The following is a 62725-nucleotide window of genomic DNA, read 5'->3' as shown; positions in this document are numbered from 1 at the left end:
CAGCCTACCCTGTGTCCCCTTAAGTTAGCCAGCTGCCCTCCTGTACAGTAGAGGAAGATGTTTCATTGCAACTACTGATACAAGATTCAACTGCCAGTCTCATCAGTTTCTGTATTTTGAACTGGGTGGGGTGTGGAAGCAACTTCTCTCTCACCTCTCTCACCTTTGTCTACGCCCAGGTACATATGAACATTTCATCTTCTTAAAGGGGCAATAATATAGACCTCTTAAGTATTTTTATGTTAATATGATTTATAAAGAATATATTTGTGTGTGTGTGAGAGAGAGAGAGAATACAGTGGTGCCCCGCAAGACGAATGCCTCGCAAGACGGAAAACCCGCTAGACGAAAGGGTTTTCTGTTTTGGAGGTGCTTCGCAAAACGAATTTGCTATGGGCTTGCTTCGCAAGACGAAAATGTCTTGCGATTCCTGGGGTTTTTTTCCCCCTCCCAGCCTTTTTCCCAAGCCCCTAAGCCGCTTAACAGCTGTTCGCTAGGCCACTGAACAGCTGATCTAAGCTGCTTATCAGCTGATCTAAGCCGCTAATAGCCTTTTAGCAGCTAATCCGCTAATCCCTTAAGCCTTTAATAGCCGCTAAAAGCCTTTTAGCAGCTAATCCGCTAATCCCTTAAGCCTTTAATAGCCGCTAATAGCCGCTAAACTGCTAATAGCGCTAATAGCGCTAATCCGCTAATGGGCTTGCTTCGCAAGACGAAAAAAACTGCAAGACGAAGAGACTCGCGGAACGGATTCTTTTCGTCTTGCGAGGCACCACTGTATATAAGAGTCTTACTGAACCAGGCCAGTGGCTCATCATAGTTCAGGATCCTGTTTTCACAGTGACCAACCAGATTCCCATGAGAAGAAGCCTGTAAGCAGGACTTGAGTGCAACAGCCCTTGTGCTTACAATCAAGTTTCTGTTGTGCTCACTATGTCTCTGCAGTAAGGCCAAGCACTCCAGCTTCCCCAGCTTTGTTCAGTTGCATCTAGCATTAGCATATGAACATCTTTATATGGAGTCTCTCTCCAAATATGTCTGGCACATGCATTTTTCAGCTGCACTGGCTCCCGGTGGAGTACAGGATCAGGTTTAAGGTGCTGATTTTAACCTTTAAAGCCCTATATGGCCTAGGACTCTCGTACCCACGGGACCGCCTCTCCTGGTATGTCCCACGGAGGACCTTACGGTCTTCAAACAAAAACATCTTGGAGGTCCCGGGCCACAGAGAGGTTAGGCTGGCCTCAACCAGAGCCAGGGCTTTTTCAGCTGTGGCCCTGATCTGGTGGAACACTCTGTCACAAGAGACTAGGGCCCTGTGGGACTTGACATCTTTCCGCAGGGCCTGCAAGACAGAGCTGTTCCACCAGGCCTTTGGCCAAGGCACAGTCTGACCGCCTCCTTTGGTAATTCTCATAGAACTCTAGCCCAATGGTTGCCATTAATTTGATTTTGAATTGATTTTAGAATGAATTGATTTTAGAATGCTGTGTTACTTTTATTGTTGTTAGCCGCTCTGAGCCCAGCTTTGGCTGGGGAGGGCGGGATATAAATAAATTTTTATTATTGTTGTTGTTGTTGTTGGCCTCTTTGAATTACTATGGCTGTGCCACTGCACTCTCAGTGCCTAGTTCTAGCTCTTCCACAACTGAATCATAGAATTGTAGAGTTGGAAGGGACCACAAGGGTCATCTAGTCCAACCTCCTGCGATAGCTAGAATGTTTTGTCCAACATGGGGCTTCAATCCATGGCCCTGAGATTAAGAGTCCTGTGCTCTACTGACTGAGCTATCCCAGGTCATATTCTTAAACATTTTCTGATTCCAAACTAGGGACTCTTCAGCTCCTGTCAACTTCACCTCTGCAATCGGTCTAAAAGATGCTCTACCGCATATTTTATTTTAAGCTCCACCTGTCTGATTCCATCCACGTTCAAGTACAGCTCATCATTTTGTACAGGGCCAGCTTGTCCCCAAACATACCCATCTTGCCTAACAAATCCAAACCCCTCATCCCAGCCCCACTGTCTTATCCATGCATTGAGGCTCTGCAAGTACAATGGGTGGTGGCATTTCAGAAAAAATGCACATTTGAAGGTCCTGGCTTCAGTTCTAATTTTAGCGGCTAAAACTCCAGTATGTAGGAATTCCTTATCAGGCAAGTGGTTGTGAAAAGGGATTGCTATCGATAGAAAGTTTGAAAAAGCAACAACTCCATGGGGTTAGTATGTATGAAATACCCCAAAGTGATTTAACAATAAAACCAGCAATAAATATATATATAAAACAATTTCAAATCCAATAAAAATACAGATTGGGATAAAATTATCTGGGTAAAAGGCTTGTTGAAAAAGAAAGGTGCTGAAAATACAATAGAGATGGCAGCTCTCTGAGATGTGGGGAGGGGGGTCATTCTAAAGGGCAGGTTCTGCCAGAAAAAGGGCCTGGTTCCTATATCTGACAGAAAAGAGCTCATGAAGAGGCACCTGCAGGAGCACTTCTGCAGCGTGCAGTGATTGGCTGGGTATAAAAGTGATGAAAAGGATCCTTTACGTCAGTACATTAGTACCAATATCTTGAACATAGACCAAGGTCTAAGTAGTCAATCAGTTAGTGCTTTTAATGGATCTAATTGTTCAAGTTATTGATATTAGATCCATTAACTGATTTATTATTTGCATAAATCGTTATAATTTACCTAATTGTTCATCTTATGGTGAACTTGTAGACTCCTGGGCTTTCACTTGTAGAGCCAGCATCCTTGGATTCAAACACCTGCATTACATTGTGTGTGTGTGTGTGTGTGTATCAGTGTCCTTGGGCTTTCTTCTGTCTTTTGTTGCCCACTCAATCTTTGTCTGTCTCTCAGGACTCGGAAATTATGGGATATCATATGGCTTAACTTTTGTTCTCAAGATAATCCAGGCAGTTTTGTAGAGACCACAAAGGCATTTTCAGCATAGTGAAGCAGCATTCCATATCTCTGTGTGTGGGAAGCGCACATTCTTGAATCTTGAAGCATTTTGTGCAGAGTTGAAGATTTGTGTCTAAATGTCATTGCAATTCCTGCTCTGTGGGAGCAGGGCCAGTCGAGTGTGTGTGTGTGGCGGGGGGGTGATATATGTATACTGCACAATTCTCTAAGGCATAAGAAGCTTCATGTGAAAACTCAAATTAGAAAAATGCAGCCTCATATTATCTTTTCCCAGCAGGGTTTATTGACCGAATGTACAGTCCATTCACTTTACTGGTTTAGAAGAGAAGCTTGTAAGGGCAGTCACTAGGTTCCCTAAGCCCACAAATACTTTGACTACCAGACATATTGACAGTACACTCAGCTCAGCTGGAACTCTGTATATGCTCTGGAACTCTGTGTTTGTTTTGGCTTGGCTCTGACCAAAAGAGCATGGTGTCACTGCAGTGGAATTAGAGGAAACAGCACTGTTTTAAATAGAATCTCCTGCAGCAGTTGCCCACAATGCAGGTACAAGCCTCATTAGTCCCTGGAACCAGTACCATATTGAATGCATACATATACCTCCATCCAGCAATTAATTAACTGTGAGAAAGAAAAGTCTCCACCAATAACTGGATTTAGTCTAGATTTGCATTGCTTAAGCCAGGCATGGCCAAACTTGGCCCTCCAGCTGTTTTGGGACTACAACTACCATCATCCCTAGCTAACAGGAACAGTGGTCAGGGATGATGGGAATTGTAGTCCCAAGACAACTGGAGGGCCAAGTTTGGCCATGTCTGGCTTAAGTAATATCTTCACTTTTCCACACAAGGGTTACCTCAGTCACCTGGTTGTGAGTTTTTATTGATTAGAGATCCCTTGTAACCTCCCTGATACACCACAGCAAGAAAGTTGCACTGCAATGCCTGGTGACAGCTCTCTACCTGTGTCTTTTGTATTATTATTAATAATTTGATGTATTACCCAGCTTTCACCATAAGATCCCAGGGGGTGGGACATAGCAATTTAAAACACAACGTTAAAATCAGTGTAACACAAATTGTTGTCACTTCTGTTTACTTCTATCTTTAATGAGCTCACCCTTTTTGTTAGAGCTAACACTAGTGCTCTGGCCTATCTAGATCTCTTAAGCTTGCCTCCTCTCCCTGCCTCTCAACCATATATGCTGTTTTCTTTGGATTACTCAGGATCCTGGTGGGAATAACAAGCCAGTGGTATCTCAACATGAAAGCTTTTTCTGTTTTCTTAACTTTATTATGAGGTTTTGAAGCAGGCAAGTTGGACAGGCATGATGGCCGACTTACTGACCTCATCAGTGTCTATTGAGGGCATCCTTTCAGGAGTAGAGAAAATTTCATGCTTATTTTATCTAATTCAGAGTTTCCTTACAATTCCCCTCATTGCTGACCATTGGTCCTGCTAGCTAGGGATGATGGAAATTGTAGCCCAAAAACAGCTGGAGACCCAAGTTTGGGAAACCCCGATCTGCTTGTTAAACTGCTGCAATTTGCAGTTTAAATTGCTGTCAGAAACTCTGAATTCAGTCACAACTGGGCACTCGCAAATCATGGTAAAACTCAGGAGACTACTACTCTTTATTATCTCTTTCAAGGAGGGTAATTATTTGCATATCATGTCTCCTTCATATTTCTATCTTTCCCATTTCTGTAGTATAAGGTAAAGGGACCCCTGACCATTAGGTCCAGTCGTGACCCACTCTGGGGTTGCGGTGCTCATCTCACTTTATTGGCCAAGGGAGCCGGCATACAGCTTCCGGGTCATGTGGCCAGCATGACTAAGCCACTTCTGGCAAACCAGAGCAGCACACGGAAACGCTGTTTACCTTCGCACCGGAGCAGTACCTATTTCTCTACTTGCACTTTGATGTGCTTTCGAACTGCTAGGTTGGCAGGAACAGGGACCGAGCAACAGGAGCTCACTCCATCGTGGGGATTCAAACCGCTGACCTTCTGATCGGCAAGTCCTAGGCTCTGTGGTTTAACCCACAGAGCCCCCCCACGTCCCATAATTGTCCCTAAATTCTTGTGTATGTATAGACACGTTGGTAGATCTGTTAGCATACACACATGAAGTTGTCTTACTTCTGAGATCACAGTAGTCAAGTTATTTATGCTGACATCAATGGTGTGAGCATCAGTTTCTCTTGTAGACCTCTGAAAGAATGTAATCTTGAACCAGATGCTGTATGTGTCTCATAGAAGCTTTAGGGTGAGTAAATTAAATAACCCCTCCCTCAGTGCTGCTTCCCGTATAAAATCAAATAGAACTTATTTGCAGGTGGTAAAGTTAGGAGGTGGTGGGATTCACTGAATATTCTTTGGAGGGGTTGGAATTCTCCAACATTTTTGAGATAGTCAAAATAGAAAAGAAAATTTATATGAAACTTCTTTTATGATAAATCTTGGTTCAGTTAATACTGAATGGAACTGTTAGATCATATTGGTGGCGGGAGGAAGGAGCAGGCGGAGGAGGGAGATTGGAAGGAGCAGGAGTCAAGTCTATTGCTTTCTTCAGCAAGATTAAAGTAATATTAAACAATCTGCACCAATTTACTCAGTGGCAGATATAGACTCCCCCCCCCCTTCCAAATATTCTCTGAGCCAGTGCGTAGGCAGTGAAAAGCTATGTGTGTGACCTCTGTTGCTGTTTACTCTGGGGAAATAAGTGGGGAAAAGAGACCTTTGTACATACTTTGACTCCTGCAGCAGTGAATCAGTGGCAGGATCTTCCAGTAGTTTTCCAGTTCAAAATACGTTGATTCAAAATGCTGATCAGCGTGTCCCTATCAAGAAAGGGTACAGCTTAGTTATCCTTTATGGTACAGCCACTGTCACATTTGCCCTCCTTAAGCACAGATAGCTTGAAAAACAGTGTGAGCATTTGTATGTGGGAGGGTGGTAGTGGAACACTGGAAAAGGGAAAAAAGAGTTGCATTCAGGGGCTTAATAAGAACTGCACTTTTGCCCCAAAGACATGCGTAAATCTGCAAAGCCGTAAGTGATTTGATGCTTCAGCGCTTTAATGTAAACTGGAGAAAGGACAGGAAATGAAACAAGATTACGTTGTAAAGGCAGATTAATGGCCCTGCAGGTTTTAAATTCAGCAGCCCCATTCTCTGTTTGTTTTAAGTTTCAGAACAAGGAGTAATTGTTTGAAAGAATCTCTGCAATGGGTGAGGGTGGGAGGTGGCACATAAGAGAACTCCATTATTATCTTGTACCTATGAAAGACTTGACCTTTGAGGGCAATGCTAAACAGCAGTGGGAGGAAAAAATAGATTCGTTGCACAAATCCTCACTGCTTTCTGCTTTATATGTGCTATCAAACCAGCTGCAGGCATTTTGCTGCCTGAGGTGACGGACAAGAGGGAGTCCCCTCCCAATTGCATGTACCGAAAGTAGCCAGACTGACCTTACTTCAACAATGGCAACAGGACTGAATCCTCCACATTTGAGGGCAGCAGGTTAGCTTAGCGGGTGCAGGGCAAGCTATGCATCGTACACACAGCCCTGTCTTCCCAACAACATGCCTTCACTCCCCTGCCTCCATTTCGATCCCTGTATGGGACAGCTGCATATTCTTGCATTGCAGGGGATTGGACTAGATGATCCAGAGGATCCCTTGCAGCTCTAGAATTCTAAGATCTGCTGCCTGAGACAGCCATCTCACCCTACCTAACAGTGGGGCCAATCCTGCAGCATCAATGGCCAAAGAGCTTTGAAAGCATGGAGCTGTTTCTTTATGGCTCCTTGTGGTAACACTTGTTCATTTCTTGTAAAGCAACATAATTCAGCTGGTCAGATACAATTTAAAGTTGCTAATACAGCAAAATAAATTAGTTGTAAATCTGTTCAGCTTTAATAAATGAAAACCTGGGCTGCAATCCTGTGCCTCCTTACAAGGGAATGTGGCCCACTGAACTTGATGGTGCTCATTTCTAACCAATCCTGTGCATGCCTGCAAAAGGATTTGAATCTTGAAGGGAATGGAAAGGGAGCCAGTATAAAGATGCATTTTTTTGCTTAGGAAATAGTCCAGCTGATTGTGTGTGTGACATGCCAGATGAGGAAGACTAATCCAGCTGAGGAAGTGGAACTGGGTCACTGAATTTTGCTCATAGGCTCCCTGGCCCTCTTGTGTAATTTGGGTTCCCTCTGACCCCGCTGTTTACAACCTGCCCCCAATGGACTGTAACCTATGCAGACTCATGTCATGATAGATTTGTTAAACCTTTAAGGCAGGGGTCAGCAACCTTTTTCAGCAGGGGGCCAGTCCACTGTCCCTCAGACCATGTGGTGGGCCGGACTATATGTTGGGGAGGGGGGAAATGAACGAATTCCTATGCCCCACAAATAACCCAGAGATGCATTTTAAATAAAAGGACACATTCTACTCATGTAAAAACATGCTGATTCCCGGACTGTCCGCGGGCTGGATTGAGAAGGCAATTAGGCTGCATCCGGCCCACGGGCCTTAGGTTGCCTTCCCCTGCTTTAAGGCACCACAGAAGTTTCCCTTCTTCAGCATTTGAATTGCAATGCCTGGGAATAACCCCACTGACAGGCAGGTATTCAATTGATCAGGAACTTCACAAGGAGGGAGGAAAGCAGCAAGTCTTCACAGGAACACAGGAAGCTGCTTTGCACCGATCGACCCATTGGCCCATCTAGTCTGGTATGGTCTACACTGAATGGCAAAGGCAGCTGTCCAGAGTTTCAAAAGGCAGCTGTCCAGAGTTTCATGCAGGGGCCTCTCCCAGCCTTACCTGCAGTTGCCAGGGGTTGAAACTGGGACCTTCTGCGTGGATGGGTATACATGTGGCATGCCACATCTGAATGTTTCTCCCACATCAAATGACAAAGGAACAAAATGCGGATCAGAAGTGCCAATCAGAAGGTTGGCGGTTCGAATCCCCACGATGGAGTGAGCTCCCGTTGCTCGGTCCCTGCTCCTGCCAACCTAGCAGTTTGAAAGCACGTCAAAGTGCAAGTAGATAAATAGGTACCGCTCCGGCGGGAAGGTAAACGGCGTTTCCGTGTGCTGCTCTGGTTCGCCAGAAGCGGCTTAGTCATGCTGGCCACATGACCCGGAAGCTGTATGCCAGCTCCCTCGGCCAATAAAGCGAGATGAGCACCGCAACCCCAGAGTTGGTCACAACTGGACCTAATGGTCAGGGGTCCCTTTAGCTTTAACATGGGGATTAGCAGCTAATAAAAGTTTGGGGGTTCTTTTGTTCGGGGCTTCCATCTTGTTCCAGCTTGTGCCAGGTGGGAGTCCTGTCTTCAATAAAAACCAAGCCTACTGGCTGCTGTTTTGGTCTGGTATTCCTGGCTTGTGTCCTTGTTTTTTGTCCAAGGGAGCCCTCAGATTTCTCCGTTAACAAGGTCCACATGGGGGCTCCGCTGTCCCTGTGGATCCTGCCGCCTTAGGCCCCAACCTCACGTTGCCTTGCCTCATGGTGGCCAGGCCCTGCTTGAGAAGTCCCTACTTCCTAACCCCCGCCCCCCCCCCAAGCATAGAGGTGCTTTTCGCCTCAGGCCCTTCCAAAAGGCGCCAAAATCCTCACCACTCCCATCAAACAAAAACAAATCCTAGGGAGTGACTGCGCCTGCGCCCAGATGGCTCGAGCTGGCCAGACGAGTAGGCGGAGCTTACCCATCCTGCTCCCGCTCCCGCCTCACTCCAGTTCCTTAGATGCACCTCGTCAGGGAGCTGAAAAGCGCTCTTTCTCTCTGTCGGTCGACGTTGGGTGCGCATGCGCATTCCCCTTCTCGTCGCGCGCTGGTGGCTTTTGACAGTTAAAAAAGGAGCGCGAGGGCCGGGCGGGAGGGGGAGGAGGGGGCGGGGCCTCCCGTCCTGAAGTTTTGAGGAGAGAAGGAGGGAGCGGGCGGCGACTCTGCTCGGCTCCGCGCCAGGCGAGGCTGGGGTTTGGGTCCCGGCCAGCCTTCCCCCGGGTAGAGTCTGCCGTCTTCATTCTCTCCCTGCTGCGTCCCCTCAGTGCGCTCGTCGGAGCTCTGAGAGGCGCCCGCGCCGGTAAGGATGGCGGGTGGGCGCTTCTCCCTTCGGAAAGAGGGGCGTCCGAGGGGACGGGTGTGAGGGAGGGGAGGGTGAGGCAACTGGTGCAGCCCCTGCTTGCGGGGTGGGGTGGGGTGGGGGGGTTATAATGGTGCGATTAGGTCTGGGCTTAACTGTCTCACAGGAACCCCCACCCCCCAATTTATATGGCTGCTCGGACTTCCAATGGGGTCGGGGGTGGGGGGTCCTCCTGAAGTTTCTGCTGGTTGGGGGGTGGGGGCTGTGGACCGTGTGGGCATCTGCTTCAAATCCCTACCCCGAGGGTAACTATTGGGGGAAATTCGTGGAAGACCCCCCCCCCCGCTTCTCTCTCCAGGGGGAGAAGGAGGGGGGGGACACCACTTCGTTTATTGCCATTGCCAGCAAGGCACGCGCGTTTTACTGAAATTGCCGCAGGCGAACGTTTTGCATTTCACCTCAGTGTTTACATCCCCCCCCCCCCCCCGCAGAAAAGGATAACTGCAACAACACTTCGCGCATCTGATTCGGTCCGCCAAAGCTTTATGCCACGTTTAGTGCTTTTAAGGCGCCCCCCCCCCCAGAGACGCTCTTTTTGATTCTGTTGTAATTCTCGGTTCGCTTATATGCGAGACCGAGCCCTTTATGGGACATTGTGAAATTTACTTCCAAGTAAAAGTGCACAGGACTTCGGCTGTTCCCTTCCGATTTTAGGGAAGCAGCTCTGGTCCTGCAAGAGTAGTTCTATGCTGGTGGTTTTACCGCATCTCCTTCGTTTCAAAGCCTGCTTGTTAAATTTAAAGTTGCCCCTCGTTTCAGAGTTTGTGTTTGTGCAAGCATACACTTTGGTTGAGCTGGATAGACCACATACAATATATACCTTTTCTTTGGGGGGGGGGGCGAAAAAAACTATTCTTCCCATTAATAATCTCTGTGGCTCCAAAGGGCAAGACCAGAACCAAGGTGTGGAAAGTTCAAGAAAGCAGATTGTGGCTAAACATTAGAAGAAACAGCCTAACAATAAGAGATATTCAACACTGGAAAAGACTGCCTTCCTTCACTAGATGTATTTGAGCACACCCATCTGTCAGGGATGCTATTTCTGCATACTGCGCTGCAGTTCCTTTACTAAGCAACGGGTTGGATTAGATGACCTCCACAGTCCTTTCTAACTCTATTAATTCCATTTTCTCCATAGCTGTTGGATGCTGCTTTTATTTCAAGCCTTTCTTTGCTATTTGACATTACAAGTCACCCCATCCTCTGTCCCCCTCACTAACTGGACTGGAACAACTGCCATCACTTTTTCCTGTTCTTGCAGTGGCTAGAAGCTATTTATATCCTTATCTTTACCCACCAAGGGTGTGGACAAAGCTGGTTAGTACAGTGGTACCACGGGTTAAGTACTTAATTCGTTCCGGAGGTCCGTTCTTAACCTGAAACTGTTCTTAACCTGAAGCACCACTTTAGCTAACGGGGCCTCCCGCTGCTGCTGCACCGCCGGAGCCCGATTTCTCTTCTCATCCTGAAGCAAAGTTCTTAACCTGAAGCACTATTTCTGGGTTAGCGGAGTCTGTAACCTGAAGCATATGTAACCTGAAGCGTATGTAACCCGAGGTACCACTGTATAAGTTATTTTGCCTAGTGTTGTCCTGACAACTAAATGGTTTAAAGAATGTCAAAATGATGGCTCTCCACTCCAGTGCTTTGATCCAGAGGTGAATAGGAGGCTATAATCTGTGTTTGTGATTGTGAGTATTTATTTATCTTCTATAAGCATGCTTTGCAAGCAACGGAAAAATTAGCCCTGCAGGTGCCTGATTAGGGTGAAATGGCAGTGGCTAAAATGTGTTGGATGACCTTGAGAGTGAAATTGTAGGGATGCACTTCATTTGGAGGGTTATGGTTATTTAAAAGAGTAATGATATAGAAAGTTTGTCCTTTTTCTACACAGTAGAAATACTTGCATTCCAAACTCTGCAGCTCTGCAGTGAGTGCTTTTTACCTTTAATAACTTGTTTGTGAAAGGTTTGTAAATAGCAATCTTCAAGTATTAAATCTGTGGGGTCACTTTCTCAAAATCCAAAGATTCAGCCTGTCTTCTCCTTCAGGGCCAAACACTGACTTTCTTCTAGGCTTCCTTTCTCTTTTATAGGCAATTGTAGTTACTTTGTGTGCTGAATCTGCTACTTTGAAAAGGGTAAAAATGTTTGAAGTTGCCATGTGAATACATCGATACAGTACCAGAATTGCTTGTCCCTAAATATTTGTAGCCATGTTAGCCGGTTGCAGCATAGCTGAAAATTTTAAGGTGCCACAAGACTTTGTTTTCCTCCCTGATGGTTGGCTAATGATTTGAGAATGATGCAAGTTCTTTATCTTGTATTTTCTCCTTTGTTTTCCTTTAACTAGGTGAAGCAAGTGAGCAGATGTATTTTGTTTTGGTAGTGATGGATTATTATTTTTCTCTCAGGGTGGGGTGTGGGGAGTGGGAACAAATAGGGGTGGAAAGTGGGATGAAATATATTGGGAAATTAATATTGGAAACAAATGGTCTTTTGGGAGAATCAAAAGGTGAAATGTTTTGGGAGAAGGCTAATTGGCAAAGAAATTGTTTTGGGAACCTGGCTTGTGCTTCAGATTCCAACTTTGCTCTGCTCACAGTGTGTTGTCTTGGGCAAGCCGCTTGATTTTATCTGGTTCTGTACTCCAGTTTCCAGTACTGGCTCATCAGATATCTCTGGGATACTTACAAACATAACATGAGGGCAGCATCCACAACTGGTATTCAGAGGTATACAATGTACATGGAAAATCGGGGTGGAGCAGAGTTAAGGGAAAGCATTGTGGGAGTGGCTTTCTAGCATATATGGGGCATATAACAGTCCAAATTTTGGAGGTAATAGCTACCCCTGGTTGTGCGATAACACTGCATTCTTTGACTTTTTGCTGGGTGCTAGCTCAGGAAAATGTGTTTTCTCTGTTTCAGTATTTTTGAAAGTGAAACAGTGCACCTGAGTGTTTGTGTATGTGTTGACATGCTTCTGTTTGAGTTATTATATATATTAAACTTTGTACAGTAATAACATCTAATACGTATAGCAATTCATAAACACTTTTTATAGGATGGAAGACATGTTAAGTATATGTAGAGCAATTCTCTACCCAAGTTGGGATCAACCATATACAAACTTGTCTACATGTTAGCCAATATATTATAGGTTGCCCACAACTGGCGCAAGATTTAAGTGTCTTTAACTAGGGGCATGCCTGATAAAACAGAGGTTCAGGTAGGGCAGCTAGTTGCCATTAGCTAACCAAAACGATTAGCACAATCTTTCATCAAAAGAGGCAGAAGGGAGGTTAGAGGTAATGTTCCAAAAGTGCAGGGATGTTTGATGCCACCATAGCTGGTAACAAATAAATCATTTTATCTTGTTTTACAGACAAGACTCAGGCCAAGAAACGTGCCTAATTGGAGTTTGGCAGGTGTTTGAACCCTGTGCTCCAAATACAGATTTGTTCACCACTAGTCTGTGCTGAGTTTATTACATCCTATGCTTACAGTCACCATTTAGGTTTGTTATATATTGTTGTACAGAAGCTTTAAAATGACGTTAGCTTCATTGCAAAACAGTGCCAATATAGTCAACCTCAGAGCAAACAACTTTGTGGTAACATTAGTTTCTGATTGCCAAGCTACAAATCTTGGGTTTTAATTTTCAGCTGGCGCAGAGCCCCAGAGCTTGCTGTGGTCAACGGGAGTGGAAAATTTTGTCTGAAAAGCCTTCACAGTGGCAGGAGGGAGCATTTGGCTGTACAAAATGCTAAGAAATGGAGAGGTTTTGGAACATCAGCTTTCCACTAACACACTTGAGGGTATTGGATCACGTGGCTAGGTTTTTTAAATACTCATTCCTTAATTACAAAATTATTAATTTCTGTTCTGCTGCTTTAGAAAGGATAGGTTTTATGGGAGGCTTACTTGTGTTAGTGGCTGTGCTTGAAGTTGTCAGCATTTTCTGTTGCCAACCAGTATTCATGGTGGTTAAAATACAGTCATAAGGGCTGGGAAGAATGACTGTACTAAATTGCTTGCTGACCAGCATTCCTACTTAGTTGCAAGTTAGCTGTTTTTCAAAGCTAGCTTTAGTACTGGGCTTATACAAACTACTAGTTGTTATCCTTATTCCCCTTTGTTTTCATTGTTGGTAGGAGCCTTGCCTTCAGCCTATCTGTGGTGAATAAAAGGTCTTGCCAACCCACCATATCTTGGAAGTATACTTTACTAACCAATACTTTGTGTGCAAGGCTGCATGAAGGAGCCAAGAAGTGTTCAGACATTAACTCTTCCAGTTTCTACCAATATAATTTGCACAAACGTAGAATTTCCTCATATCAAGCTGGTCTTCACTGACACTACTTTGCTATCAACTGAAAGCCATCTCAGCTACTCTGATTTAAACTCACTTTAGATTTCAGACAAGCTGACAGCCAAGTTCCTTTATTGTGAAAGGCAGTTGCATTCCAATCATTCTTATTTTTTTGGTCCTATTAGCCAGGGTTGTCTGAACTTTGTACTAAATCAATCAATCAAAAGTCTATACAAAGGTAACCTGAACTGTGCACCAAAAAAAAAAATGGAATTATGTTACACTGTTACACAAATCAAGCTGATGTGCCTATATATTTTAACTTTTGTATACTATGGTCTGCTTCTGAGAATTGTGGGAAGGGGTTGGAAAGCCTTTGGCAAAACTAGTTGCAAATTCCAGTTCCTATTCCAATAGGAAATGCCTACTTTAAATTGTGCCCCGCCTCCAGTTGTTTGTTCTTTGTGGGAAAGCATAATTATTTTCAGTTTATTTTACAAATTCATAAACTGCTTCACAGCCTGCGGCCATCAAAGTCATGTTCAACAGGATATTCAATATTCTACCTACACAGCAAATAGTAGCTTCAAGGAGGATGCTTTCTGTATGTGTGAGAAATGCTTAATCTACCCACCCTGGACCCTTTCTGAATTGGTGGTTTCTATGGCTGCAACTTTAAAAAAAAGTGGGAGATCTAACTTGCCTGCATTGCATCTTGTTTGGTGCCTGTGATGCTGAATCCTGTGCCCATTTTTAATAATAATAATAATAATAATAATAATAATAATAATAATAATACACACCTGACTGTGCTGCCCATCCACTTTATGCAGTATACACAAAGAGACATAAGTTTCCATTGCTTCTGTATACTTGTGGATTTTCCCTTATACTCAGATGAAACACTCCTTTATCTGAAAAATCATGATGCTGTTAAACTTTTTTTTAAAGCCGCCTAAACTAGAAGGCATACAGTATTTGTGAATCTTAAAATGTTTATAACTTGAGGGGTACAAAGTGTGTGAGATGTTCGACCATGATTTTTATTTCACAAAACTTCTAGAAGTGTTTTTCTGCTTTATATGTTTTGATGGAAAAGAGAGTATTACTCTTTGGTATAAATAGTTGTGGTTAGGGAAGAGGATAAAAATAGCTCATCAGGCATGGTGAGGCATAGCCAGAAGTTGAACTTAAGCAATATTTGGAATGTAAATCAAACTAGCAGGAAATTCCAAGTTAAGACTGGCATTTTGTCCTTACTTAACACACACATATGAACTTCCTGACTTTTCTCGGTTAATAACTCGAGACAGTTGCATTGCTTTGAGGTTTTTAAGCAGTTCAAACTTAGCAGATTGGTTTTAAAGGGATGATAACACTTTTGCATGTAGGAGGAACAGGGTTCAGTCCTAAGGATCATCCAGTTTGGATCTTTGTCAGAAACCCTAAAGGAACAGTGTAGGGAGGAATATTAAAGTGTTGTACACCAGAAATTGTAGGATTGTTGTCTTGACACTCTATCCTGCTTGAAAAGCAATAAAGTGATATACTCTTACCTCTAACTGGTCAGATTGGGAACATGATGCAAATTGCTGAGTGAACACACCATACAAACACCTGATAAATTTAGCTTTGTGTGTTTTTGGATTATAATCTGCATGCGTATTAGTGCTTTACACATACATGGGAGGGTCAGTGACATCTTTCTGCTGCATTTACATAGGTCAACACTTCCGAGAAACTTCGGATTTATGCATGCATCTTTTCGTTTCCTTGAAACATTTTAACTGTCATGTTCAGTGCTTACTATTCAAAGGGTATAATCTTCAAATCTGCATAGGGAAGAGCTGCTTGAATTCAAACTTGATGTTCACTCAAGCTGTGTGCATGCAGATGTCTCCTCCCCACTGCATTTTACTCAGGTGTACTAGGTCTTGTTTCAGTGCTTTATGCTCTGAATCATAAAGGTAAAGGGACCCCTGACCGTTAAGTCCAGTCGTGGATGACTCTGGGGTTGCGGCACTCATCTCGCTTTACTGGCCGAGGGAGCCGGCGTACAGCTTCCGGGTCATGTGGCCAGCATGACTAAGCTGCTTCTGATGAACCAGAGCAGCGCTCGGAAACGCCATTTACCTTTCTGCCGGAGCGGTACCTATTTATCTACTTGCACTTTGATGTGCTTTTGAACTGCTAGGTTGGCAGGAGCAGGGACTGAGCAACGGGAGCTCACCCCGTCGCAGGGATTCGAACTGCCGACCTTCTGATCGGCAAGCCCTAGGCTCTGTGGTTTAGACCACAGCGCCACCAGCGTCCCTTGCTCTGAATCAGATTGGTGATTAAAGATGAGCTTGAGCCCACATGCCTAGCAGCTATCTCTGAGACCAGACCAGACCATATTCAATTTGATTTATTATATTTCTATGCCACTTTTCATTCAAATGAATTGAAAAGTGGCTTAGTAACAATAACATAAGAGAACATCCCAAATGCAACGTAAATAATATAAAATAATGAAATCATCTATAAAACACCATTAACAAAACAACTAAAAAAAAAGATAAACAGCACAATTACAATAAAAGTCATAGAATTCATAAAGTACTACAGCATTCATAATTTATAAAACAATATTAACAACATTAACAAAATAGCAGCCAAAAAGTAAATTAAGCAATGTTGAACTCGTATATACACACTCCCCATCCCCATGACTCATAATCTTCTATTTTATTCAGTTCATTAAAATACAAATACACATAATGCCCATGGCAGCAGCTCCATTCTGAAGGTTCCTAGGGCTGGAGGGTGAGACAAGGCAGATGGGAAAAGCTATTGCCTGATGGGCAGTAGGGCTGAACAATATACTGATAAATTGTTTAATACTGGTTTCTAGACCACATCATGCTAACCATATAAAATAATTGACCTGGCAATACATCGTGAATCACACTATGTGTGTGTGTGCAACATGCCTTTGCCTGGAAGCAGCTGGCAGAAAGCACAGTTTCATGAAGCCACTGTTGATGCTGAATCGCTGACTTCCCTCCCAGATGCCACAAAGTAAAAATAAGACCCATCACATTGCCCTGTGTCATTCAGCCTCTTTCCTCCCTTGCCCTCTTCTCTCTCTGTGTGTGCGTGCCTGACTTACCACATGTCCAATCGCCATGCTCCTTTGCCCAGCCACATGCCCAATCTTCATGCCCCCCACCTGCCTCATTGCTCACTGCTTCTTTGCTCACTGGCACACCTGATCTCCATGCTCCTTTGTCCAGCCGCAAATTGTGCTTTAATATTTAATTATTCTGTGGCAGGCCTGTTAGTGATAAAGAGCTCAGGAATTGGAAGAATTAGAAGCTGCAGCTGTGCTTGTGTTTCTTTAAGACTGGCTCCATTTTTCTCCAGAACTGTTAACTTCATGGCGAAGCAGAATGCCATTCTAATGCAGCAAGTAAAGAGAAAGGTGTTCATGACTCTTGTGGAACTTAACATTTTTCATGAAATCAGAAGGAAGAAAAACTGATACATTTAATTAATATGACAGAGCACGTGTGCAAAACCTTGACATCAGAAATTTAATGCAGGGTTCTGCTTTGATATGTATTAGTACATCTGTACTGTCTGTAATACCTAAACTGCAAACATATGCAAGATTCTTTTCCAGAAGGGCAACAGGAAACGGCTTTTGTAAAACAGGGGGGGAAATCACACATATATTAACAGACAAATAATAGAGGTGGTTTTTTTTGGAGTGGGGCGGGTTAGGCTGTATGCCTGGCCCACTTCTATTCTTGGAATAGCGAAGCTAGCTTCCAGATGAGGTGATGGGCTGTTAAGAGGAATAAAGAAAGTGCCTCGGATGATCTCCTTCATCTCTTCTTCTTGCTGTCCCTGGGCCAGTCCACTTCACCCTCTGTCCCAAACTGCAAATCAGAGTCCTGCCACAAGTTTTTATCTGGGGACACTTTCTTCAGGATCAGCTGGCCCAGTCTCCTTAAGTTGGTGGTCAAGAATTCCCCTCTCTGCTTACTTCCAACATCACTCAAACGCTTCATGGACCCAAACAAAGGCAGTTAAGCCTCCCAGTGGCTCTTGCTCTCCCCCCCCACCCAATCCCACAGCACCCTGGGTGATGCTGGCAAAGTAATAAGTGATAACTGTAATTCTGTTGAGAGGCATAGGAATAGACACCACAGAGAAGAATTTCATCTGGAAAAAGTCTATCTTATTGTGTTTATTGGCTGGAGCATTAAATACTTGGCAACTTGCAAAAACTAGAATTCCAAAAAGGAATTCAAACCATTTGTTCTTGAGCATTACACTAAAATAATTGGGACTACACTATATTGTATATAATCCTCAAGCCCTTTACTAAACAAATATTTTATATTATTACCATGCTTCTTTAGTATATTGCATTTTGTAAAAAAAATGTTTTGGGAATAATTGCCTTTATAACCCTGATGAAGAGGGACCAAATTAAGTGTTGTCTCAAAACTGCATTAGCAGAGGAAACAGAATTGTAATTACGAACGAGTTCCTGATTGAAGCATATGATTACGAAATTAAGGCTTCTTGGGCTTTTCATATACCGTATTTTTCGCCCTATAAGACGCACTTTTTCCCCTCCAAAAATGAAGGGGAAATCTGGGTGCGTCTTATGGGGCGAATGCAGGCATCGCGGACCTCTCCGCCAGCAGCGGGAGCGCTCCCGCTGCTGGCGGAGGGGTGCCTGCATGCCGAAGCCTGCGCGCGCTGAGCTCAGCGCGCCCAGGCTTCGCGGACCTCTCCGCTAGCAGCGGGAACGCTCCCGCTGCTGGCGGAGAGGTGCCTGCATGCCGAAGCCTGCGCGCGCTGAGCTCAGCGCGCCCAGGCTTCGCGGACCTCTCCGCTAGCAGCGGGAACGCTCCCGCTGCTGGCGGAGAGGTGCCTGCATGCCGAAGCCTGCGCGCGCTGAGCTCAGCGCGCCCAGGCTTCGCGGACCTCTCCGCTAGCAGCGGGAACGCTCCCGCTGCTGGCGGAGAGGTGCCTGCATGCCGAAGCCTGCGCGCGCTGAGCTCAGCGCGCCCAGGCTTCGCGGACCTCTCCGCTAGCAGCGGGAACGCTCCCGCTGCTGGCGGAGAGGTGCCTGCATGCCGAAGCCTGCGCGCGCTGAGCTCAGGGCGCCCAGGCTTCGCGGACCTCTCCGCTAGCAGCGGGAGCCAGCACTGGGCTCCCACGGCTTGCAGAGAGCTGCCTGTTTGGGGGCTGGGGTCGGAGGAAGCTCGGGCTTCCCCAACCCCGCGCCTGGGGGGGAAATAATTTTTTTCCTTTATTTCCCCCCCAAAAAACTAGGTGCGTCTTATGGGACGGTGCGTCCTATAGGGCGAAAAATACGGTAATATCAGTGTGGGTGTATGCACGCACTTACCAGTAAATTCAGGTTGTACAATGAAAGTTGATTTGGCAGTCTTGCAAAACAAATCTATTCCCCTGCCATGGCCTTTTGGTGATAAGGAAAATGCACTTAAAAGTGTGTGATAAAGATTTCTTGACTCAGCATCGTCTAACCTCCCCACAAATAAATTGGAATGAATGCTCAGTGAATAGCTGTCATTGTCTAAGCTCTCTGCAAACTTTATGCAATACAATAATGAATCCTCTACTCTATAAGCAAGCTGTTTGGAAGTGCCCGCAGGCACTAGGATACAAATATTGAAGACAAATATGTTTTCTTTGTGTGCCTATCAAAATAAGCTCTTGCCTTGTATCCTTTGCTTTTTGTAGCCACTGATAATACAAGCTTGTCAATATAGGCAATCCGGGGTAGAGAAAATGCCTTTCTTTTTTTGTCCCTACCCTGCATTATGGTAAATTACTGCAAATAAAGTAGAAATATATTGCATGTCCATATTTGTATAAGGTGAGTCCCCACAATTTTTTTGGCTATTCAGAATTGGCCTCTCCCTTTTGGATTTGTCATCTTTGCCATTCGTTAAGAACCACTAGGCTCCAAGGTATAAGATGTCTAGGGCTGATGAAAATATCTATTATGTTCATTTAAAACCAGCTTCACTATTCTAGCCATAAAACCCTGGGAGTTACAGTTCTGGGAGAGTGCTGTGGTTTGGAGGTTCTCCAGTTCACTCACAATCATAATTTCAAGGATTCCTCGAAGGCTTGAAACTGGTCTAAGTTTGTCATGGGGATATGCTCTTAGAAAAATAGTACTCATTTTCTTACACATTTCATTTTCTCTTTTTAAACAGATGATTTGCAAGTGAGAGTTCAGCTGTGTATCTCCAACTTGTTTCAACAAGATGTTTACAACGAATCCTGCAAATTGGGTTACATTTGAAGATGAACCCCTATTCCATTCTCCTCAGAAAGCAGGGGGAAGTCATAATGCCTGTAAAGCAAACGGGCTTAAACTCCATCTGCCTAAAATGCCTGATTCCTTGAGCCAATCTCCATCTTCCAGCAATACTCCTCTCTCCTCTCCTGTAGTTGACTATTACTTTAGCCCTGGACCTCCTAGCAATTCTCCACTATGTACACCCACTAAAGATTATTCTGTCAGCCCTTTATTTTCAAAATCTGGAATTCAGCACCTTTATCCTATTCCAGAGTTGTCATCAAACATTACTATTCTGCCAGTGGGTGGGACATCTTCTCAAAAACTGACTGGTACCTCTCAGGCTCAGCATCACTCAGAATGTTCAGTCTCAGAGCCATTGGATGGTGCAAATGCCGCTCAACAGGAAAGTGCAAAGAAATCAGAAGATTCCCTGGAATCACAAACATTCTTCCAATACGTTCAGAATGACTGTGCTTTTGCTAGTCCATTTTGGTCAGAAGATTCACCAGATACATCCATCAATGTGCACAAAAAGGATGCAAACCTTCAAAAGGATAGTGGCTCTTCCAGTGAAAAGGACAGTTTCCCTGATCAGAAAAGTCTCAATCAGGGATCATTCCACTATATTTGTGAGAGGCTTGAGCACTTGCAAACTAATACTTCAGATAATGAAAGGAGTCTGACAGCCATGCCATACATGTATACGGGAGATGGCTTTTCTTCGTTTCTTCCACACAGCCTCTTCAGTAGCCAAAGAAAAGATGGCTGGCCTTTCATGTTGAGGATTCCCGAAAAGAAGAATATGATGTCATCAAGGCAGTGGGGGCCTATATACCTTAAGGTCTTACCTGGAGGAATCCTACAAATGTATTATGAAAAGGGCCTTGAGAAACCTTTCAAAGAATTTCAGCTGCAGCCATCTTGTAAACTTTCAGAACCCAAGCTAGAGAACTGCAGTATCTCTGGGAAAATCCATACTGTGAAAATTGAGCATGTGTCTTATGTGGAGAGAAAGAAGTATCATCCCAAAGCTGAAGTGGTTCATGAACCAGAGATAGAACAGATGCTAAAGCTGGGAACGACTGATTACAATGACTTCACTGACTTCCTGGTGATAGTGGAGGAAGAGTTAATGAAGCTTCCTGTTATTTCAAAACCAAAAAAACACTATGAAGAACAGGAAATGATCCTGGAGATAGTGGACAACTTTACAGGGAGGATCACTAAAGCAGAAGGGAAGCTAGTTGAAAGTGCTGTCATCACCCATATTTATTGCTTGAGTTTTGTGAATGGAAACTCTGAGTGCTTTTTGACGCTGAATGATCTGGAGCTTCAGAGGAAAGATGAGCACTACTTTGAAAAGGATGCGAAAAAATGGATTGAAATCATTGACTATCACTTCCATCAATGTGTGAAAAAACAAGAATTTGAGCAGTCAAGGATAATTAAATTTACACCTACAGAAGGCTGTAGGTTAGAACTGATGCGTTTCAGGACATGGTATAATGGAGCTGATCTTCCATTTTCTGTCAAGGCCATGGTGGTAGTACAAGGAGCTTATGTTGAACTGCAAGCTTTCATAAACATGTCCTCTTCTGCTCTGACTTCAGTGCATTCAAATTCCATGAAACCCTGTGAAAGTATTATGGTACACTTTCCTATTCCCTCACAGTGGATTAAAACTCTTTGGACCATGAACCTCCAAAGACAGAAGTCTCTGAAAGCAAAAATGAACAGAAGAACATGCCTTGGCTCTTTAACTGAGATTGAATCTGATCCTGTAATACAGGTCTCAATTGGAACAGCCAAATATGAAAGTGCCTATAGAGCTATTGTGTGGAAGATTGACAGACTTCCAGATAAAAACTCAAGTAAATATTTGTTTTATATAAAGATTTTTTATAAAAAATGGTATAAAGCTGTGCTGAAAGGGAATTGCATTTTCTCATAGTGGGTTAACAATATGACGACTCCAGAGATTTTACTGGCCAGTTGATTAAAATGTATGGCATGAAGGCTGCAGATGGTGAATTGTGTGTGCTATTGAGCTGGGAAAAAGAAATATACCCTTGATATAGCACACATTCCTGTGCTTTAGAAATCTGAATATTTTAACCACACCAACCTAACAAAGCAGCTTTGATAGATGCTTGATTCAAGCCAAGTGATAATTAGGCCTGCTTTTCACATTCCGTTTAAAAAGTCTTGGCACCTTCATATTTGAAAGTGTTTATTTTGTTTCATTCATATTCTGGGATTTTACTTTATTAGATCCAGGAATCAAACTCCCTCTCCCTAGGCAGCTACAATTAACTTCTGTAAATTCACTGCGTGTACTACAATGTTGGAAAAGGAAGTGTGTAGGGGTAAGAATTTATAAATTGTTCTGGAACTGGTGTCTTTCTATCTTGGACATCCATATAAATTTGATATCACCTTTCCAGGTATGAAGTGCATCTCTGCATCTTCAAAAGTATGCAAAAAGTAAAAAAAAAAAGAATTTCATGTTAGATTGCAGGAAGAAATTCTGTTGTCCTTGGAAATGGCAATGCATAGAAGTCATTCTACGACTGATCTTTTGCATTACTTTGAAGGTGATATAAGAATATAATTTACTTATGGTCCACAGACAACAAATATAAAAAGTTACAGAATGTAAAATATGTATGATCATTAAAAGCAAAAATGAGAGTAATAATAGCTTGTCTAATTGCTGTTTTTAGAAATATTGCAACTTACTGAGAAATTTAAAAATAGAGACCTCCATAAAATGATAAGAAGGAGGTACACATGGAAACATACAACAGCCTTTTTTACTTTCATGTTGCATAATAATTTGTGTGTACCGCACACTATAAATGGCATATGTTTTAAAAAAAAGTATTCTGCGAGCTGTTGCATTATGTTTGCTAAGTAAAAGCATAATCATGCAGCATAGTTAACCGAAAGAGCTAAAGTTCAACACATGGCAGTGAAACCCCACACCTCACTTTGTAGTATGAATTCTTCCAGTACAGTGGTACCTTGGTTGTCAAACCTAATCTGTTCCAGGAGTCCGTTTGACTCCCGGAACCACTCAAAAACCAAGGCACAGCTTCTGATTGGCTGCAGGAGCTTCCTGCACTCAATCAGAAGCTGCGCAAGGCGCATTGGACATTCAGCTTCCGAAAAATGTTCGCAAACCGGAACACTCACTTCTGGGTTTGCGGCGTTCGGGAGCTGATTTGTTCAGAAGCCAAGCCGTTTGACAACCAAGGTACCACTGCCACTGTAAATGAATTGGAATAATTAGTTCTGTTGGCATCTCTTATTCTTCCATGTTGTTCCTTTAGAAAGCTCAGACCAGAGACACACTGCTTAAGTATGTCTAATCAGTGTTTGTCTCTGGTCTGAGCTTTCTACAGGAACAACATGGTAGAATAAGAGATATATTTATGCAAAATAGAACTTTCTGTGGTATTCCTGGTTCTGAATTTTGGAAATATGTGGTCTGGAGTGCACATTGTAAAGAATGTCGTCCTTTTTCTCTCTATCTACTGACATAGCCTCTATCAACCAAAAGAGAGCAGTATTGTAACAGTTAGATGGCTGTACTGCCAGCCTTTTCTTGAGATTCTTGAGTTCTGTTAAGTCCATTGCAGCTGACGTACTAGATCTACTTTGGAAAGAAATATCCTCTAGTGCTATGCTGGTGGACTAGCTAATGCATTCAGTCTATGATAGTGCTGGAATATCCACAGTGACAAGAGACGGCCTCCAGTTACACTTCTGTTCTACTAATATTTCATTATATAAATATCTAGTGTAGCACAAGCACTCAAGCTTTTTATCATGGCCAAGTATGCTATCACCTTTCCCCCAGTGATAGGGGAAGTGATCTAATATAATACAGGATACAGGATATAATCCTGTATATGCCTGCTCAGCAGTAAGTTCTGTATTTCAGTCTTAGTTGAAATTGAAGGTGTGGAGCAGTTTGAGATTATATATGGTCCTGTTGGTTTGTGTTTTCAACATACAAAAATAACTTTTAAAATGATGTGGCTTTAGTAATAATTTAAAATACTCTTCTATAATTATGATTTAAAAAATACTGCTATGAAGGCCTGTTCATATGACAGTCAGGTCCTTGGCTATGGGAAAAGCCTGCATAGAATGGCTCCATTTGGTTGCCAGCCAGCCAGTCATTGAGAGTCATTAGGGAGTTGGCTGTCACATTCTTCAGTAACATAATAATAGAGTGCAGCCCTATATGTTGTATATTGCAGTAGGCAAGCCTTTCAGAGTATAAAGGTATAAATCATAGTAACTTGAGTTTGTATCAAAATAAAGGAACTGAAACCGTCAGGTGAAAGGTACATTGGCTATTGTAACAATCTGATTTCAGAAATACACCGGGGTATATGATTTAAACCCACTTTGTATGTGGTGGCGCACACATACATACATACTTGCTAGCTCTCTGGAGGAAAGAAACATTATGCATGAAGTATCAGACACTTAGTGTCCTTTGGTGATTAGGATGATTCATCTCTCCCAGGAATGTATGTAGGTATATTTGTGCATCTTTAAATATGCTGGGGATGAGACAGATGAAAATATCATAACTTTAAAACAACTGTTTAACTAATACAAGGACTAAGTTTCCCTTTGTCACTGTAGTGGGGTAGATTTTAAAATTGCATGAGAGCAAAGTTAAGTGAAAGTGTTACTTGGAAGAGTTGCTAGCGATAGATAAATAATGGATTTCCCCTGCATTGAAAAAGATTTTAAATTTGAAACAATTGTAATCAATTATGAAAGTGAAGTCTGCTTATCTAAAGGTCAAACATAATGCCCAGCGAGGGAAATAAGATAAGGCCTAGCTCATATGCATGTTTCCAGACTACAGTACAGCATAGATACCAAGACATTTGCAGTTTTTGAGAGGCCACAGCCAACATTGCTATGCTGTTGTCGTGTCATAGCCCTCTTCAAATGTTTAGCTTACACAATGAATGTATGTGTTTATGGAGGCATGGAGTCTTTTAGCATCCTCCTATGTGACACATTTCCCCCAATTTGACAAAAGGAAAATTGAGTCTGCAAGCAAGGTCTTCAAGTCCCTGGGTTCAGTCTGGAATCTATAGTAATGAAAATGAGTGAGATCCAATGAGATCCAAAACAAATACAGCTTTGCATGAGGAAAAGAATGACAGCTTGCTAATAGCTTTCTAAAGCAAGGTCATTGTTGATAGGATGTAAATATGGCAGAAATGTGACTTTAACTCAAAACTATGGGAGAAATGTGACTTCAAATCCAAATTGAAACAATGATCCCTTAACCACAATCTTTCTTAATCATTTAAAATGAAATCACATGGGGTCTAGTTCCTAGATTATTTTCACATTGGATTTTCCAATAACTGCTGGTAATATGTCTGCCTTGTTCCAGGAAATGCTTTCTTGGCAGCATGGCCTCACTGTTCTTCTTTTCAAGTTTATAGTAAATTGTTAAAGGATTTGATATAATAGAGAACATAAGCAAACAAAATTAAGAGTAAAAATCCCACCCCTGGTCTAATACATGCTGTGAGTGGTCAATGTGGAATGCCAAATTGAGCTCTTGAGTGTTTATTTTATGGGATTTCTAGTTGGTTGGTTTATTATTCCATATCAGTTATGATTATTAGGTAACAATCCATGGAACTCCAATGGTTGCCTGAACAGTTGGACACTCTGCTTACATAACATTACCTGGCATTTATAGGGGCAATTTCCTAAATGTTATTCCCCTATATCCCCCTCCTTCTTACTGTGCTGTTGCATTTCCCTCCTATTGCAAATGAAAAGATCTGAGGCTGGGAGAGTGTCTTTGAAGTGGGAACAGTGAACTACTGTATAAAGTAGTAATAAGAGATTGTGAAGTGTTATGTTCATAAAAAACAGGGCTGTTGCCTCCTTAAAATGTTAGTTGATTGACTCTATGCATTACAGTACTAGAATAATTAAATATGCATACATTAGCATTTTGAGTGAGAAACATTTTTCTGCATACTTTTTGTTTTTTTAGATGGCATATGTATGAATTTCAACATTTTAAGTCAGTCCCTACTGTGTAAGAGAGGAGAGGGAATACTACTTCTAAGCTGGCGCCTGCCTCCTGCTGTTTTTGTATTAGAAATCTTTCCTTTTCTGCCTGATTAGAAAAGATGCCCTGATTACTTGGCTAAATCAAGTGCTGGATAAATATAAATAGTGTTTAAAAATTGGGTGAAACATTGTATGCAGATGCCTCCATTAAAATCTCCTTGGTTGATGTTTGTGGGAGAGGATGCAGAGACAGGAAGAGAGAGGCTAACTCCTCCCCACACTTGCCATCAGATTCTTATGCTAGATTGCTTCTACTTTGAAGCTGCTTTTTATTTCAGAAAGGATCAGTTTAGGTTGAAGTACACATGTTTGTGTGTACTATATCCTTCACTGAAGATAAAATTCCCAGTTTACTTCCTCTTTCTGATACCAAAGACATACTTCACTGCATATATTAACATACCCATTATGGAATTTTAATGATTATCCATATACTTAAGATGCATTCTAAAGTAAATTCCATCAGATTCAGTTGAATCACGAGCATCTCCACTGAATCTTTGCTAGAGGCTTATTGTAGAAGCGCTTGTTGTTTGATGATGTCAAATCCTGTATCATTAATATTAAGCCTAAGATCTTCAGGCATCCTGGCCAACATTTTCATACATTGGCAAAGCTTTGTGATGAGTAAAACCTCTTGGTGGTTTAAACAGCTCTCAGTGAAGTTTTTTGGGTTGCTCTTAGATGAACAAAGTTTGCACATTAATGGAGTACAATAAGCCCGCAGCTTATGCGCATTTAACTTGTGCAAATTAAGATTTGCGCACTTGGCAGAGAAAAAAAAAGTGGAAAGAGGGCGGGTGTCCAGGGAAAAAAGATTTTGGCAATCCCACCCACCATTGAACCCAATATGTTTTGACGTGATTTTGGCTTTAGGCGTGATTTCTGGAACATAACTCTCGCATAAGTTGCTGACTTAGTGTAATTGCCTTAATTTTTTTCTTGCTTGCTTCTGCAAGGAGCTTTTTGCTATAGAGGCATTCACAAAATAAATAGAATCTGTGGGATTTAATAAATGTAGTTTTCTAAATAGTTGCCACTGAGAAAGGTGATGCCTTAAGGTTGTAGCCAATGCTAGTCATACTCAGAGTAGACCCATTCAAATTAATGTCCTTGGCTAAATTAGCTCCCTTAATTTACGGTAAATGGGTCTATTCAACCTATAAAGTATAACTGTTCTGTGCCTGAACTTGAGCTTCTGTTTCTTTATCAACCATATTGACAAGGCATATTGACAAACATATTGTCAAACCATATTGGTACATTGGTGTACAAGTGACTACGCTCCGACAGTAACTTGCAGATGGGGAAATCAAGGGGCAAAAGCCCATCTGGACTATGTGTTAGAATGAAGGTGTTTGCTGGGGATTACTGCTGATGGAGTATACTTGAAATGGTGAATAATTTCGTGTAATATTGAGCTGTTTGTGATGGTGAATTATAAAAGTGTTTCTAGCCTTCCGAGATACAAAGAGCAGCTTTGAATGGGAGCAAATGCTCCTTTTTTTAAACCAGGCATTGGTGGTGCTTGTGACCTGCTGAGCTACTTTCCTCTTTCATTGGGTTGCTCTACTTAATCACAGCTTAGCAAAAACCTCCAGTAACTTGATTGTTCTCTCAGCTACTTGTCTTGGCTAAAATTCCTGTGACATTCCCTCCGTCCTTTTTTCAAGGTCCAGATCATCCGCACAGTTTGTCTTACAAGCTAGAACTTGGATCGGATCAGGAAATCCCCTCTGACTGGTATCCCTTTGCCACAGTGCAGTTTGTTGTGCCTGATGCATGCGCTTCCGGAACTGAAGTTAAATCATTGGGCATCGAGAGTGACATCCAACCCCAGAAACATGTGATACGTAAAGCATGTTACAACTGCCAGGTAATCTTCTTGTCCTCTTGTTTTGTTCTTTAGCCTGTTGGAGCATCAAGGCAACAAAGCAAGTCAGGCAGCTATGCAAGGAAAAGCTTGGTATCACCCATTTATTTATTAAAGCATCAGCTAAAATGGTCATGAAGGCACAATAAAGGCATTCTGGGCCACGAGCTAACTGTCAGTAGGGTATATCTTGTAAAAACCTATAGCTCAAGAACTGAATCCTAGAGACGCTAAGCCTGTAGGAACTTAAGTTTTCAGTTCTGTTGTAGTATGGCAGCTTTGAGGGACTGCAGTAAAATGCAAAGATAAACCTATTTTGGGACAGGGGGGTAAGGAAACTGAAATATAGTTTCACACTGTACAGACTTAGCTAGTGAAAAAGCAGTTTAAAACTGAAAATGTGTAGGGTTAGCTTTCAACTCAAACTCAGAGTAGGATTCTGTTTACTGAAGATTGATACCTGCACTGCAGAAAATTGATATATGTTTTACCTATTATGTTGTTAGTTTTTAAATTTCTGCTTCAGTTTTGATTGTTTTATATTTATAGCATTGTAACCTGGGGTCCTAGGACAGAGGGTAGGATGTAAGTTTAATCAGTAATTTTATAATAGTATTTACTTTTCCTCTTGTTCTTATATTTTGTTTTCTACTTGGGGTATGTATCTGATGAGGTAGATTTTGATAAACCTCATGCACTCTGCAACTTTTAATTTGCAACAAAGTGCTGCAGGATTTCTTGTGTTCTTATGCTATAAACAAACATGGCTTCTACACTAGCAGGTGATTGCTGGTTACACAAGTCCTGGTTCATTATTGTCATCTAATTTTTAATAGGATTAGAATGCTAGCTATTGGCTCACTGGGTATAGTGTCAAGAGCTTCAGTAATGTTACTGCTTTGTAAAAAGAATACAACCTTTTTGCTTTTATATTACAGGTTGAAATTGAGAAGAAATGGATAAGGCTTGATGGTGAAGACTCCAATAAATGTGGCAGTTGTCAAATGCAGTAGTGAGGAATCGAACTGAAGAGTCTGGTGTGCTGCTAGGACTGTGGGGAAAAGTGCTTTATATATTGCCTCCAAATGAATTCGCAAGGCAGTGGACTACAGCATATTCTCTGCAGTTTGTCATGTTGAAAGACCAGATACCATTGGAAGTTTGTGCTCCTAACTTTTAGCTTACTGACCAATGTTATCCTTTAAAAAGCTAAAGCACACAAAGTCAATTCACAGTATCTTGAAAATTAGTGGCACTTGATATGAACTCTTGTAAGGCAGTTGGATATGAAGCATTTAGACTTAACATCAAATATATATTTTGCCGTGGTCCAGAAAGGTAAATTATAAATTTCAAATTAAGTTATGTATTACAGTTAGCCTGCAACTTATGTGGGGGTTATATTCCGGGGATTGCACCTAAAGCCAAAATTGTGTACAGTCCAAACACATGGGGTTCAGTGTCGGGTGGGATTGCCAAAGTCATATTTAATAGAATCATAGAGTTGGAAGGGACCCCAAGGATCATCCAGTCCATCCTCCTGCAGTACAGGAATAAGCAGCTGTCCCATACAGGGATCAAACCTGCAACATTGGGATTATCAGCACCATGCTCTAACCAACTGAGTTGTCCAGGCTGATTCCTGGAACCCCACCTTTCCACTCCGTTTTTATTTATTTTTTATTTTTTGCCATGAACACATAACTGAATGTAAACAAGTTAAACATGCATAAGTTGTGGATATACTGTATATATATTTGTAGGTACTTTGTGAATGTAATCATATGTCTTGCTCTTCCCAGTATTGGTAAATAATGCAAGCCTAAAGTATATTGAAAAGGGGTGTCATTTGGCAGAGCAGATAAGAGTTTCAGTGGCTCATAAATGGGATCTTTTTGGATGATTCCACTATATTATTCCTGTACAGAGGAATATATGTATGGAAAATGTTACTTTTTAATCCCAAATCTACACTGGCTTTTCAGAATAGTTCCTGTCAGGAATTTAATTCATTGCTTTCAGCATTTCTTTGAAATCTATTGCATACATTCTTCCACACAGGAAGACATACCATGTTTCAAATAGCTAATAAGTGCTGCTCTTTTGGCCTCTCCTGTTTGAATCTGTAAATGGAAGTTTTTTCCTTTCGTTCTTTGGAAGGGGACTCTGCCTGGGCTCATGGGGGGGGGGAGGCATTGTGGGTAATAAAAATTCTTGACCTGAAAGGATGAGGCAAAGTTTTCATTTCAGGATCTTGGACAGAGCAGAGTTATTTTTAACACATTGCCAACTATTATGAATTATTTTGGATCTCCAACAGGAACAGATGTTAGATCTGGAACAAAAGCATGTCCTGAATTGCTAGTCAAAGAAGCTATAAGGTCCAGGAGACTCCAGAAGAACGTGGAAAGCGAGATGTTCCTTTGCGTTGCCAGCTGAGCTAGAGTTTGCTTAAGGGGTGTGCCACAGAAGACTTCTAAGTCTGAAGGAAATATGAAACTGTAAATGCTTTGACAATCACCTTAACCTTTTAGATGCTGACTTTTAAGCTTGTAGGACAGTTCTAATTGTCCCCTTATGGGAGACATCATCTTTGTCCTTTGCTTTTTGAGGCCTTTCTTGTATACTCTAGAAGCCAGAGAAGTGTCTGTCTCTGTTTTAATCTGTCTTGATGAATTTCTGCTTTATTGCGATTGCTCTAGATGATATCTTTGCTGTGTGTAAGTCTTTTTGGAATAAAGCTGTAATAGCATACTTCATCTCACTTTAATATTTTGTCCCTGCTGCAGATATTAAATATGGACCTTAACACTTCAGCTAATTCGCCCCAAAGGGAAAATGATTTAGAATAAATTGAGTTTTATTAATCTGGGAAAACATAGTTTATATTATAATTCCAGTTCAATGGAAGTGGATATTAAGTTACAGTCTCAATTCTCTATGTAGCTTTGTCCCAACAGTTAATTTTGAAGATACAACAGCTTCTCTAATCTCATTTTACTAGTAAATTGTCTTGAAATGTCAAAAGAGCCTTTAGGTGATAATAGCTCTGGTATATGCTGTTTGTTAGAAGGATGGATGGGGGTTTTTTTGGTCTCAGAGGAGGAAAAATGTTGGTTCTTGCTTTAGGTCATATTGAGGCTCAAATACTAGCCAATTTGCCTTTCACATTTAGGCTGTCATTTTGAAGCTCATCTGATAGCTCAAACCTCATTTATTCCAACAGGATTCTGTTGTAGTCTGGTATAGAAAAACATAACCCTTTCCAGATTTTTAAGGGTGGCAAATGCATTTTGGAAAAGGGAAATGTATCTTGTCTCCGGCGCAGCATTCCAGAGGTCTAACTCTTCATTTTAAATCATTGGCTGAAGAGAACTGTGCACACCGTCACTTGTGAAGGGTGGTGCAACTGTGTTGCTTTGAATACTTGTTGGTTGGTGAGGCAGTGCATACCTCCGCTTACTTAAGCGGATAGTTCAGTTTCTGTGTGGATCAGTGTTCTTTAGAGCAGGCTGTACTCATTTTTGCTATTTGTTTGCCCTTGAAAAGATGGTGTAAATCTATGTTTGATTATTGCCCATGTTTACAAGCCACAAAAGAATGCACCTATTAGTATCCTCCAAACTGAGAAATTTGGGTGGAATTCAACACCATACTAAGGTCGTCATTCCATCAGCGCAAGCATTTCTACTTACCAGGTAGAATGATCTCCCCTCTTTTCCCTCCACACACTGCTCTGGTGGTTCTCCTGATACCCCTGAGTGGTTTGAGGAAGGCATGAGGAGAGGAGAGGAGGGCCCATTGTGCTGATGGGACTCGTTGCACTGGCTTCTGCTAGTAGCAACTATCCTTCAAGTATCCTTAACCTTGTCATGTCCAGGTGTAGTTCAGAGCACAGTGTCCAGTTTTGAACAATAAAATATCAGAATTAGGAAGATGATAAGTTTATGGGTTATGTAGAATTGTGAAAACACAAAACACTACATTGATAAGAATTCAGCCATGACCATGCTGTTCCTAGAAACACTGGAACATGTCCAGAGGAGGGCAACCAAAATGGTCAAAGGCCTGGAAACGATGCCTTATGAGGAACGGCTAAGGGAGCTGGGCATGTTTAGCTTGGAGAAGAGGAGGTTAAGGGGTGATATGATAGCCATGTTCAAATATATAAAAGGATGTCACATAGAGGAGGGAGAAAGGTTGTTTTCTGCTGCTCCAGAGAAGCGGACACGGAACAATGGATCCAAACTACAAGAAAGAAGATTCCACCTAAACATTAGGAAGAACTTCCTGACAGTAAGAGCTGTTTGACAGTGGAATTTGCTGCCAAGGAGTGTGGTGGAGTCTCCTTCTTTGGAGGTCTTTAAGCAGAGGCTTGACAACCATATGTCAGGAGTGCTCTGATGGTGTTTCCTGCTTGGCAGGGGGTTGGACTCGATGGCCCTTGTGGTCTCTTCCAACTCTATGATTCACTTCTCTTGAGAAAGTTGCACTGAGTCTTAACACTTTGATAGCCACAATAAAGCAAATTCATTTGATTGCAGGGTGAACTTAAATCCAAGCAAATGTGCATCCTTAAAATACTTTTGGCGAGTCAGGCCAGACAGCAGCTGAAGTCGGATTTGGGTTTAGATTTCTTCTTCAACCTAACTCTAAGGTAATGGAACAAATGCTAGTGAGAGAATTTTGCTTCTTAGTATCAAGAAACAACTAAACTAGAGTTCTGAATATTCTATGCCTTAAAAATATATGGAAGTCTCCTGTTGTTCTCAGAAGGTTTAGTTTCACATACTGCTGACCAGCCCTACCCCCAACATGCATAGTGGTCTCCCCCTTGTGTCTGCAGCCCTGAGCCTTCCCATTAAGCCAGGAGTGGGGAACCTTGTTCAGGCCACATGTCAAAGGAGAGTAGGCCAAGAAGCCAAACTGGGTAGAGCAGTGAACTTAAATGTACTTTTATAGGGTAGGCTCATATCTGCTCACCCTCTCTATGAAGCTTCTGGGAGAGATCATCAGGGAGTTTGGGCTGGGTATTCACCAGTATGCAGATGATACCCAGCTCTACTTCTCTTTTAAATCAGAACCAGTGAAGGCGGTGAAGGTCCTGTGTGAGTGCCTGGAGGCGGTTGGAGGATGGATGGCAGCTAACAGATTGAGGTTGAATCCTGACAAGACAGAAGTACTGTTTTGGGGGAACGGGGCAGGTGGGTGTGGGGGACTCCCTGGTCCTGAATGGGGCAACTGTGCCCCTGAAGGAGCAGGTGTGCAGCCTGGTAGTCATTTTGGACTCACAGCTGTCCATGGAGGTGCAGGTCAATTCTGTGTCCAGGGCAGCTGTCTACCAGCTCCATCTGGTACACAAGCTAAGACCCACCTTGTGCAACGCCCTCCCATCAGATGTCAAGGAAATAAACAAATATCCGACTTTTAGAAGACATCTGAAGGCAGCCCTGTTTAGAGAAGTTTTTAACATTTGAAGTTTTTTTCTGCTTTTAATGTTCTGTTGAAAGCCACCTAGAGTGGCTGGGGAAACCCAGCCAGATGGGCAGGGTAGAAATTATTATTATTATTATTATTATTATTATTATTATTATTATTATTCATCTAGGTTCCATTCAGGCAAACAACAGCCATTCTTTGAATTCATGACACATTCCAGTCATGTCAAACACTTGAGGATGCAAAGCATTGACAGTGAGGTGAAGCCTGGGGAGAGTCCTGAGGGCCAGATGGAAGGGTCTGGAGGCCACATTTAGCCCCAGACCTGAAGTACCGTACCTCTGCCCTAGAAACGTGAGAACTATTACTTTTTTAGATGAAAGTGGAGATTTCCTATCCTTTTCTTTCCATTCATTTATTAAACTTGCCAGTCTCGTCGCCCAAAGGTCTCCAAGTGACTTACATTAAGTATGTACACACACACACACACCTACACACAAATACACTACCATAAGGGGGAAAAAGGGGGGATCATAATGCATTAATATATCATCTAACATAATGCATATGAAAAATCAAAAACAGCATACCTGCCATAGGTATTGTGCTGCAGTGGCGCAAAGGGAAGAATGAGCAAGGGTAATGCAGCTCTGGTACTGAGGCTGTTGCACAGCCTTGAATTCCAGCAGAAATCAGGCATGGCTGTCACAGCTGCTCCGCCTGCAGCTTCTAGCTTCTACTTCACACATCTGGCCCTTGTCCTTCTCACCAACAGCCAGGTGAGGGAGGAGGAGCACCCATTTGTTCCCTGCCGCAGAGCCACTTCCTTCGTTACCTTAATGACCCATACTTGGGGGCCATTATGGCCCTTGCTGGATCCAGGAAGGGACTCAAACATACAGCCTGAGATAGGAGCTAAAGGAAGCAGCGCCCCTCCTGTATCTGCACCTCTGGAGCAAGAAGGAACGAGAAAGTATCTTCAGCCTCATCTGAAATTCAGACTCCACATTTGAGCTTCCAGAAGCAGGCTTTCCAGCAATCTGGGTTTATCAAAATCTAATTCACCGCTATTTGTTGATGCAATGATTGCTAAACACTTGCTGTCTGCTGATTGACAAAGCTGGCACAATGAACGCCTGCCATTGACATCTGCAATTGCATGATTGCATGTTTTCATTCAGCCCTAGATATATAAAGACTATAATCTTTCTGTTCCGGTTTATTGTTGCACTACATACAGTATGACACTGACAAGCTTCAGTATGTAAACTCAGGACTGCAGAAAGGGGGAAAAAAGATGTGCAGACTGAAATAAATAAGAAATTAACTCAAGCTATAGTTGTGTGGATGCTGGCTGTGCTGGATACATGCAACTGATATTTGAACATCCTTATGGATATAATAGTATCTATCTGCTCCAAATGCTGAGCTGCAGTCAATGTGAGGGAGTTTAATGTGGCAATCATGGTTCTCTGCATTTTATCCTCACAACAACCCTTTGAGGTAGGTGAGATTGAGAGTGGGTGCTTGGCCGAAGGTCACCCAGCAAGGCTCAGTGGTTTGGACTCATTTAATCATTGGCAGTGGGCACAAATGAAAGAGATTGGCAGACACATTTAAATGCCGGGGGGGGGGGTCTTCTCTCTCCTCTGCTTCCACATCCTTAGCCCTGGCATTACTGTTGGCAAGGATACATTGTGGGTGCTCACACAAGTGTAACTAATCCCACATCACAGTCTTGTGACCATGCCACCCTGCTGTCTTGAGACTATGACACTCTATTCATTCCAACAGAAATGCTGCCGGAGGTAGTGGCTTCCGGGGAGGCATTGTAGCAGGTCAGCAGCATCTGTTGGGATGCCGTCGAAAGATGTAATTAAGTGGTGATTATAGATAGACTATCAAATTATCTCTGAAGAACAGAGGTAACATTGGGATAAACTTCCAAATGCTCTGGAAGGGTTGCACTCTGCTGTGGGATCGAGAAATCTTCAAGGAGGGGTGAGTGACAGCATGTGGGAGAAACTGCAATTTCGTCCAAGCGCCACTTAAGAGCTCTGGAGATTCTTTCAGCATGAAAACATACATAATTACAATGTAACAAAAGTCAAAAAAATTCACAACCAAATTGAACAATTTCCACATACAAAAAAATCAATATCAGTAACAGCAACAACACCCCTGAACAATACCCCAGCCCAAGAGTCTGCTGAGCAGCCTCATCTTCTGCCGCAGGAGCCAGTCAGGGTCTTGCCCTTTCAGGTCAGGTGGAAAAGGCAAGGCAGTGAGCAGGTCATCCTAGCATACACTAAAACTTTATTCCCTTAATCATCCTCCTTGCCAGCTGTTTGCTTTCTGGAACTAGGTTTTTTCTGCAGTCATCCCTGGTTTCACACCGTACTGCCTAAGAAAAACATTCAGAAAATTTAGTTGCTTTATAATAGAGCTGCAAGACTATTCAGTGGTCAAGACCTTTTGCTTTGATACTGTGCAACCTTCATTTGTTGCCATTTTGTGCCCAGGCTCAGCTGAAATGGCTGATTTTAACTGTTAAGGCCCTAAAAATTATGGGCCTGGGCTGAGATATCTTAAGGACCATCTCCACCCATGTATACTTTAATGAGTTTTACTATCGTATTTCTCCAGAAAGGATTATCACTCTGGTCTGTCTTACCTGGATAGAGTTTTGGACTTGAAGAAACGAGTGTTAATAGCATTGGGATGCTGCGATGATGTGTTTCCATGGGAACTAATGGTTGAACTATCTTCATTAAATCAGCTGAATAGGGCAAAAACAGACCTCTCAGCACACCTCGAGATTTGTTTTATTTATAATTGCAATTTATATCCTGTCCTTCTTCCCAGAGCCATCCACAACAGAGGAATAACCCATTAATAATGCTATGGGTTAGCGGGGGGAGAGGGATCCCACAGATTCCTGGGTGCCAGATTTCCCTCTCTAGATTCTTGGGTGCTAGGGGTTAATCAGAGCTGACAGCCTGAGCTTGGATTTTTTTTGCCAGACAGAAGGGCAGAGGGAGATGGTGGTTTTTCAAAAGCCATCTGCAAGACAAAAGCCCCCACTGGACATGGTGTTGCACAGGGGAAAAAACCCCCCTGTCCTTTTACACAGAGATTTTTTTTGCAAGGTGTTTTGAGAACAAGGAGGATGTGCAGCAGGACTCTATTCATACTGGCTGGGAGAGGCTATGCCAAGAGGCACAACTGGCTGCTGCTGCTGGACCCAAGCTTGTGGAAGCTATGAGAGGAGTCGTGATGAACTACGGCACCCCATGCAAGGGATTTCTACAGGTGAGGGGCCACCACTGAGAAGACCCTGCCTCAGGTGACCATGTCGTGAGCTTGCTTCAATGTCAGGACCACAACAAGAGCCTCTACTATCAATTTTAATACGCAGGCAGACTGATAGCAGGATGCACACTTTTGGATATTTGGGTTCCAAGTTGTTTGGAACTTCATATGTTAAAGTCAGGGCCTTGAATTTGCCCACTCAATTACAGACAACCAATGGAACTCCTTTAATGGTGATCTTATGTGATTATGCTCACTGGTGCATTCATGGTTCTGGTAGCCACATTTTGCACAGTCTTCAAAGGAAGCCCCAAGAAGAGGACATTTCTAGCTTGGAAGTTGCCAGACCATGGGTTACTGCGGCCTTGGTAATATGGCACCCTGTGCGAGGCCAAAATTTGATGCCTCCCAACATAATAATAATAATAATAATAATAATAATAATAATAATTTATACCCCGCCCTCCCCAGCCAAGAAGGGTCTCAGGGCAGCTAACACCAAATATAAAAACAATTGATTGAAATACAGCTTAAAAAACAAGATTAAAATACAACATTAAAACATTAAAATGCAGTGGAAACTCAATCAAAAACTTTTTGGGGGATAAAAATGTCAAGTCTTCACCAAGCTAACTATCTGGACCCAGTGACGTAGCGTGGGGGGTGCAGGGGGGGCTGGCCGCACCGGGTGCAACATCTGGGGGTTAGGGTTAGGGGGCACAAATCCATGGGTTAGGGGGTGCAAATCCATGGGTTAGGGGGCGCAAATTACTTGCCTTGCCCTGGGTGCTGACAACCCACGCTACGCCACTGTCTGGACAGGTCCAACATGGGCCAGAAAAAGGCCAGGGAAGTCCCCAAATAGGAGTTCTAACACAGAAGGAGAAAGGAAAAAGGAAAAATCCCTCCTGTCTCCTTCCCTGAGCGGGGCATGCGCTAACTAGGCTTTGGGAAGGAGGCAGGAAGATGCCCTCTTGGCTTGGCACCCTGAGCAGGGGAACCAGTCATGTTGCCTTAAATCTGCCTCTGACAGCGTTCTGGCTGTTGCATTCCAGAAACAGTCACAGCTGACGAATCAGCCATAACTGGTTTTAGAAACGCTTTATGTTTTTAAATATTTTTTACTTTTAAAAAATTATTTATTTTATTACATTTCATACCTGCCCTTCCCCACAAGGTCTCAGGGTGGGTTACAATGATAAATAAGACCACTGAAACAGTTGCAACCATTAAATGGAAAATGTTTAAAATATCGCATTGTTTTGCTGCTTAGCTTTTTGCTGCCATGGGCTCCCTAGGGAGGCATGCTGGGGTGGGAAACAAGCAGATAAATACTACAGTGGTACCTCGCAAGACGAATGCCTTGCAAGACGAAAAACTCGCAAGACGAAAGAGTTTTTCGTTTTCTGAGATGCTTCGCAAGACGGATTTCCCTATGGGCTTGCTTCGCAAGACGAAAACATCTTGCGCCTTTTTTTAAAAAACCGCCAATGCATTCCTATGGGAAACCGTCAATACACAGTGGTGCTTCGCAAGATGAAAAAATTCACAAGACGAAAAAACTCGCAGAACGAATTAATTTCGTCTTGCGAGGCACCACTGTAGCTAAAAAGGGTACTCCTTGTCACAGACACCACCTAGGCAATGCTGTGTCACAAAGGTGTGTGTGTGTTATTCTGAGGCTCTCTTTGTTTGCTGTGCTGTTGGACAGAGCAATCTGTGGAGGTTGCGCCAGGAAGGGGATTGTCTATGGTGAAGGAGCCAACATTTTCCCAGCCCTGACAGGCCTAGTGTGATGGCTCTCTGTCCCCCTTTAGATTCCCATCCCCCCCCCCCGTTTAGAATTCCCCTCCTTTTCCTTCCAATCAGGACCAGCCCTACTATTAGGCAAAAGGAGTCAGACAGCAGATTCTGAGAGGTGGGAGCGGACAGAGCTGTGTGAGCCACTACCGGTTCTGCCCTGAGTTCCCTGAGCTAGTCTGTGGTCCCCAAGCACAGCGGAAGACACACAGTCCCATTGCCACGTGCGATTCAACCACCATTCTGGTGGACTTTTGTATAGTGGTACCTCGGGTTAAGTACTTAATTCGTTCTGGAGGTCTGTTCTTAACCTGAAACTGTTCTTAACCTGAAGACCACTTCAGCTAATGGGGCCTCCTGCTGCCGCTGTGCCGCGGGAGCACAATTTCTGTTCTCATCCTGAAGCAAAGTTCTTAACCCGAGGTAAAATTTCTGGGTTAGCAGAGTCTGTAACCTGAAGCGTATGTAACCTGAAGCGTATGTAACCCGAGGTACCACTGTACATGGATTCAGGAAGCAGCTATCGTGTCCTTTGCTTTGGGCCGGACAATGGCTTGGGTGAGTTCTGCTGCCAACCATAGGATAAATACCACTGTGCCTGTCTGGAAAAGGAATAATAATAATAATAATAATAATAATAATAATAATAATAATAATTTATTATTTATACCCCGCCCATCTGGCTGGCCTTCCCCAGCCACTCTGGGCGGCTTCCAACAAAATACAGTAATGCATCAAACATTAAAAGCTTCCCTAAAGAGGGCTGCCTTCAGATGTCTTCTAAAAGTCTGGTTGTTGTTGTTCTCTTTGACATCTGGTGGGAGGGAGTTCCACAGGGTGGGCGCCACTACCAAGAAGGCCCTCTGCCTGGTTCCCTGTAACTTGGCTTCTTGCAGTGAGGGAACCGCCAGAAGGCCCTCGGTGCTGGACCTCAGTGTCCCAGTAGAACAATGAGGGTGGAGGCCCTCCTTCAGATATACTGGACCGAGGCCATTTAGGGCTTTAAAGGTCAGCCCCAACACTTTGAATTGTGCTCAGAAATGTACTGGGAGCTATGGATGCTATGGATTTGGAATCACCCCATATCTCCCCCCCCCTTTAGCTCTTGAGCTTCTGCTGGGCATCTGTAGCTAGGGGCTTTCCTATCACCAACAAATGGAGGACCTTCACAATGAAGGTCATAGAATCATAGAGTTGGAAGGGACCATGTGGGTCATCTAGTTCCAGTTCCTGTAATGCAGGAATCTCCTCCCCCCCCCCCCCAATGTGGGACTTGAACTCTGAGACTCTCATGTCCTACCAACTGAGCTATTTCAGAGAAAGGCCTGTAGTACCACACAGCCCTTGGGATGTCCTTCCCAGGGATCACTGGTCTGCACCCTTTTATGTGCTCAATCTGTTATAACCTGCCTGGGGTTTATTGTATTAGAGAAACAGCAAATTAGTGAATGTATGTGAATGAATGAATGAATCAATTTATTTCGGTCACTGACCAGAGTGTGAATAAATCTGCCAGGAAATGGCAAGCAGCATTTTTGTTTAGACTTTGGTCACAGGGAAGCAATCTTTTGGCAGAAAACTGAATAAGGATGAGACTGGGGATGTTGGTTGCCACATCTCTTTTGCAAAGTGGCATAAAGTCGGGATTTGGCCGTCGGAAACAGTGTCCCGGTGGAAATCGCCAAAATGTCTGGGGAAATCCGAACGTATGGCAACCCTTGTTGGCAGTGCCGTTTTCCTTAAAAATAGCTCAAAACTTTTTTTTTTTTTTGAGATTTTGCTGAAAAAACTCGACAGCTTTGGTCAAAAAACGCCCCCTTTGTGTCCGGGTTTTCACTTTTTGAAATATGACAACCCTACATTTGCAAAGAGATTGGGGTGGGATTACAGTGGTGCCCCGCAAGACGAATGCCTCGCAAGACGGAAAACCCGCTAGACGAAAGGGTTTTCCGTTTTTCAATGCACTTCGCAGGACAAATTTCTCTATGGGCTTGCTTCGCAAGACGAAAATGTCTTGCGATTCTTGCGATTTTCCCCCCCCGCTCCCCACCCCCTTTTTCTAAGGCACTAAGCTGCTAATAGCCTTTTAGCAGCTAATCCACTAATCCCTTAAGCCTTTAATAGCCGCTAATAGCGCTAAACCGCTAATAGCGCTAATCCGCTAATCCGCTAATAGGGTTGCTTCGCAAGACGAAAAAACCGCTAGACGAAGAGACTCACGGAATGGATTCTTTTCGTCTTGCGAGGCACCACTGTATATGCCTTTGTGATTATTTACATCATGCAGTTTATGTGGGCCTGAGGATCCAGTCTTGAAGATTTGCTGGGGAAAACGTTGGGCAAGGAAGGCCCACCCACCTTTCTCACTCTCCAAATCTTGTTCGCTTCCCAGCACAGAGCTGGTATCCAGGGCTCCCAGACTGGTGCGTGATTTGCCAAAATGTAGATCACCCCTTGGAATATATAGGCCAGGCTCCCTGTAAGGATTAAATGAAAAACGACACTAATAAAAAAATTGTGCTTTTTGAGCAATACTCGCTTAAAACAGAAGAGGGCATTAGTTAGCTATCATGAATGGATATTTTTTTAAAAACCAAGAAAAAACCCCAGATCACAGCTCTTAGAAGCAGTTAAATCTTTTTTAGAAAAATCTGGTGTTAAATATAAATCATCATTAGCTATCAAGCCGAGTGAAAAGTATAAATAATTAAAAGTGAGCAGTTCTTGTAGATCGTAAATGTCGAAAGAATGTCCCTTCCATTTTAAGTTCATCCTCGTGGTTACGTAAAGGACAAGTTAAAAATTGCTTATGATGAAATGAGTTAGCACAAACCGCTGCCTGATTGCTGGCTTTGCCATGCTCTTACTAGTCACCTTCACATCATAACAGTTGTTGGCGTCTGCCTGTCTCGGGAGACAATGGAGGACTGAGACTTTGGGGGTGATGTCAAACTGTTGGAGACTTACAGCACCTGCTGTGGCTGTAGAGACCGATACAGGAGAGACATGTTTTGTTGCAGCCGGAGCAGATGAAGGCATCCATTCGGTTATGCAGATGCACCATGGTGTTTAGAAGAAGAAGAGGAAGAGTTTGGATTTGATATCCCGCTTTCTCACTACCCTAAGTGGCTAACAATCTCCTTTTCCCTTCCTCCCCCACAACAAACACTCTGTGAGGTGAGTGGGGCTGAGAGACTTCAGAGAAGCGTGACTGACCCAAGGTCACCCAGCAGCTGCATGTGGAGGAGCGGAGATGCGAACCCGGTTCCCCAGATTACGAGTCTACCACTCTTAACCACTACACCACACTGGCTCTCCAGTTTATTCTCTCTGTGCTCTTCCCGGCAGTTATTCCCTCTCTGGTCACTGCTAAGGATGAGCAACCTATCTATCTCCAGGCACCACGTTTGCAGACATATTTGCAATGCACATCCTAGGGGTTCTTGTCATCTTCCATTCTGTAGACGCGGCAAAGCCAGTGTAGATGTCACCGAGAAAGCAGTGTGAACATGGGTTTGGGAGAGCACATCTTTCAGACTGTCCTGATGCCCCAAATCTTCCTGATGTAGCACATGTAGAAGGCATTGAGGGGTTGCTCCTGGTGGTTGTAAGTTGCCAGTGACTCATTTCAATAAAGCAGCAAGCCTGGTAGACCTTCATCTTGGGATTGGTCCTTAGCATCACATTCTCCCACACCTTTTTTTGCAGAGCTGGGCCACTGCGGTAGTTGCCTTGCCAATATGCTTGTCCAGCTCACCATTGATGGGGAGATTGCTGGTTATGGTGGGACCCACTTCAGCCATGTGGTCAGCAATGCTGATGTATGGAGTGCTGGATACATCCTGACCAAGGATGCTGGGTCTTCATGAGGCTGGTGGAAGGCAGAAATTGCTGCAGGATTGGTCAAAATGGTCGACATGTTTATTGGTGGCTCTGTTGCAGACGGAAGGGAATTCCTCCCTGCGAATCTCATGCCACGAATACATGGTTCTTCTAGATGTCCTCCTTGCTGGAAAAAGATGTAGTTCTTCTCTCCGAGGCAGTCATTTGAAGTGAGCTCCTGTACAGTTAAAAAGGTAAAGGGACCCCTGACCATTAGGTCCAGTCGTGGCTGACTCTGGGGTTGCAGCGCTCATCTCGCTTTATTGGCCAAGGGATCCGGCGTACAGCTTCCGGGTCATGTGGCCAACACGACTAAGCCGTTTCTGGCGAACCAGAGCAGCACATGGAAACGCCGTTTACCTTCGTGCTGGAGTGGTATCTATTTATCTACTTGCACTGGTGTGCTTTCGAACTGCTAGATTGGCAGGAGCAGGGACCGAGCAACGGGAGCTCACCCCATTGCAGGGATTCAAACCGCCAACCTTCTGATCGGCAAGTTCTAGGCTCTGTGGTTTAACCCACAGCGCCACCCGCATCCCCCTGTACAGTTAGTGCGCAGTTAATACACATGCAAAGAACATCACTTCCGCCAAAGAACTCTGGGAACCCAGGCGGAGGAATGGGGGGGGGAGGAGCGCACCATCCCCATCCCCATCAGGGAGGGGGGGTACCATCGTGGCCGCCCCCCGGACATGTGCTGCGCACTCTCAGTGCACGTGAAACCACGCCCCTGCGGGCACTGCGCCATGCCCCCAGGGTCCACGCCCCCACCCCACCTGCTCTCTGCCCCAGTGCTGGAGCATGCAGCTTCGCCCCTGGTTAAGCATGCTGGCAATTGCAGCTCTGCGGGGGTAAACTGCAGTTCTCAGGTTTGTTTGGTAGATGCCCTGTGCTTTAAATATATGGTGTGGGTTGTTTGAAGGAAGATTAGGACCACATCAGGATCAATGCTCAATAAACAGGTCATCCGGAAGCAGCCATGGTCTCATTCCAGCCCAGAAGGATACCAAGTACAGTGGTACCTCTGGTTACGTACTTAATTCATTCCGGAGGTCCATTCTTAACCTGAAACTGTTCTTAACCTGAAGCACTACTTTAGCTAATGGGGCGTCCTGCTGCTGCAGCGCCGCCGCCGCACAATTTCTGTTCTCATCCTGAAGCAAAGTTCTTAACCCGAGGTACTATTTCTGGGTTAGCAGAGTCTGTAACCTGAAGCGTCTGTAACCTGAAGTGTATGTAACCCGAGGTACCACTGTACATTGAAAGCCACTGAGATCTGGAAGAATCCTCAGAGCTCCATCCGGGAGTGCTGCTAGGCTCCTAAAGGATGCAGCGACCAGGGCCCTGACCCTCGGACATTTTTAGAAGATTCTGACAGTTTTATAGAACGCTTAATTGCACTCTTCCCTAAGCAACGTACATAACTGAATACAATAAAAACATCAGCATCACCCAGAAGCGCCTGGAGCTGTACTCTTATTGCCTGTTTGACTCCCTAGCTCCCCAACGGTGCATTGGAGACTGTAGGCTTCTGCGAGCTTGTAAAAGCAAGCCGGTCGTTTCCTCGGCACGCTTTCTGCCAAAACACCGTTTGCTGCATTTGGGGGGCTTTGTCAGATCCCAGAGGCTGGGGTTCCTCGCAATTGCATTGCGTTTTCATAGGGCACGAGGCGCTCATTTGGAGGAGAAGCGCATCCTGGTGGCCGCGTGCGCCTTCCCCGATGGCTCCCGGAGAGAGCCTTCTAACGATCCCCCGAGCTCTTCAATTGGGTTTCAATAGCTCTGCATGCAAAACTGCCTGGCGCTGATGGGGGAAGGACGTGCACGGCTGAACGAGTCGGCGCCATCGAACCCGGAGTGTTGACAGTGCCATTAAGCATATTTGGTTGGGATGCAGAGCTGCTTTAGGAGAAAATTGCCTTTGCTCTTTGTCTCATTTGTGAGGCTCCGGTTTACCATATTATTATGGAAGCTGCTGCCTTTCTGGTACGTGGAGGTGTTAGCCCGGCTCTGTAATTATGGGACTGTCAGAGTTTTCATTAAAATCCCTTCTTTTTAAAAGGATGCGTAACTCAGCTTAAATCAACAACTCAACACGGGCTTTGCGCAGAAGATGCGCGCTGCCCACTGTAGCAGGCAGATGGCGCCGTCGCACCTACGGTTGCAAGAAGGAGCTGGATCGATTCGCACTCGTGCTATTGGGATATGCCATGTGAAGAGCCAAACATCTTTCTATTATTATTTTTAACTTGATTGCTTCTCGGTAATGAGCCCTGAAAGCACGCGAGCTTTGCGCAAATATATTTCACTCCCTACTGCGAATGCACCAACAGCCCCACTGAATCAGACAAAAGGGCTATTTAGTTCAGCACACTCTTTTCTACAGTGGCCTGTCCAGATGATAATGAGAATTCATTTTGTTTTGGTGACACCCTTTCTCCCAGTCAGGAGCCCAGAGCCGGCCCACCCATGAGGCAAGGTGAGGTGAGAGCCTCAGGCGGCAAGATCCACACAGGCAGCAGAACCCAATGTAGATCTTTATTCCTCCCATCGTTCCTGATGTTCCTGAATTTCACCCACCCCTTCTCCCCTGGCAGGGAGGGGGGGTGCCATTTTGTGGTTCTCCTCAGGTGCCAAAATGTCTTAGGAAGGTCCTGGTGCTTCACAACACCATTACAATACAGTTAGACCCAAACATTACATTAAAATTTACCTACATGCAACAGAGTCTAACTTCAAAACTGACATTACCGTCTTACAATGGCTGGGTGAACAACTATGTATTTAGAATTGATTGTGAAATGCCGCTAGTGAGGGGAACAATGTACTTCCTCAAGGAGAGATTTCCACAACTGAGGGTTCAGTGCCGAGAAGGCCCCGCCTCAGATGTCTCTGAGAAGCTCAGATTGTGTCTTGTACAGGCAAAGCCTATCAAAACATGACTTTCCAAACAATATTTGCCCATAGAGCCAATCCAATCGCTGCTGGCATTATTTTCACAGGCATTGTGGACATCTGTTTCAAACATAAGCACAACCTCTCAGCTAACTTTACCTCTTCTAGGTGATCGGAGATGAATGAGAACTTGGAACTGGTGCAGAGGTAGTTGGAGAAGAAACAAACTGTCTGCTGGATGACCTGTATGCCCTTCTTCATTTTTTTGTTTCCCCCCCAAAATCTGCACACAACCCCGTTCTGACAGTGAGCTATTTGTCTACATGCAGGGCCCGAAAAAGGAACACCATTGCTTCCCCTAGGTAATTCAGCCCTCCCCACCTTGTTCATAATCCTCTTCAACAGCTTGGATTCAGAACTGGCTGAAGCTGGCATTGCCAGCTTTATGAAACAGCCCATGTAGCAACAGGCAGTCTGGCCTGCAGTAATTAACAGGCGATCTTTTCTTCGCAGCCTGGCAAGAACTTTAATTCTCCTGTGCCTTTAAGATCTTTCAAGACTTCTGCAATTTCCTAGACCTTTTAAACTCACCGTGTGAGTTTTTAGCTCTGTCTTATTTATTATTGAGTGACTTGGTTTTATCTGCCTGTTGTTGGCTGCTTTTTATTGACTAATTATATTGTTTTTATATGGCTTGCTAAGCCAGACCGAGAGCATTTTATGCGGAAGGTGCAGGAAACGCATTTGGGGAAGGGCTGTCACTCCGGGGGCAGAGTGCCTTGCATGCAGATGTTCAGGCCCTGGCATCTCCAGGAAGGAGAGACCCCCTTCTTAAATCCTGGAGAGCTGTTGCCAATTATTGGAGGCAGTTCTGAGCTATATTTCTCCCTCCCAATAAAGCTTTCCTGGAGCTTGAGTCTAAGATTCGTCTGCATTAGTGCTGTGTGTTGCATCCCTGGGCAAGGGATGTCCAAGGAGGCATGTTCCATGCCTTCTCCAGGCCACGTGGCAGAGGGGTTGCCAAAGATACCAGCTCACAACTGATCTGTAAGGTAAAGGTAAAGGGACCCCTAACCATTAGGTCCAGTTGTGACCGACTCTGGGGTTGCGGCGCTCATCTCGCTTTATTGGCCAAGGGAGCCGGCGTACAGCTTCTGGGTCATGTGGCCAGCATGACTAAGCCGCTTCTGGTGAACCAGAGCAGCGCACGGAAACGCCGTTTACCTTCCCGCCAGAGCGGTACCTATTTATCTACTTGCACTTTGACGTGCTTTTGAACTGCTATGTTGGCAGGAGCAGGGACCGAACAACAGGAGCTCACCCTGTCATGGGGATTCGAACCGCTGACCTTCTGATCGGCAAGTCCTAGGCTCTGTGGTTTAACCCACAGCGCCACCCGCATCCCTTAACTGATCTGTACATCAGGTGTTATTCCAGAACAGCTGCCTCATAATATCTGCTTTCACCTCAGGCCCAGATTCCTCCCAATACTAGGTCCTTCAACAAACTTCTCCTTCCTGGGGGGTGCTTCCGCACAGCTCTTTCTTCCCAGTGAGCAAGCATCCCATTTCCAGTCTGGTCTCCTCAGGAGTAAGTCCCAGGGATGGTCAGTTCCTCCCACAGTTGCCTCAGCTTTCCTCTCCTGCCACGCCCTGTGTGTCCCTGTCTCAATGGGGCCTCATCCCTGCTCTCTTTGACTTTTTATTTCCTCCTCGTCTTCAAGGACCTCCTCTTTCCATATGAACCTACCCAGACCCTGAGATCATTTTCTGAGGCCCTTCTTTGTGTACCTCCTCCAAGAGAGGCCTGGAGGATAGCAAGAGGAGAGCAGGCCTTTTTTGCAATGGCTCCCCATTTGTGAAATGCTCTCCTTAGGGAGGCCCGCCTGGCGCCTTCCCTATACACCTTTAGGCACCCGGCGAAAACATTCCTCTTTAACAAGGCCTTTGGTTGATCGACATCCAATGCCCTGTTAAAAAGTGTTGGGGGGGGGAAGGATTGTTGGATTGTTTTTGTTTTATTTTGATTGTATGTTTTGTGTTTGTATATTGTGATTTTATCCTGTAACCACCCTGAGACCCGCAGGGATAGGAAAGTATACAAATTTAATAAATAATAATAACAATTCTGCCTTGGCAGCTGGGCTCCTTCTTTGCCACCAGGCCACCAGGGGAGAGCCTCCTGGATTTTTTGTCCCCCAGTTAGAGTCCCCAGACAATGCCCAAATGTGGTCTCCTCAGGATTCATGCCTGGTGGCATGGCTAGTGGATTACTAGGGAAGATTTTAATGTTTGATCTTTTATCTTATTATTATTATTATTATTATTATTATTATTATTATTATTATTCTGTTGGGAGTTGTCCAGAGAGGCTGGGGAAACCCAGCCAGATGGGTAGGGTATAAATAAATTAATAATAATAATAATAATAATAATAATAATAATAATTACTGTTATTATTATTGAAGGCTGTCACAGAATTATAGAATTATAGAGCTGGAAGTGGCCCCCGGGTCATCTAGTCCAACCCCCTGCAGGAATCTTTTGTTCAACATGGGACTTGAACCCACAACCCTGAGATGAAGACCCAGCTGGGTCAGGCGCCACCAAAGGATGCCGGCGAGCCCTGGCAGCCCCTCACATGCTCTCAAAGTCCCACAGCTGAGGATGGGACACAGAACAAGAAAGTTCTGCCATGGATGCTTTCGTTGAGATTCCACAACTCGGGTTCCCTTCCAGCTCTATACGGGACGTGGGTGGTGCTGTGGGTTAAACCACAGAGCCTAGGGCTTGCCGATCAGAAGGTTGGCAGTTCGAATCCCCACGACAGGGTGAGCTCCCATTGCTTGGTTCCATCTCCTGCCAACCTAGCAGTTCAAAAGCACGTCAAAGTGCAAGTAGATAAATAGGTGGGAAGGTAAACGGTGTTTCTGTGCGCTGCTCTGGTTCGCCATGCTGGCCACATGACCCGGAAGCTGTATGCCGGCTCCCTCGGCCAATAAAGCGAGATGAGCACCTCAACCACAGAGTCGTCCGTGACTGGACATAATGGTCAGTGGTCCCTTTACCTTTATCTTTCCAACTCTATGCACAGAGGTATGAGGAGAATGCACCGGTGTAAAAGGTATTCCAGAGATGAATGCAAATTATAACCACACGCCTTTGGTTATTTCCCTTTAATTTTCCCTTTTAAAAGCCCTGCCCCCAACCCCCCCCCCCCAATTTTTTAAAAATGCCACGAACACACGTTTTGTGGTCATGTGCATGCAAAACTGAACAAATATTTTATTTTATATATATATATAACTAGAAGGCTTCTAGGTCCAGCCCTGTCCCAGCCCACCGACCGTTCAGGTCCCTGCTCCAGCGAAACCTCCCCTCTGATTGACACCTCCCTCCCAGAGCGCCGGCCGCCAGCGGAGGGGCGAAAGGGACCGGCTGCTCGGCAGTTGGCTCGAGAACCGACAGGGGGCGCGCGTGGACGGGCGTTAGGCGGTGGCCGCGGAGCTGCGAGAGGGCGAGGAGAGATGGCTCATGGCAACCCCGTGGTGAGGGCGAAAAGCTGGGGTGGGGGGCTAGGAATAGGGGGGAGAAGCTCAGCTTGGCTCAGGGAAGCGCCCAGGCACGTTTAGACCCTGGGCTTAGCCGGCTTACAAACACCCCACTTCCCTCTTAGGATGCTAATGCGCCTGGTTGTGTTTGGGGGTGTGTGTGTCCTTTTGCAGAGCGGGGTCCCCAAATTCCTTCCCTTGAGCAGACCCATTAAGAGGCTCTGGGTGGTACTTGAAAGAATCTCTCGACTGGGGGAGCAGAAACGGTACATTTTTCTTTTAAAGACGCTCCCCAGTCCTCCTGGCATTTAACTGAACCGAACCCCAAGAGATTGGCATCAAAGCACCCCGTGTTAGAGAGCTGGTATATATCACCTTTCTGTTGTGTTATGTTAGTATAAAGGTAAAGGTCGACTCTGGGGTTGTGGCGCTCATCTCGCTTTATTGGCCGAGGGAGCCGGTGTACAGCTTCCGGGTCACGTGGCCAGCATGACTAAGCTGCTTCTGGCGAACCAGAGCAGCGCACGGAAATGCTGTTTACCTTCCCGCCGGAGTGGTACCTATTTATCTACTTGCACTTTGACGTGCTTTTGAACTGCTAGGTTGGCAGGAGCAGGGACCGAGCAACGGGAGCTCACCCTGTTACGGGGATTCGAACCGCCGACCTTCTGATCAGCAAGCCCTAGGCTCTGTGGTTTAACCCACAGTGCCACCCGCGTCCCATCATGTTAGTATAGGGCACCGTTAGTCGTATGCAGTTGCGGGTGAAGACCACCACCCACCTTGATTTACAAAGGGATGGCTAGGAAGAACTAGTCAGGCTAATAATGGTCTCTTGGTGCACTTTGAAGCCAGGTTACTGCAATGAAGCTTCCGTGTTTAGAGGCAGTCTACCTTTAAACCTCCATGTGCACCGGTGGTGGGGAGTGGGAAGGCAGCCAGGGCAGGGCTGTTGTTTTCAGGTCCTACTTCAGTGATTCCCCAAAGCATTTTGGGAAACAGGGATGCTGGACTGCTTGGAAGTTTCGGCCAATCCAGCAGGGTTACACTTTGGTCTATATTTTACATCCTGGGGCTAATCTCTCCCCCTGCCCTGAATGTTGCTAATGCAACATTTTTGTTCTTGTTGTTTAGTCGTTTAGTCGTGTCCGACTCTTTGTGACCCCATGGACCAGAGCACGCCAGGCACTCCTGTCTTCCACTGCCTCCCGCAGTTTGGTCAAACTCATGCTGGTAGCTTCAAGAACACTGTCCAACCATCTCATCCTCTGTTGTCCCCTTCTCCTTGTGCCCTCCATCTTTCCCAACATCAGGCTCTTTTCCAGGGAGTCTTCTCTTCTCATGAGGTGGCCAAAGTCTTGGAGCCTCAGCTTCAGGGTCTGTCTTTCCAGTGAGCACTCAGGGCTGATTTCCTTCAGAATGGATAGGTTTGATCTTCTTGCAGTCCATGGGACTCTCAAGAGTCTCCTCCAGCACCATAATTCAAAAGCATCAATTCTTCGGTGATCAGCCTTCTTTATGGTTCAGCTTTTGCTTCCATACATCACTACTGGGAAAACCATAGCTTTTACCATATGGACCTTTGTTGACAAGGAACGTTTTTAGGTTAGAGAAAATGAGAGCAAGAGGCGACATGATAAAAGTTAGTGAAATTATGCACAGCACAGAGTAAGTGGACAAGAGATAGATAAACTTTATTTGCATTAGCCAACAGCCATAGCAACATAAAACAAGCAATATATACAATTAAAAAGACAACAATGGGTAAAAAGGACAATCAGATGACCAAGATTATCGTTCAGATAGTAGCCCTTAATCTCACTGCACCCTCGATAAAGCTAGCAACCTTTGCTGTTGTCTGATCATTTTGATCTGATAAAAGAAAGAGCAACGTGGCCGCAGATGGGCGGCCTGAGATGGTAAGTAAGAGTGGGGTGATGATCTCATTCCTCAGATCTTTATAAAGGGGACAGGACAGGAGAACATGAGCCACTGTTTCCAGATAAAGTGGACAAGAGAAAAGCTTGTCTCCCCCTCTCATAACACTAAAACTCACGGGCATCAAACAAAGCTGAGCGTTGGAAGATTCAGGCCGGATAAAAGGAAAAGTTCCCCCTTCACCACAGGACATAGTTAAACTTTGGAACTCACTTCCACAAGAGGCAGCGATGGCTGCCAGCTTATAAGAGGATTGGGCAAATTCACGGAGGAGAGGCTGTGCTCTGCGGAGGCAGTAAAGCTTTTGTGCAATGGGTCAGTGGTTGGTGGTCTGAGCCCACTCAGGGTTGGCTGTGAGCAGAATCCCTCCATTACAGGGGGCTGGACTAGATGACCCCTGGAGGTCCCTCCCAACTCTATAATTCTACTTTGTACTAGTTGCTGGGAACTGCAGGAGGGGAGAATGCTCTTGTGCTTGGTTCCTGCTGGCAGGTTTACCAGAATCACCTGACTGGTCACTGTGAGGACAGGGCTGCTAGACTAGATGGGCCACTGGCCTAATCTAGCAGGCCGTTCTAGGGACCTCAAGGGTCATCGAGTCCAACCCCCCCGCAGTGCAGGATTCAAAATCGCCAAGAAGGGAGGTAGCACATTCCACTGTCTGTTGAGCAGTTCAGCCTCCGTTCATGACTGCCATGATGTCCTGAGCTACTCCAGAGCACGGATATTTTAGAAGAGCAAACTTATAAACCTGCTGTTTGAACAAAACCCACATGGAACATTTAGTTCGAGGGGCTGTCACGCTTCAGACATTTATTTATTTTTGGTGTTAACTTTGTGCCTGGTTTTAAATTTGTCGATGCTACCCAAATTGTTAACGTGCTTATCTTAAAACTCAAGATCGGGAGATTACTCGCAAAGCTTCTGTTATTAGAGTAAATGTTTTGTGGGCGTGTGCCTAACAGCACTAAACTAAGCCTGTGCTGAAATTAATGTAATGTATTTTCAGGGTAAATCTGACCTAGTTTGAAAGTCTTGAAATTTTAGAAATGACGATAACACAAGTTTGCATGTATTCTGGGGAAGTTTCTGAAGCTTTACATTTAAGGCACTTTAAAAAAGAAGAAGAAGAAGTGAGGAAAACAAGCTTAATGTTGCAAAGACATTTATTTGCTGGGAAATGTGGCAAAATGTGAAATTAATAGCCTGCTTTGCACGTCACACCAAGCCACACCATGACTTACTGTGAATGCATGGGGGCCTGAAGAGAAACTTATGTCCCTTTCACTCCCTCCTGGGTTGTTTTGCTTCTGCGTTGAACAGGTGTGGGGTTATGGCATTTGTATGGCTTGAGAGACAATGGAGTGTGCCTCTGGGGGTGACGTCAAACTTCTCCATTAGCAGCACCAAAGTGACCTCCCTGGGGTGCAAGCCTGGGTGGTGTGTAAATAATAAAAATAAAAATAAAAATAAAAATAAAAATAAAAATAAAAATAAAAATAAAAATAAAAATAAAAATAAAAATAAAAATAAAAATAAAAATAAAAATAAAAATAAAAATTTATTTACATCCCGCCCTCCCCAGCCGAAGCCGGGCTCAGAGCGGCTAACAACAATAAAATAATACAGCATTCTAAAATCAAATTCATTATAAAATCAGTCCAAATCAAATTAATGGCAACCATCGGGCTAGAGTTCTGTGAGGATTGCCAAAGGAGGGGGTCAGGCTGTGCCTTGGCCAAAGGCCTGGTGGAACAGCTCTGTCTTGCAGGCCCTGCGGAAAGATGTCAAGTCCCGCAGGGCCCTAGTCTCTTGTGACAGAGCGTTCCACCAGATCGGGGCCATGGCCGAAAAAGCCCTGGCTCTGGTTGAGGCCAGCCTAACCTCCCTGTGGCCCGGGGCCTCCAAGATGTTTTTGTTTGAAGACCGTAAGGTCCTCCGTGGGACATATCAGGAGAAGTATGGAAGTCCTGGGCTTCCCAGACAAAGAGACCCTCCTTTTGGCCTCGCTGATGTGGTCCAAAGGAAAGCAGAGCAAGACGTGTTGCACCAGCTTGGCTGCAGGAGGGTACGGCTTGTTCCTTGAGGTTTACTCCCGAAGCCTTTCTAATGAATGGGTATAGCCACAAGGCAGCGGAAGTTTAGGACCAGAGTTTTCCTTCTCTTGGATGGTCTACCTTGCCAGGCTGATGAGCCCCATTAGCCCCTCATTTCCTTCGATAGCATCCTTCAACAGCATATTCAAAAATCACCTTCTTGACCATTGGATCCACTTTTGGTCTTGTTTGCTCAATCCTCTGAAGCCTGTCTTCACATGCAGGGAAAGTCCCTAACTTGCTGAGTGTTTGAGACCAATAATAATACAGTGGTACCTGGGATGCGGGTGGTGCTGTGGGTTAAACCAGAGAGCCAAGGACTTGCCGATCAGAAGGTTGGCGGTTTGAATTCCCGTGACATGGTAAGCACCCGTTGCTTGGTCCCTGCTCCTGCCAACTCAGCAGTTCGAAAGCATGCCAGTGCAAGTAGATAAATAGGTACCGCTCCAGCGGGAAGGTAAATGGCGTTTCCGTGCATTGCTCTGTTTCGCCAGAAGCGGCTTAGTCATGCTGGCCACATGACCCGGAAGCTGCACACCAGCTCCCTCGGCCAATAAAGCGAGATGAGCGCCGCAACCCCAGAGTCAGCCACAACTGGACCTCATGGTCAGGGGTCCCTTTACCTCGGGTTACAGATGCTTCAGGTTACAGATGCTTCAGGTTACAGACTCCGCTAACCCAGAAATAGTACCTTGGGGTAAGAACTTTGTTTCAGGATGAGAACAGAAATCACACGACAGTGGCACGGCGGCAGCGGGAGGCCCCATTAGCTAAAGTGGTACCTCAGGTTAAAAACAGTTTCAGGCTAAGAACGGACCTCCAGAATGAATTAAGTTCTTACCCCGAGGTACCACTGTAGTAGTAGTAGTAGTAGTAGTAGTAATAACAACAACAACAACAACAACAACAACAATTTTATTATTTGTATCCTGCCAATCTGACTTGGTTTCCCCAGCCACTCTGGGCAGCTTCTAGCATGTACAAAAACATAATCAAACATCAAACATTGAAAACCTCCCATTGGCTACCCTCACCTGGTTTAGCCTGGCAGTCAAAGCCGTTCCTGAGATAAGGCTGCTGTTGCATCCTGACAGCTTCTAGGAGCCGCACGCAGGTGAGAGCTGAGTGCAGGATGGGGACCAAAGGTGGACAAATTACCCCAGAAGGAGCATGATGTACTCTCCACCAGAGGTAGTCCCACTCCCCTCACACCCAATACACCCCATACCCCAGGTGTGGGGTGACTTTAACGTAACTGGGCATTTGCATGGCCAAAGGAAAAGAACTGTGTTTACCTGCGCCAACTGCTTTGGAACGAACAGGGCAGAAATTGAATTGAGGTTGCAGTCCCGTGTACACTTATCTGGAAAGTGAAACACTATTGGGCACAGTGGGCCATGCATGCATAGAAGTGGAGAGGGCTCCTTTAAGAACACAGGAAGAGCTTGCTGGATCACAGCGTCCAGCCAGATTCCCTGGGGAGAAAGTGGCAAGCAGGACCCGGGTGCAAGACCACTCCCCCCTCCTTTAGCACCCTGAGCGCTGCCGATCTTATTGAGATATACCTAGGACTCCTGAGACTTCCCCAGCCATTGCCCATCCATGTTTAAACCCTGTTTTGCAGCCATGATGGCCAGACCTGTGAATGTTTTGAAAGGAAAAATGGGAGATTCCTCAGTTCTGGACCCAATACAACTTCTTTAGTACCACAGATGGGGTGAAGCTCAGTGGCGGAACACCTGGTTCACTTGCAGTAGGGCTCACTTTCATTCCTCCAGGCAGGTTTGGGAGACCCCGTCTGAAATCCCTGAGAGCTGCTGCTGCTGCCGGCCAGTGTAGACGTAATTGCGCTAGATATATGTCAGTGGTCCGATGTGGTGCAAGGCAGCATCTTCCTAGGTTCTCTCACGGAACTGCAGCACACAGAGACAGGGAGCCTCCTTTTAACTCTCCCCCCCTCTGTGATTCATGTGCCGCACAGCCTAAATTCTACAAATCGGTTATCGACGATGTGATTGAAGTTGTCCAGGATGTCTTTGCGGAAGAAGGGGTCGATGAGCAGGTCCTGAAAGAGCTGAAACGGGTGAGTTGAATGGCTCTGGTTTGCAGTTTCCCTCTCTCTCTTTCTCCCATTCCTAGTCTGGTCTGAGTAGCCTGTATTCCTGTTTTCTGCAGAAATTCCCAAACACTTTCCTTTGACATCAGTGGTGCAGTGGAGGGTGGGGCAGGGACAAAGCCCCACCACTTATTTCACAGCAGGGACGATAATAAGATCTCCTGGACCGCTGTATGTCAAAAGTGCCAAATACATAAAAGAGAAATTCACCAGATAAGGCCAAATTAGTGAGCAAGCTGTGGAGATCCCCCAAACTCTTCAGCTCCTCATTGCTACCACTGCTTGCCACTGATTACCAGTTTAGTTCATATTTAGAGTTTACAGCATCTGTCTGTGTCACAGGGGTGAAAGGGAGTCATATCTATCTTCATTTTTTAGTTAATGATGGGATGTGGAACTTCCCCTAAAAATCAAAATTCCGGTTATTGGGTTCTGAAGTACACTCTGAGCTTAGTGTATGTTCTTGTGCTCTGTCTTGCAATTTCCTCACAAATATCATGCTTCTGGTTCTTGCATACTTCCAAACGGGGATGCTCAGGACTTTTTTTTCCAGCCGAAACTTGCCAGAACTCAGGTTCAGCACCTCTCAGGTGGGCACCATTGCCTTTCTAAGAGAACAAGGGAGGTGTGTTCATGGTGAGTTCTGGCACCTCTATTTCTAGAAAAATAGCACAGAGGATGGTTATTATAATCTTAGCTGCTCCCCGCTTTCTTGAATAGACTCCAGGGATAGTGCAATGATGTTTAGTTTCCTACAGATTTGAGAGGGAGCAAGCACACCGGAATCTCTCTGTATTTCTATAATATTGGTTCGTTCACAAATATACCAGCAGAGCATAGTAGAAGCAAAAACATCCCCCAAAGCAGGTAGCTTAATCACTGATCCTGCACCATATCCCCTAAAAGCAGCTAATACAAAGTCTTAAGGCAGTTATTCAGATGACTTCCATGGAAAACTCAGCTCTTTGCTGTTCCTGGGTTTCACCCTGCAGTTATTCATTAATGAACAATTATCACGCACCAGGTAATTATTTTAGCATAGCCATAGTGATAGGCCCACCCACAGTGACAGAGGAGGCTAAACTCAACAATACATAAAGCCAACGGGTTATGTTAGATCCTGACGGGGAGTGGAAAAATCAGCTGGCTTAAATGAGATCTTTTCACCTTTATGTGTGTGTGGTTTTATTATTCAAACCTCCTTTTCTTTCAGCGCTGGGAAACGAAAGTGATGCAGTCTAAAGCGACGGAAAGCTTCTTCCGCCACAGCCACCTTCCTCCCCAGTTCACCTTGCACCTGCCTCCCAACTTCCACCAAGCCCTGCAGACGACAACAGGTTGATGAAGGGTCTCTTTCTGCAGATACTTCACAGTGGTGGCTGTGGGTAGCTCACTGGGGAAGCGTACATCTGGGCTGCAGAAAACCCCTTGTTCAATCCTTGTATGTGATGGCAGAGAAGGGCTGCCCCTCAGTAGACAAGGCTGGGTTAGACCAGGCAGAGCCAACATGGTGCCCTCCATATTTGGCTTCATTCCAGCTCCCATCAGCCCCAGAGTGGCTGTTGGTCAGTTTTGAAAGGAGCTGCAGTTTCCACTTTTACTAACGGATACCTGCTCAGCAATAATACCTTGTGAGGCACAGGCTGCAGTTCTATACCACTGAGTCTAAACCACTGAGCCTCTTGGGCTTGCCGATCGGAAAGTCAGCGGTATGAATCCCTGTGAGGGGGTGAGCTCCCATTGCTTTGTCCCAGCTCCTGCCAACCTAGCAGTTCAAAAGCATCTCAGTGCAAGTAGATAAACAGATACCGGTGCGCTGGGAAGGTAAACAGTGTTTCCACGCGCCCTGGTTTCCGTCATGGTGTTCCATTGTGCCAGAAGCAGTTTAGTCCTGCTGGCCACATGAGCCAGAAATCTGTCTGTGAACAAACACCGACTCCCTTGGCCTGAACGCGAGACGAGTGCCACAACCCCATAGTCATCTTTGACTGGACTTAGCTGTCCAGGGGTCCTTTACCTTTCCCCCTGGGAGTAAGCCCCTTTGAAGAGAGTGGGATTTACATACAAACTGAGAGGCGTAGGAGTGCTCTGAATGAATTGCAGTCAGAAGTCAAAGTGTGGTGCTGGCTTGATGACGGATTAAACAAAGAGAATACTTGAGGCCTTACTGTACCACCAAGGGTGCTTCATGACTGTTGCTATTTTTGGGTGGGATTCAATCACGTACCAGCCAGTTTTCCAGTTGGGCAAATGTCGTGGATTAGGAGGTCTTGTGCAACAAGCTCACTTCTCCAAAAGGTTGGACTTTTTGCAAGAAGGAAAGTGAGGGGGGAATGTGCTGGAAAGTGTGGGGTGATAATCTGTTTTGGTGCAACATCATATCGCCTCCCTGCAGATAAATCAGAAGGCATGCTCATTAAATAGCCAGCAGTGCCTAATCTCCCTGCAAACAAATTGTGATGGATGCTTAATAAAGCGGTTGTCTGGGAACGCCCCCTGATGCCAGCCTCTCGCCTCTGCTGATTTCTGTCAGGGCTTAATGGTGATGCATATGCAGTGGGAGGAATCACCGTGCAGGAGAATTCAAAACTTTACATGAAGCCCTTGTGACATTTGTTATTTAAACGATATTCCTTTAGGTGCTGCTGCTGGCAGAGGAATTCAACAGTTTCCGACATCAGCAGTGGCGGCGGCCGAACTTGTATGTAGACTTAGCATTGCCTTATGATTTTTCTTATCTCCCTCAAAGGCAAAAACCTTAAATTCTATATCAGTATCAACGTTTCCCAGTTTAACAATCTTTGGTGATGATAAATAGCCTTGCAAAATGTCAATTGTAATCAAGCAATCAGCATTCATATTGCAAACACCGGTAATTATAGAGATGCCCAGTCCGTTTTTAAAGAGTTTCGTATCGATTGGGGATGGGGACGACGACCATTACGCTACTTTTGTCTGCCATCTTAAACCCAATTGTAGATGTGGCCTTCCCTTGGTACATTTGAGATTGTTTTCCCTTATTTCATTTATTGTATTAATTTAATAGCTTGTCTCCTAAAAGCATTTGAAAGCAACTTGCCATTTATGCATTGAATTGATGCTTTGCTAGGCTTGTCTGTACGATGGATTGGCTCCAGGCTTGCACATCACAGACTCCCGCCAGTGCTGGAGGAAGACAGCAGGCAGTGATTTTCGTCAATTTTGTCTCCCCCTGCAGCCCCTTGGAAAAACTATCCCATAGGATTGTGGGGGACAGCATGGGAGGTGGTGCTTGTTGCTGCAAAGCAAACAGGAGTTAGATCCTGTCTCTCCATGTGAATGGATGGAGCCTTTGTCCAGTCACAGATGTGCAAGTCTGGATACAATCTGCACTCTAATAATGTACTCAGGAGGATAATTTGCAGTAGGAGGGTGGGCAATGTCTTGCAGCCCAAGGGCTGCATTTGGGGCAACTTTCCCAAGGCCAAACGCTAGGGCTGGGCAGCGCCAGAGGCAAAAGTGGGAAGAGCAACAAATGTAAAACCCAACTTTCTACAGTGGGGTCATTTCTACATTACCCTCCTGCAACATGCCCTGTGTGAGTGTCTGGAGGTGGGTGGCAGCTAACGGATTAAGGTTGAATCCCAACAAGACAGAAGTATTATTTCTGGGGGACAGGGGGCAGACAGGTGTGGAGGACTCCCTGGTCCTGAATGGGGTAACTGTGCCCCTGGAGGATCAGGTGCGCAGCCTGGGAGTCATTTTGGATTCACAGCTGTCCATGGAGGCGCAGGTCCAGGGCAGGTGTCTACCAGCTCCACCTGGTACGCAGGCTGAGACCCTACCTGCCCGCACACTGTCTTGCCAAAGTGGTACATGCTCTGGTTATCTCCCTCTTGGACTACTGCAATGCACTCTATGTGGGGCTGCCTTTGAAGGTGACCGAGAAACTACAACTAATCCAGAATGCAGCAGCTAGACTGGTGACTGGGAGTGGCTGCCAGGACCCTATACCATTGGTCCTGAAAGACCTACATTGTTTCCCGGTGCATTTTTAAGCACAATTCAAAGTGCTGCTCCTGACCTTTAAAGCCCTAAACTACCTCGGCCCAGTATACCTGAAGGAGCGTCTCCACCCCCATTGCTCAGGCCGGACACTGAGGTCCTCCTCCAAGGATCTTCTGGCAGTTCCCTCACTATGAGAAGTGAGGTTACAGGGAATGAGGCAGAGGGTCTTCTCAGCAGTGGTGCCCTCCCTTGTGGAATGTCCTCCCATTAGATGTCAAGGGGGCAAATAACTATACTACTTTTAGAAGACATCCCTATATGGGGAGGTTTTTAATGTTTGATGTTTTATTATGCATTTATATGTGTTGGTTGCTGCCCAGGGTATCTGGGGCAACCCATCCAGATGGGCAGAATATAAATAATAAAATAATAAAAATTACTGCTACTGCTACTGCTACTACTATTTAGCAAAGCACTTGGGAGGCGCTCCAAGCCACCAAGCCCTGTCTAGACTTGTTCTGCATCTGCTGTAGCTTCAAGGGGGAACTGGGGAAATGTTTCAGGGCTACAGAAACACAACTGACTGTTTCCAGACGAAAACCAGGCAACATATGATGAGCTGGTAGATTGAACAAATTGAAAATCTTGGCTGCTGTGAACTTCAGGAGGAGGGTTGGCCAAGGCTGCAAGATATGGAGGGCCTGGGACAGTAAAGGCTGATGCAAGGACATGTCCTTCAAAGGACCCTGGGATTATTATATACTAATGCAGAGCTTTATTTTTCAAAGTGACCAAGATTAGAGTGCCCAGATAACAATGTGACATTCCACAAATTCTCCAGTATGAAGCACTAAACAGCTAGTTGCTACAGTATTGCGGAGCATTTTGCAATTGCTACGGCAGGCAGGAAGACCCCTGAGTGGTCCATCAAGACCCTCAGCCATGTTCCAAGTGATCCATTACGGGGAGGTGGGGATATTTTAGAGATACTGGAACAGAACATGGGCTGCGATCTACAAAATCTAACTGAATTTTTCTGACGGGCTTCCTTTTGCTTCAGGGCACCTCCAGGTCTGCCGGTACAATCTTCACCCTGCCTTCAGGCTTCGCCTATCCCATCCAAATACCCGCTGGCGTGACTCTGCAGACGGCTTCTGGTAAGCAGAGCAGGTGCAGGCTTGGAACGTGGTTGATACGGTTGGCAGGGTTTGAAGAAGTGTTTGAGGAAGACTGTGTGGATTTTGCAATGTGGAAGCTGGCCGTTGATAAGCTTTAAGGGTAAAGACTGCACCACAAACTAGTTTAATAAAAAAGGAACAAAAGAACTGTTGCACGGTGCTTCCAGGCTGCTGCTGTTTTTGGGTGGGATTCAGTTGCATCCCAAGAAATTCAGGTTTGCACAATGAAAGCTGATCGTAGACTCATGGAATTGTAGATCATAGAATTGTAGAGTTGGAAGGCAGGAATCTCAACTAAATCATCCATGACAGATGGCCATCCAACTTCTGTTTAAGAACTTCTAAGGAAGGAGAGTCCTCCACCTTCCAAGGGGATTGTCCATTGTCAAACAGCTTTTATTGTCAGAAAGTTCTTCCTGAGGTTTAGTTGGAATCCCTTTTCCTATAACTTGAATCCATTGGTTCAGGTTCTTCCTTCTGGAGCAAGAGGAAACAAGCTTGCTCCACCCTCCTTTCCTCCTCCTCCTCCTCCTCCTCCTCCTCCTCCTCCTCCTCCTCCTCTTCTTCTTCTTCTTCTTCTTCTTCTTCTTCTTCTTCTGTGATCACTCTTGGTCGAGTAAGATTGTCTTCCATAAACACAGTCTTAACAGTGAGTCCGTAAGTGACTGTGGATGCCAATTCTGGATTCATACATCCTTCCACAGTGGGGGCATAGGTTTCTCAGTGGGATTTGATCACGGTGAGGGTTTGCCAAGCGTGCCTTCCTCTTAGCACTTTTCTCCTTTTCGTCCTGAGTTTGAGCATCTTCAAAGCCCATGACACCTTTGGTAAAGGCTGTTCTGCAATTGGAGCGCTCACAGGCCAGCGTTTCCCAGTTGGTGTTTATACTACATTTTAAAGATTTGCCTTAAGAGAGTCTTTAAATCTCATTTGTTGACCTCCAGCATTACACTTCCCATTTTTCAGTTAAAAATACAATGGTACCTCGGGTTACGTATGCTTCAGGTTACATACGCTTCAGGTTACAGACTCCGCTAACCCAGAAATAGTACCTCAGGTTAAGAACTTTGCATCAGGATGAGAACAGAAATTGTGCTCCAGCGGCACAGCGGCAGCAGGAGGCCCCATTAGCTAAAGTGGTGCTTCATGTTAAGAGCAATTTCAGGTTAAGAACGGACCTCCGGAATGAATTAAGTACTTAACCCGAGGTACCACTGTAGAGTAGTTGCTTTCAAAGATGATAATCAGGTATCTGCACAACACGACCAGTCCAATGAAGTTGATGTTGAAGAATCATTCCTTCGACACTGGTGATCTTTGCTTCTTCCAGTACACTGGCATTAGTTTGCCCTCCATCATCCATGTAACAGCTCTCATCTACCTGGCTTTTCTAGATCAACCCCAGATTATGGCTTGAAGGCACACAAAGCCACTATCTGGTTGAAGCTAAGCAGGTCTGGTTGGTTAGTGCCTGGATGGAGTACTATCTGGGAACTGCATGTATGTTCCATGATGGAAGAAAGGGAGGATATAAACGTAAGGTTTTGGTTTGTTTGTTTTTAACTGAAGAAAAGAAAAAAGATCCGGAGGGCCCCAGGTGGACCATGTATGTGTTTACGTGTGTTTAACCCTCTGTTAACTGCAACGTTGAGCTGACTGTTGATGGATGAAACTTTGTGGGAGGGAAAATGCTGAATGGCAGTAGAGCTGGCAAACCAAGGAATTTGGCCCACCTCTGGCTCTCTTCCCAAGCAGTTCTGATTGGCCGTTGAGGGAGACAGGCCTACTCACAATATTCCGTTTCTCTTTCTTAGGGCAGCTGTATAAAGTCAACATGCCGGTGGTGGTCACCCAGGCCCCGGGAGGTGCAACTGTCCTCCAGAATCCAGTCCAGCAAATATTCCAACAGCTCGGGCGGCAGCCCTCAGGAGCTCAGCCTGCCACCGCTGGTGCCATGCCAGCGAACGCCTCTTCTCATCAGGCACCCAGTGAAAACCTGCAGGCCCTGAATCCTGCTGTATCTCAGCAAGTGGGAATGGAAGAGAAGACCTTGTCTGCTGCTGCTACTGTCATGCAGGAGGCTATTGGGAGTCATGGGAAAGCTGCAGTGGGAGCTCTGGTAAGAGAGCAACCAACCAGCTCCCTGGAGACCCATCCAAATGCAGTTGTTCTTGACTTGAAATTATCTGAAGCACACTGCCCTACAGTGGCCACAGAAGCGACGGCAGGAAGCTCTCCCAATGGGTCAGAATTGCCAGTCAATCTTGAGCAGCCGCTGGATCCCAACGATATAATTGAGCTGATAATTATGGGCAACGAGTTGGACGACAGCACTCTCCTGTCTGATGAAGCCAACCTCTCCTTTTCTGAAGAGGTAATTCATTTTAAAGCAGGGACAGAGTCCAACAACATTTGGTGAGCCACAGGTTCCCTACTTTCTTTTGAAGGATTTCTTTCCATCTTTCTTCCGTTCAAAACTGCTTGCAAATGTGATTTTTAAAATGTAGCAGAATGTAGGATGTGTGCAAAATTGTGAAATAAGCATGCTCTTGGGTATTTACCATATTCTTCCCATTTAAAATTGAGAATGAGGTACTTAAAGGAGCTGGCGTGCACCCATAAGGGGGATTAAATTAGCTGTTCCTACCAGTGGAAGCTGAACAAAGATTAAACAAGTGCAGTGAGTATTCCCCACTCCTCCCATGCCCCCAAATTGTATATGTGGGGGTCAGGAGAATCTCTGGAACAGCAGAGGTGGGACAGAGAAGGAAGATTGTTCCATCACAT

General features: G+C 44.8%; 2 protein-coding genes and 2 long non-coding RNA genes across 9 annotated transcripts in view; 2 read left to right on the top strand and 2 right to left on the bottom strand.

Annotated features, from left to right (window-relative positions):
- Positions 1-3194: 3194 nt before the first annotated feature.
- On the bottom strand, positions 3195-8770 carry LOC310673987. Of its 3 annotated transcripts, none has more exons than XR_014509282.1 (4): positions 8653-8770; positions 5689-5779; positions 5079-5150; positions 3195-3414 (listed from the first exon to the last, which is right to left on the bottom strand). It is a non-coding gene; the product is annotated as an uncharacterized lncRNA (long non-coding RNA). The 3 variants fall into 3 exon arrangements; XR_014509283.1 differs by lacking the exon at positions 8653-8770 and adding an exon at positions 6414-6754; XR_014509284.1 differs by lacking the exon at positions 8653-8770 and adding an exon at positions 6409-6747.
- Positions 8682-30499, top strand: LOC310673911 (stonin-1-like). Of its 4 annotated transcripts, XR_014509254.1 has the most exons (6): positions 8838-9030; positions 9976-10781; positions 19652-21611; positions 27546-27748; positions 28684-29083; positions 30066-30499. XR_014509254.1 is itself a non-coding variant. In XM_083432732.1 (5 exons), exons 3-5 carry the CDS (start codon positions 19703-19705, stop codon positions 28756-28758), a joined length of 2187 nt encoding a protein of 728 aa, XP_083288858.1. In that variant the 5' UTR covers positions 8682-9030; positions 9976-10781; positions 19652-19702; the 3' UTR covers positions 28759-30499. The 4 variants fall into 4 exon arrangements, 2 of the variants coding, with proteins under 2 accessions (XP_083288858.1, XP_083288857.1); XR_014509253.1 differs by lacking the exon at positions 9976-10781 and having other exon boundaries at positions 8682-9030; XM_083432732.1 differs by having other exon boundaries at positions 8682-9030; positions 28684-30499.
- Positions 30500-35505: 5006 nt separating this feature from the next.
- Positions 35506-37795, bottom strand: LOC310674029. Its single transcript, XR_014509333.1, has 3 exons — positions 37657-37795; positions 35859-35963; positions 35506-35588 (listed from the first exon to the last, which is right to left on the bottom strand). It is a non-coding gene; the product is annotated as an uncharacterized lncRNA (long non-coding RNA).
- A 10695-nt stretch (positions 37796-48490) lies between these two features.
- Positions 48491-62725, top strand: part of GTF2A1L (general transcription factor IIA subunit 1 like) — a 16593-nt gene continuing 2358 nt past the window's right edge. Inside the window, exons 1-6 of the mRNA XM_083432693.1 lie at positions 48491-48620; positions 54639-54740; positions 55987-56110; positions 57413-57474; positions 59821-59917; positions 61753-62312. Coding sequence (XP_083288819.1) covers positions 48600-48620; positions 54639-54740; positions 55987-56110; positions 57413-57474; positions 59821-59917; positions 61753-62312 — 966 coding nt within the window. The 5' untranslated portion in view covers positions 48491-48599. The remainder of the gene's footprint in view (positions 48621-54638; positions 54741-55986; positions 56111-57412; positions 57475-59820; positions 59918-61752; positions 62313-62725) is intronic.

The sequence above is a fragment of the Podarcis tiliguerta genome (assembly GCF_965153285.1).
Source record: "Podarcis tiliguerta genome assembly, chromosome: 3".
In the NCBI taxonomy this organism is placed as follows: domain Eukaryota; kingdom Metazoa; phylum Chordata; class Lepidosauria; order Squamata; family Lacertidae; genus Podarcis; species Podarcis tiliguerta.
The sequence above is the reverse complement of the archived record's forward strand: the minus strand, read 5'-3'. Positions and strand labels throughout refer to the sequence as shown.

Bases quoted from the DNA above. Each gene is read 5' to 3' on its own strand.
- LOC310673911 (XM_083432732.1), top strand. From the start codon at position 19,703: ATGTTTACAACGAATCCTGCAAATTGGGTTACATTTGAAGATGAACCC. The intron at 21,612-27,545 runs GTAAATATTTGT...CCTTTTTTCAAG, and splicing joins ACTTCCAGATAAAAACTCAA to GTCCAGATCATCCGCACAGT. The intron at 27,749-28,683 runs GTAATCTTCTTG...TTTATATTACAG, and splicing joins AAGCATGTTACAACTGCCAG to GTTGAAATTGAGAAGAAATG.